Source organism: Triturus cristatus, chromosome 3_1 (assembly GCF_964204655.1).
Source record: "Triturus cristatus chromosome 3_1, aTriCri1.1, whole genome shotgun sequence".
Lineage (NCBI taxonomy): Eukaryota > Metazoa > Chordata > Amphibia > Caudata > Salamandridae > Triturus > Triturus cristatus.
In genome coordinates this window covers 1,103,205,626-1,103,277,714 of record NC_140583.1, presented here as the reverse complement: position 1 = coordinate 1,103,277,714, position 72,089 = coordinate 1,103,205,626, and positions in this window count along the sequence as shown.

Sequence of the window (72,089 nt, the reverse complement as noted above, 5' to 3'; positions counted from 1 at the left end):
GGATGCAGAAAAACATACTGACTTGCTTCAAGACACCCAGTCCCCGTCTTGTAAGCCAGCCCTCCACAAAGTGCTCCAAAGCAGCAGAAATCCTGGCACAGCGCTTTTTAAATTCGATTAATGACATTCAGTTGGTGGGGAATTGCAGATAATGTTCAGTTTTCACTGGTGCCAGGTAAATAATCATTATTATTAAGCTATGAAATTACACGGATTGCAAACTACAAAAACGGAGTCTGAAAAATAAGGCTGTCTCCGGTGTCACCTGCTTACTTTAAATTCTAAGCATATTTCTTCTGTAAATGCCTAACTTGAAAGGAAACAGATGTTGTCAGTCGTTTCTAGGCCTTGCAACCGGTTACTGTAATCGCGGCCCCAGACTGACCCTCCTTCAGCAATGATCTGAAAACTCAGATTATAAAGGCATCTCCTGCCATTTCCCAGTTCTAAAAAGATCTCCATCCAAATACCCAATTCTTTGACTTGAATCGCTTCACAAAGAGAGTCTTTAAAGGCAGTTGGGCTTTTTTTTTATTGCAGCTCTCGTTCCGGACGTGCTTTTAACCGGTGCCCAGTGGATGTCGGAGGTGGGTAGGGATGCTAAAGGATTGTGCTAAGAAAGCACTTTCAATACTTTTCACAGGTTTCTGCAGACATTTTAGAAATCTGATTTGCTTAAAAAATACGCAACACAGTGTGGCAGTAATGCAATCATGTAATTGTGAATATAGGCAGCGAGCTGAGGCCTGTATGGGGCTTGGAGGAGAATGGGGCTTCAATATGGGGCGTAATTATTGGGGTTCTGGTTGGCCATGAAGAGAAGCAGTGGACGAGTCTTGGGTGGGACTGGATGAGACTCGGGGGCTGGGGGCGGTTGAGTGGAAATTGCAAGAATAGTATTTCAGAACTGAGAGTGAATTAAAAACTTCTAAACCATCATGAGGGTGATAACTAGCTGGTGCTGTGAGCTCTCTGCTCATGGAGGCTCAAGGAGCTGGGACTATGACTGTAAGAAATGGCGCTTTTGCAAAGTCATTAGGACCTGCCACAAAGTACATGGCTCAAAGACCACTTTACATGGAAACTTACTATAACTTTGTGTGAAAATGTTGTTTCATAACCGATAAGGCTTAAAGACTACTCTACAGGAGTCGGAAATGAATACATTTCATGCTCAAATTAGTTTTTATTGTTGCACAAGCAGATAAAAAAGCGAAGACATTCAATAGAGCTGAGACATCTCAAAGATTAAACTTGACTTTGACATTTAGCAACATTTTAAATAAACTCCCCTCGAAGCCCCCCCCACACACACACACACCTCCCACCCTCACTCCGGGTGCCCATCCAACCGCCATTATTACATTTTAAAGACAACTTAAGCTGCAATGCAAACATTTTATGAAATTCATATATTTGGTCGGTAAAAATGTTGTGATAGGGAATGTGATTTGAAAGCTTTACATGTGGGGTGGGAATTGGGGGTTTCTTTTATAAAGGGATTTTTGGGTAATTACACAACAAATGGTGTTTTTAAAGCACATTGGGCTACTAGGTGTAATTCCTATTTTATTTCTTCCCTTGTATACCTTCACTGTATAGTAACATGACAGAGATTTTTCTTGCACACTGACTTTGTGTTTAGAACAGGGAGAACTCTTAGAAGTGTGTTTGAAGGGTTTTACATTTGGTCTTGGGAAGAAATTGAGAATTTAAAGATATGCTACACAAATTACAAATTGGGGGCATTTGGGAATACCGGGCGCAGCCTCCTACTCACCCAACCCCACCCCATGTTTGAGGTATGCCCAGTCCTGATTAGTGTCGAGACAAGTGTCTAGTCAGACCCATAGTCTACTCGCTGTTAAACTCTATATCGAGCATAGTCGATAGAGGGCATGAGGTCAAGTGTTGCGACTCAGCTCCCCTATTCCAATTCGCCCCAGCACCCCTCTCTTCCTTCACCTCTGCATATTCTTTTCCTCTGCCTGATGTAACTCAGCAAACACTACACTCGCCCTTCTTTTCACTAGTTTTCCTCTCTATTCTCCACCTCCACCCTTCTTTCCTCCTCTCGACTCTGCTGCTCCTTAGATGTGGCTTGCTTTTTAACTACCCAAATATTGACTTTGCCGTTAATGTTCCATACTTTCATTAGGGTTTACGGCTACATCCATGTGCCACTGTCAGCTCCTGTCTCCCTACTTTATTCCAGTTCTTTCTCATGACTTTTCATGTCCTGAAGCCCATATAAGCCCATATATGTTTTCCCTTTATTCCAGCTCCCTTAATCCGCCCCAGCTGCTCTTGCCATCTTTCTTCGTTATCTCTCTTCTTCATGTAGACACACCTCCTCCTCTTTCATATGGTCTCTTGCTTCTTCGCCCAGTTCAGCCGCGGCCCATGCAAGTAAGAGCGGTGGGGCAGTAGGACCGGGTGTGGGGGATTTCGGCAGACGATGATGAGGGAAAATTAATGATATATTTAATTTCCTCTCGTGGACATCTATCCAATTCTGCCCCCCCAACCAAGCCACACCGTCCCACTGCTCTTCCCTGCACATGCCGCAGCTGGCCCAGTTATTCTTTCCTTACTGAGAGCAGTCTAACCACACCTTTCTTCCACTTTTTGCTTTTTATTGCATCTCTTCTTCCACTACTATAGCTCCTCATGCCCTGTCTCATTCAAACCTCTCCCTCCTTGAGGTTAGCCTTCCGTGTTCTGTTCTTTACTGCTTATGTAGTGTACCAGGATCCTCCAACGAACCGATATTATGCAGGCAAACTGTGAACCTTTGTCCCAGGCAGATTAGGCAGGAGCAATCTACTGAGATTCCAGCATAACTGATCGTGAAAAGATCAATTTCCAAATGTGTGGGAGTTAACCTTCAAATGAAGGTGGCACCTGCAATTTGCAGGTAAATTGAGAGCTCTATAAAAGTGCAGGTATGCGCAATCCCAAAGTAACTTTTCACTACTCTCAAGTGCTGGTACTCTTCTGTTAACAGTATTGAACCTCTGATGGGAGGTGCTGGTACACACCCTTTCAATATAAATAAATCCAGTAGTTATTGCTTTCAGTGGAATTCCCAATGTGCCGAGAATTTAGTAAGCCTCCCAGTGCTTAATTTGAGCTGGTGGTTTCGGGTGCCCAGCACCAGCACTTTATTCTCAATACTGGCTCTAATGACAGTCGAATAGATGGTGGTGCAGTCTTTAAAATTCTGAGGTGAGCAGACCAACAGTGTTTAATAATTCAATATACATAAAAAATGAATAATATTTGCCACCAATGCCATTCTTATAGCTTTGGGTGGCCTGGAGTAGTCATAATTGTCACACTTGTAGGAGTGTGATGGTTAGTGGTTGTTTTGGTATTGACATTGGCAGCGCTGGCGGGGACAATGGATCCTGCAAGTTGCGGAGGGCTCCTGACAAGGGCCCTGCCACTTATATTTTTACAAATCAAGTACTGAAGTCTCCTTACCTGTGACACCATCTGCCACCTTCGGTATTTTGAGGGATCATGGCTCCAAAGTATTGTGCTGGGGGCTGGGGGCATTTGAAGACCTCTGCTTTAGGATAAAGTTTCTATATACGAATCAAAAAGACATGTTTCTAGATGGTACCTTCGTCTCACAGCTCAATTCTAAATGTATCTGTCAGGTGGCCATTTATAAACTGGCAGATGGGGAACTCTAAAGAACCTGCGCTGCTTTTATTATTTAATCTTCAAAGCAAAAACATTTTTGTAGGGATCCCCCAAAGTAGTTCCCAGTTAACTCGATGGAGTGCTTTAGCAGCATCCAAAGTGTATACTGGCAATAGCTTCAAATTTACTGTTGCCTAATCAGTTGTTCATATTAATACATGCCAAGTCACTTAGTTGTCTAGCTAGTATGAAGACGTTTTGATCTTCATATAGCAGGGAATGTAAAATCCTTTTTTTTTATCACAAAGACTCCACTGCAGCATGTATAGATCTCATTTGAAAAAGATATTTGCATATACCTCTATCAATTTAAAGGGTCCTTCCCAGGTTTAGTATTCGAGTTATGATTGGTTGAGACCATGATTTCGCCCCACCCTTAATCATGTAGTTGAAGAGTTCAGTCAAGGTTTGGACAATAAAATCAAACACAAGAGAGGTTCTTAATACCTATTCTTCTTTCCTCCTTATTAACTGCTAAATATACAGGAAAGAGAAATAGGGCTTTGTATATCTGTCTATTCAAATTTGGGACAGATATTTGTCCCATGTGGTTTTGGCAGATATGCAAAGTCCCTTTAGAGGCAATGAAATCTACAACTGCTTTTATCAGTTCCAAGGGTACCTCCGTTCCAGTAACCTTACCGTTTTTTCTGTTTTTTAAAAAATATTGAAAGTAACTTCCTCTTTCAAAATGGGTGACTCTTGATGCTCTCATTGTTCTCTACTTAGCTTTGGCAGAATTAGGCTGGTAAATAAATTAGCAATTTAGATTTTATCTTGGCATATGTTTTCTTTGCACATCTCCTTAAATGGTTTAGGAAAATAACTTCTGTCTGCTTAAAATCTTCTAGTAATTTGTTGTTCGTATGATTGAAAATTGTTTCATTAAATTCCTTATTGCTTCTGCTTTCCACGTGCCATAGAGGGCTGCAAGCCTCTCCATATTGAAAGTGTTGTAGCATGCTTACTTCCCACTTCTTTCAGTTTATTTAATAAATCTTGCAGCTTAAGTCTGTCTATACATGTTTGTGCATCTCTTGGATATATTGATTAGACCCTAGAGCCAGTGGCTAATTGCAGTTCTGCTTTAAGGAATTGGTTTTTTATGCCCTTTTTGTATGTTCCTAATCTTGCTACCAGTCCAGATTGATCATTATCCCCAATAAAGGCTTTGAAGACTTCCCAAATATTACCTAACAAAGCTGACTTTTCATTTTGAAAAATATCTTCTACCATGCTCTTAACATAGTTCATTAACTTTCAGCTAGTAGAAGCTTCCTATCTCTGCAAATTTGAGATGGATATGGCTTGGCATTAAAGAGAATCACAAATGATCTGACAGATGTCCAGGAAAATTATTTATCTTCTTCACTCCATGCACCAATGTGTCCAGAATTAGAAAGTAGTCTAGGTTCGAGAAGTATCCATGTTTTTTATAGTGAAGTGTATATTCCTGCTACTTGTGGTTCTTTACCCTTCAAATAGCTACTGGATTGATTTCATTACTTCTATTGTGCAGAAGGGTTAATATAAGAAGATAAGGAAGATTGATCTTATTGCTCGTTTTATAATGCATTAAAGTCACCAGAAAAGTTTCATGGCCTGGAAACTCCAGTATGTTTACCAACTGCTTCTGAAATGTCTCTGAAACATCTATATTTAGGCCATAAATAAGCAACAGTAAGCTTGAATATCTATTATAATTATGGCTAGCAGACATCTGGCTATGTTTTCAGCCTCAGCACAAGTTACCTCAGTGCTTGAATGGGCTGAAATCAAGACTGCGACTCCCTTCGTATTGCATTTGGGCAGATACCACTCTTAAGCCATCTCCCAACCACAAATCTTTTCATAATTTTTTTGCCAAGAAGGTCTATTTCATGTATTATCAATATGTTAAATGTGTGTGTCTTAAAATATTCCAGCATCCTACATCTCCAACGAAGTACTCTTAATCAATAATTCATGGAAGAATCTTGATTCTCTCTTTATTTTATTTTTTTAATGTATTTTTCCTGTTTTGGAACTTACAATTTTAAACACAGATGATCTGATCCAGTTAAGGTTACTTGAGGTATTTTAAAAATGAGTTTTCCCCATTGCTCCCACACACTGGGCATACACTTATCCCAACTTCCTTACCCAGAAATAATCCCTTCTAATTGCATCTGACACAGCTACATGCTGTTATGAACCCAATTTTAGCCCTCCCTCCCTTAAGCTCATTAGTTAATTTAGCTTCATATACTACTGCCTACCTCTGACTGATTAAAAAAAATGTCATCCACCGTTTTGCATCTTAATTCTGCACATTATTTTTAACATCCCAGGAACTAAGTTTGAAGAGTAGTGCAAGGGTGTTTTAGAACTTGTATCTTTTTTTCTAGCTCCCACTGTCTGTCTTCAAATATTCTACTTGTATTATAAAGAATAATACATGCTGATTCTGTAGTGTTTTAGATTTGGAACAGAAATGAGGATTTTTTCTTTACAATTGTATGTTAAGAAATTTGCTTGAATTTTCATTGTTTTTTTGCGAGTTTAGTTTAGTGTGGTCCCTATTAACTCTTTGAATTTTGTGCCCTAGATATATTCCTAGGCTATCTTTAAAGAGTCTTTCACGTATTAACTGTATGAATCAATTATTTTTATTAAGTTTTACACAAGTAGGACAAATACCTGCCTACAACCAATAGGCTGCAGGGAAACAATTGGAAAGAGTAAAAAAGATACAAAGCATCACCCATCTATTAATCTCCCCTCTTCCTCCACACGTCCAGACCAGATCCTGTTCAGCGGTGCAGGAAAACTAGTGTTCATTTGCATCATATTCCCTATCCATTATAAACCTTCCTTGGCCACCACTTGTCTCCCACATATATAATGGTTTCTCACATAGTGCCCGTCAACTGCAGCACCCTAAGGTACCTGGGACATGCAAGTTCTTTGAACTCCTGAGCCAGGAAGGGAAGTAAAGACTAGGGGTGGGCGGAATTTGCGTAATCGCGTTACGCAAATCTCCGCGAAACGGTAAAAAATCTCCGCGAACACGCAGAAATTACGCGAACACGCGGAATTGCTTGTTCGCGATACTTTTTTCCTGTTCGCGATCGCTGTTTGCGTGCTCGGGGTGAAATATCTCGCGAACACGCATATTGAGAACGCGAACAAGCAAAAAATTTCGCGAAGTCGCGGAACGCAGATTTTTGGGCAATTTCGCGTTCTCCGCGGAACGCGAAATTACCCAAATTCCGCAAATTCCGCGAACGGAACGGAATTTACCGCCCAGGCCTAGTAAAGACCTGGGCCCAACATTTTTCAAAGTGCTTCCCTTTGTGTTCAAGTATCATGGAGATCTTTTCCATGCCCATAATCTCCCAGATCCTATACTGCAATGAATATTTTCCAAGACTTTACTCGTTCCTCAAGCCCCCAGGATGACCTCTTTCGCCAAGCACAATAAGATTGTGATTACTACTCCCCTGGGGGATTTCAAAGGGCAAGTAATCCTGTTAACTACTCCTAGAATTATATATGCTCGGAATCAGAGAATCATACCAGTCAAACATCTAATCTATATCATTCAGTACCCTCTCCCAGTACCTGCTGAGCTGGGGCTATGCCCAAACGAGTGTAAGAGAGATCCCGTAGCACCACATCCACACCAGCATTCTTTGGATTTTGCGGTGGTCCAGGCGTGAACTGTTTCAGCGCTATAGTACTAGTAAGTAGAGAGGTTAGTTTGTGTTTCTTTTACTGCTGCGCTACATGTCATGACCCTTGCTCTTTGACAACCTCACACTAGGTGTCTAGGTTCCTGTTCGGCTCCTTCTCTCCTCCTTTCTGGCTCGCTCTTTTATCCAGTGCTCTCCATTGTGTAAGGAGCGTGTAGATCTCTGCTAGGGTGTCTAGTCCTCTGTCTTAGTAATAAGCTATTTCTCAAAATGCAATGATGGTCTTCGACCTGCTTGTCTTATTGTAGGTTCCCTTACCTGACTATACCTCAACTTTTTCCCCTATTGCAACCCATGATCTTTTTTAATTTGCTCAAATAATTTAAGGCCCTGCGGGTCGGACAGGTCTCCTGTTTGCTTACAGTCTGCTTTCTGCCATACACCAAAGATATATGATTTTAGGGCTGGGTAAAATCAGGATTTTCAATTGTTGGGATCATGAGTGAAGGGACAATGCCAGCCTCACTGACCACCATTGTCACTTTTGTGATGTAAGAGGACTCAAATCCCAGGCTCTGTGTGTGGTAGGGTACAAAACTGCCTTCCCTTTCTGAGCTCACTTGACCGACTAGTCTACGAAGCACCAGTATATTTGCTCTCTTCATGGTGCCACTCATGCAGTAACATTCTTATGAATATCTTTATATCACCACCTTCCACAGTTTCCAGAATAACTTGAATTCTAATATTATTATGCCTGGATTGGTTTTCCAATATATCTAAATGGTATTGTCGATAGTTGTTAAATTAACAGGACTTTCTTTTTTATCTTTTGCTGAGACACCTTTGTAAAATTCTTTTAACTTTTTGGTTCTCTGCACTAGGTCATCAGATTTTTTTCTCAACATTTGTACATGTTGTCTGTGTCTCTTTCTGTAGATTTTTTAAAGAACTCCTTGACAGAGCATCATTGATGTGTACATAGATCATTAATTGCCTTTGTCTTCAGAATTTTTAGACTGTACACATATTAAGTTGTCCTTTTGTTGAGCTTTCAGATTGTTAAAAATCTATTTTTTTCCGCTAATTCATAACCTGCTTGGTCATGACTGGTAAAACAGAAATTTGCCTCCTCCAAAAACTTCAGAACTATTTACAGAAGGGTCCTCAGGCACAACAGCAATGTTTGGTGTACTAAGCATTGTTTTGGGTCTAGCTCCTGCATAAGGGAGGAGGCTGTGTCATCTAACAAAAAAAGGTGGCAGGATTAGGAGAGTCCATGTAAGAAGCAGATTTAGGCTAATTGAATTGAAAAAGTTGGTTCATGAGGCATAATAGGGAAAGTTGCAACAGTGGCAATGGGGTCAATAGTACATATTCTGCCCTATGTTGCTATGTTCACCATCTACATATTTCCCTACTTAAGTAGCCTTAAGAAGGAACGAACTGAAGGTGAATGTTTTCCAAAATCAGCTCCATTTGTGTTATTTAGGTCATGCTTGCTAGATGGTCTGTTTGATAGATAAAATATAGTGGTACTTCTTCTATATTCTATCTCTGCCAGTGGCACCTTTAGTTTGTGATTTTTTTCTCCTCCTCATCTTTCCATGATTTCCCAGGCTTAATTCTTTGTTGAGGAGCTTTAATTAAATTTTCCTATCATGTCCCCGAAAGTATCTCCCAAACCCTAGCTGTATCTTGGTACTATCAGTTGTATTTAGTTAGTAATGTAAAAATTATTGATTCACATATCTTTGTATTCTTGTGTGTGTTTTAGGCCTGGGCGGAGTTCCGCTACGTGAAACTCGACACAGCGGCACAGTGCATTACGTCACGCCGTTCATGCTGATTTTTAGTGCTGGGTGTTTGTCCCACAGTTACTCATATAATATATGATAGAAGTAGTGACACTGAGTAGTAGTGCACCTAGTATACAAATTAAATTTTCGTAGTAGGTTAGTATATATGCTTAACACTCAAACACTTAAAAACACTTATACTTACTTGATGATGTCACTCACCATGTCATGAGTGATGTAATATGTGAGATCAAAAGATGTGCTTTGCGGGGCCGTGAGTTATAGTTAGCTCAGGTAACTATAACTGCTAAATTTCACTGGTTTTGTTTGAGTGAAATTTGAGCCTAACTATAATGTTCCTATAACCTTTGTTTTTTTAAGTGAATTTCTAAGAGTTTTCAAATTCTATTTCCTAACTTTAATGTCTCTGTAACCTTTGGTTTGTTAAGTGAATTTCTATGTTTTTTTTTAACTAACAGTCACATTTGCAGAGTGGTGGAGAAAGGGGCAGGGCCTCCGATCAGCTCTTAGGTATCCTGTTGTGTCTGACTTACTGCAGGTAACAGGAGGGCTTCTGGCCCACCAATAACACTTAGCATCCTAAAGGACTTCATCCCTCAACCAGCAGAGGGCCAGTAGGCACATTTGCAGAGTGGTGGAAAAAGGGGGCATGGCCTATAAACACATCTCAGCACTTCCACTATGTGGGAGTTACTGCAGGTAGTAAGAGGGCTTGTTGGCCCCCAAGGACACTCCAGCCTGACCACCTATGCTGATGACACCCAGATTGTGGTGGCAGCTTCTAAATCCCAACAATCTCCAGCCTCGCAGTTCAGAAGTTGCATGAGTGCAATAAATCAATGGATGACAGCACATTGCCTGAGGCTTAACTCCAGCAAAACGGAAGTCCTGATCTTCGGCAGTGTGCAGCCTCCTTGGAATGATCTGTGGTGGCCTGTTGAGTTGGGCTCCCCGCCCAATCCGGTGGTTAAGGCAAAGAACTTGGGTGTGTTTATGGATGACAAACTTACTTTCCATCACCACACAAATGCGGTAGTGTCGGCATCGCATTTCCTCATTAAAAAAATCAGGAAAATTTTTCCCTACATCCCTGATCACACCAAGAGAACGGTAGTCTCTTGCCTTATTTCATCTAGGCTGGACTACTGCAATGGTTTATTCCTTAACGCCCAGAAACAGCACCTGCGTAAACTCCAGATGATTCAGAACTCAGCAGCTCGTCTCATACTGGACATCCCTAAACACCACTCAGTCTCCAACGAAATCCGCAATCTTCACTGGCTACCCGTATCCCAGCGTATTGATTTTAAAGCCTTGTGCATTGTTTTTAAAGCCTTGCATGGCATTGGTCCTTCGTTTCTGCAGGATCATTTTTCTTGGTATTGTCCCACCAGACAGTTGCGGTCCACGGGAGCATGATTACTTGCTGTTCCAAGAATATTTAAAGCCCACTGGGGTGGACGCAGTTTTTATTACGGAGCATCTAAACTGTGGAATTCCCTTCCCTTTTTTCTCAGGAATGCCAGCTCCTTGACTATTTTTAGGAAACAACTAAAGACTTGGCTCTTTCAGCATTAGGGGCAAGGTTGTAGCGGGTCACTGTTGGGTCTAGCGCGAAGACACCTCCGGGTATTCGTGCGCTTTATACATTTTTGTAACATAACATAACATAACAGAGCCAAGGAGACTTCACCCTCCACCAATACACCAGGAGATACATTTGCACAGTGGTGGTGAAAGGGGGCATGGCCTCCAATGTCCTCTGAGCAATCGTGCTCTGTGGGACTTACTAGAGATAACAGGAGGACTTGTTGACACCCAAGGATCCTCTGGAGCCAAGAGGACTTCACCCCCAACCTCAAGTGTGCTAGAAGGAGCATTTGCAGAGTGGTGGAGAAAGGGGGGCCTCTGGCGACTTGCTGTGTTTTTTAAATTATTTTTTTATTTTGTATTTATTCGGGGAGATGGGCCTGTGTGCCCCCCCTTCCCTGGGCCAGTTGTGAGCCAGTGGACCCCATGCCACAGGGCCTGGGCTTTTTAATTATTATTTTTTTAAGTAAAAAGGAGGGGGGTCGAGCGCCCCTCCTCTCGGGCTGATTTCGGACCCAAGGACTCCATCCTCGGGCCCAGTCTTTTTTTTTTTTTTTTAAATAATGGGAAGGGGGCCGTGTTCCCCCTCCCGATGGGGTGCCTGGCCGATTTTGGACATGCAGCTCCCTCTGTCCAAAAACAATTCTGCTCTGCTTTCAGAAAGCAAGAGCAGTTTTAATGCTGAAAGCGGAGAAACATTTTCTCTGGCTTGGCGGAAGCGGTAATACTCCTGCCAAGCCATAGCAAACTACAAAGTCTCGTTGGTGGGCACCCTGGGACACTGCAGGAGCCGGCCCTGGTGATTGCTGTCTTCAGGGCCATCTATGGCAGTCACCCTCCCCTCTTCATTATGCCCCAGGGAGGTGGCAGCCCCCGGAGCTGGGGGGTGTCCATGAAGCCTCCCCGCATTGATTAAGTAGAAAGAACCAGGGAGGTGGCAGCCCCACTTAAAAAGAAATAAGCCCTGAGGAGTTGATGGTCCCCAGGGCAGCGGGGGAGGCCATGCAGGCCTTCCTCGCATTAATGTTTAAAGACGCCCCGAGGAGGTGTTGGTCCCTGGGACATAACAAGCCCTAGGTGGGGGGCTGTTTGCTCCCTCCTTTTTTGCATAATGCCCCCGAGACCTGGCCCACCCGGGGTCTGATTATTAACTAAGCGTGGGAGCCAGTGCTAGGTTTTAAAAAAAAATTCAGCTGGATTTGCGGATCCAGCGTGACTCCAGCTGTAATATGTTTAGAAAATAAATGTTTTCTTGGCCCTGTGGGGTCCCAACCAGAGGTCTAGGGGGCCAGGGCATTTCTAACCTGCTCCATTTTCTTTTTTCTTTTAATGTTTTTCTATGACTCGGTCGAGTCACAAGATGGCTGGCAACACTTCCTGGTTTGAAGTCTTGGCAGCAAATCCGATTTCAGCACGGGAACAGAAGGAGTCGCGGACCCTCCGTCTCCTTAGATATACAACTGGAAATTTCTTCGCAACTACTAACTGGATTTTACACTAGTTTAAAAAAAAGGAGCTTTCTGGACCAACAGCTACCTTTCTGCCAAAATTGGTGTAATTCCGTTCAGCCTGTTTTGGCTGTAGCTGTGTCTAAAGTTTCCTATAGAAATTAACATGGAGAAAAAAGTATTTTGGCACCCCCCCACCTTTTTATGGCCCTCTCTTGATGGATCAGCCCAAACTTTTAAAAGACAGCAGCTGAGGTGAGTGGCAAACTAGTTTTGAAAATTTCATAAGGATTTGCCAAACAGCGTCCAAAGTTTTTGGCAAAACAAAAAACATTCTTCCTATGGAAACTAGGTCATAACTATAACTACTACAACTACCTACTGGCAATTGCCAGTAGGATGTCTATCTATCTATCTATCTATCTATCTATCTATCTATCTATCTATCTATCTATCTATCTATCTATCTATCTATCTATCTATCTATCTATCTATCTATCTATCTATCTATCTATCTATCTATCTATCTATCTAGCAATAAAGAGATTGATATAATCTTATAATTTAGTAATTTATTGGACTACAACACAATCTTATTTTAAGTGTGTGACTTTTTGGTGAATAAGTCATTTATTCACCAAAAAGTTGCGCACTTGTCTTTTCAATGATGAACATATTTATGTAACAGCCTTTCATATACAAAAAAGATAAAAAGAATAATATACTAATCGTGAAAATCAGATAATAATTCTTTCATTGTGTTTCTTATTACATATTTGTTATGGATCGTTAAGAAATTGTTAACCCGACAGAACCATGTGTAGTTCATTTTGCTCTTGAGGGGCATCAAATATAATTTCTCAGTTTTTTTTTTTTTTACATTTCCTCAATGTATATTGGGCCTGGTGTGCAATGCTTATATATTTTTTCAAACTAATTCAAACAATTTTGTCTTATTACCTCCCCCAGGCTCCCAAAGGATTCCCATGGGCCCGGAGGGACACCACACATTTACGTCTTTTGCTCTTTAACATAGGCCTCTCAGGATATTGTAATGCTGTTATATCTATCTGATTGACTCAACCGTCACTATCGAGGTTTGGTTTAAAAAAAAAATACAGTTTTTTCTATTTCTGTAGATTTTGTTGATTTTTGTCTTACAAGTGCTCAGTCTAAAATTTAGATGAAGCCTTGGTATATTATTGTTACATGTTATAATGACATGTTGCATTCATTACAATGGCTGTCTTCCTTATTATTTTTTATTGATTGCAGCTGGACAAGACTGAAGAACCAACAAGAAGTGAAGAAGATTGCATCTAAGAAACAAGCTTCTGCCTAGAAAGCAGTCATTGAGAAGAAAGAGTCTTTCACCCTCACTGCAAAGAGCACTGGCATCAACCCCTCTTCCTTTTTCTGCCTGTGTGCACAGCACAATGCACCTGCTGCATGCTTTTCTGGGCAGGAAGACATTGGAAATGATCCTGCGTCAATAATGCATTAGCACCACCAAAACCAAAGCAGGTGCCTCTCAGTGCTACAGTGACTGTAGTCATAGCTGAGACAAAGGAGTCTGGAATAGAATTGTCCCAGTAGACCTGATCTCCTCATCAAACTCAACCAGAACAAAAGTCTGCTGCACTTCATCTTCTTGTGGTAGGAACAGAGCAGGAGATTGAGCTTTTTGTGCAGCAGGATGATATCCCTGCTCTTACATTGGATAAATCGTCTTCACCATCTCCTCTGAGGAAAAGAAAAAAACATTCCCCACCTCTCCCCCCCATCTTCCCCAGGTCCCCTTCAGATGATGGTGACATAGTGGCCCACAAGTTCTACCCCAGGAGGAAAAAAGTAAAAGGATGGTTCCAGGAAGCCTATTGGCAGAGAGGGAGATAACCCATTATTCCTTCATGTTGAGAGTGGCACTAAAGTGTACAAATCACCTCTATTCAGCCTGCAACTGCTTACATCTTCACAAAATCACAAAAAGTAGGAACGGTAACCCCACCACAGTCCTGATGTGCAGTAAGCAAATGCTAACGTTGCCTCTCTCAGTATTTTGTTATTCTGGCTTGTCTCTAAAAGGATGTCCTCCCTCCCAGTTTGAGATCTTTTTACAATTAGGCCATATGAGGACTACATTGTGGATTGCACAGTTTGCCACAACGTATTGCACTGAGGGAAGGCTCCTTGGTTCTGGGGATCAATTTGCTCAAAACAGACCTACAATTCTATGGATAGAACACCTAGAAAAGATTGGTGTCCCAAAGACCATGGAATCAAAACTGATAGAAGCAGGTGATGATTTTGAAGATGATGTTGGCAGTAAAAAACTGTCTGGCCACTCACAGTGTACATTTATCAGAAGCAACAACGTTGCTTGGCACAATTAAGTAGGACGTATTATAGTCACCCCAAAGGGTGAAAGCAGCCTACCTCCATGGAAGTCACTTGGAGCTCTGTTGTTTAAAAATTAACTATGTGTCCAACTGAAAAGTTCATATATTGTTGTACCACAGCTCCATGTGAAGTGCTGTTGCAAAGGAGGGTCTGAGCAGTTAATCTATTACATTACAGACCGGTGGACCAGTTTTCAAGCTACAGATTTAATGTGCATCACTTGGTCTACATTAAGGGAAGCCTATCATTTGCTTTTAAAGCCATTCATTAGCATTCAACATATGCAACCTTCTTCATGGAGAAACAACACACAGCTGCTTACATCCTGGAAGAATTCAATACCAAAGGCTATGAGTGGATTCAATCCAGGGGTCTCAGGATTTGATTTGTTGCCACTGACAATGGCAGTGACATATTCAAAGACGAGGTGGATATTTGAGGGTGCTCCGTTCAGCCCATTGCATCAACCTGATTGTGCAGGACTTCCTCAAGAAGGTAGAAGTAGTCAACAACATGCTAGTTTCCAGTCAAAGGATTTGACACATTTCATATATTCTTTTACATTCTGGATCCTTCCATGTACTAATAAGGTCCTTGTAAAAGCACTAATACAGGAGGTTCTGACCAGTTGGAACGTAACCTTATACATGCTGCAAATTTATTCATGATGTTGTGTTACAAAGGGAAGGAGATACTACTGCTAAAGCAATGTCAATTGATGCTGATAAATGCTGGCCAACCGAGTTCTTTAATAAGATAACCACACCATTTAAGATTTTAACGTGTGCAGAAAAGAAGATTGTACCATGCGCTAAGACATCTCATTATTCTGCTTGCAGCAGTCCATTTGTATAAGGCTAAAGAAATATTTAACAATATTAGTGATGAAACAGATGTTTGGCCAACAGCCTACTCCACCTGGATACAAATACATGACTGCAGAGACTGTGGCCTCCAAAAATTCAACTTCATATTCAGGGACTTTCTCAGGAGGACGATCACTTGGCACATTTGTGCTGCTGGTGTTGGTTTTGTAGCAAGAGGTGAAACTTGTAATAGAGATTGTTTTGCCAGTGATATGAGCTGCAGTTGGGACATGCTGATAGTCACCAGCTTGCTCTCCAGCTGCATTCCCTTTTCTGCACTGAATGTCATTTATTCCTTTTTCTGCATTGAATGTCTCCATTTTAAAGGTTTAGATCATCAAGCAAATGACTGAACTGGATGATAATAGGTGCAACTTTGAAGGCAAAGATAAAATGTAGTATTGACTTAATCAACCTGTGGAGAGCAAGCTGGTTGCTATTGTAGCCTGTCCCAACTGCAGCTCATACCACTGCCAACACAATCTATTTTACAAATGTCACCTTTTGCTACAAAACCAATCAAATAAATAATACAATCTGGTGGTGGAACACACTTGACTTTATGATTCATTTCCACCCAAGGCTGTCTTTCCCTGTTTTCCACTCATCCTGAGGAAGACCCGTGGTGATGCTTACCCAGTTGCGCACAATATAGGGTTGAAACGACGACGTTCATTACAATTTATATCCACCAGGTCTCCTGCCCCCAAAAATTCACACTAGGGTTGCTAGAAGCCATGTGTTAAAAATTTAAAAGGACAAACATCTTTTTAGTTGTTTCTCTATACTGTGTATATAATTGTATGTCTCTTTCCACAATTGTGCAAACTTCAAAGAGCCACTTTCATCACCTTGTTGCACTTTATTCAACTTGTTTACATGTTATTGATGTCATTTGATGATTATTTGAAATTTGACAGCCTTACATGATTTAGAGTAAATAACTACTTTATAAAAACTATTTCCTTTTGTGTGTTCCATCCTGTAGTCGACAAAGAAATATGTCAGACTTATTTGCCCAAGACTAATACTGCAAAGATGGAAAACCTTTTTACCCGACAAAACCAGTTGTAGCTTATCTTATGCATGCCCAGGTTCTGAGGGACACAGGGTTACCCCATTGACTTCATTACACACAACCTACACCAGCATCATCACTATAAACATCCTTTATGCCTATTTAATTTTTGTCAATTTCAGGATTTACATCAGTTGTGCTGATGAAGGAAACTCAAAAGCAGCTATTACAAGAGAGACAATGTTACTGAAGTGTGGGCTGGCACTGAACTATTTAGCCTGTCCGCCAGCTGCTGTCCACTCTTACTAGGTTTTCAGAGCAGCTGGGAAAGTGTCACGATTGAGATAGTCAGAAGGTCCAGACCATCTTCTCAAAACGTTGAGAGTCTGAGATTATTACATTTAAAAAACATATAGTTGGAAATGATGAGGACATACAGTGAATTTGAGTGATTACTCACATCTCAAGTGTGGCAAGTAATCGTCCTCCTGATAAAGTCCCTGCATATGAAGATGAATTCTACTTACTGGACTTTAAAAAAAACCTACTAAATATTCTCAGGCACTGGTAATTATTTCTGGCCACATCCCAGTTCATTTTTTGGGCACCGTGCCACCTCAAGTAAGACCAATCTGAAAATCACCCTTGGTCCTGCTCCACTAGGAACAGTCTAGCCAAAACGGCTAATTAACTAATGAATACCAAATGATTAATGTTCTAGATGGGAGTGACATAACTAAACTTAGTATTTTTGAACTTTGGGTGATTATTCTTTGTGTTCGCCTCCACTGGAGTTTTATTTGATTGGCCTTTAGTTAGCTACATGCCAACATCTCTTGGCTATTCTGACATATCTCAGTTTCTCTTGCTTCTAAGTCTTAATGTGTTCTTTTTCTTGTTCAACAGATCTATCTCTTATTGGGGGCCATTAAAAGCTGCACATTCCATTACCAGCATCAAGGAGAAGTGGCACTTTCTGGCTGAGTACATCCTTGGGAAAAGATTTACAGAGGAGCACCTCTACAGCTAGGAAATGTGTGATTATTTGAAATAATCTGACTTGCACCTGGGCTGGCAAATGCAAACCATGATGAGAATAGCTAAACTTGCTTTTTTAATGTTTGGATGATAAATCATTTACAGGAAATGCAGATGGCTCTCAGTTAATAATACTTATGCCATGTTATGTTTCCTACTTTGATCCAGTGTTCGCCACATTTACCTAAAATATTGTCCTTTTCTGAATCCAATCAATCAATCAATCAATCAATCAATCAATCACGGCATTTCTAAAGCGCGCTACTCACCCGTGCGGGTCTCAAGGCGCTGGGGGGGGAGTGTTACTGCTCGAACAACCAGGTCTTGAGCTGTTTCCTGAAGGAGAGGTGGTCTTGGGTTCGCCGAAGGTGGGTGGGGAGGGAGTTCCAGGTCTTGGCTGCCAGGTAGGAGAACGAACTTCCTCCGGCTGTTGCTCTGCAGATGCGTGGTACGGTGGCGAGGGCGTGGCTGGTAGATCGTAGCTGGCGGGTGGGCGTGTAGAAGGTCAATCGGTCATTGAGGTACTTGGGGCCCAGGTTGCGGAGAGCCTTGTGTGCGTGGGTCAGGAGTCTGAACGTGATTCTCTTGCTGACGGGGAGCCAGTGCAGGTCTCTCAGGTGTCTGGTGATGGGGCTGTGTCGGGGGATGTCCAGGATGAGACGTGCGGAGGCGTTCTGGATTCGCTGGAGTCTTTTTTGAAGTTTGGCTGTGGTTCCGGCGTAGAGGGTGTTCCCGTAGTCCAGTCGGCTGGTGACGAGTGCCTGGGTGACGGTCTTCCTGGTTTCGGTGGGGATCCATCTGAAGGTCTTGCGGAGCATGCGCAGGGTGTGGAAGCACGAAGACGAGATGGCGTTGACTTGTCTGGTCATCGACAGGGAGGAGTCCAGGATGAAGCCCAGGTTGCGTGCGTGGTCTGTTGGCTTGGGAGCGGTGCCCAGGGCCGGGGGCCACCAGGAGTCGTCCCAGGCGGAGGGTGATGATCCCAGGATGAGGACTTCTGTCTTGTCTGAGTTCAATTTAAGGCGGCTGCTCCTCATCCAGTCGGCGACGTCTTTCATCCCTTCGTGTAGGTTGGCTCTGGCGGTGGTGGGGTCGTTGGAGAGGGAGAGGATCAGCTGGGTGTCGTCAGCGTAGGAGATGATGTTGAGGTTGTGTTGGCGTGCGATGGCTGCGAGGGGGCTCATGTAGACGTTGAAGAGGGTTGGACTGAGTGAGGATCCTTGTGGTACGCCGCAGATGACTTTGGTGGCCTCGGATCTGAACGGGGGGAGGTGGACTCTCTGGGTTCTTCCGGCGAGGAACAAGATGATCCACTCCAGTGCTTTCTCTCGGATTCCGATGTTGCTGAGGCGCTTCACTAGGGTGCGGTGGCAGACTGTGTCGAATGCCGCGGAGAGGTCCAAAAGGATGAGGGCCGCTGTTTCCCCGTTGTCGATCAGGGTTCTGATGTCATCGGTGGCGGCGATGAGGGCGGTCTCGGTGCTGTGGTTGGCCCGAAACCCAGACTGCGAGGGGTCGAGGGATCCATTCGTCTCGAGGAAGGTGGCCAGTTGTCTGTTGATGGTCTTCTCGATGACTTTGGCCGGAAAGGGGAGGAGCGAGATGGGACGGTAGTTCTTGAGGTCGGTGGGGTCCGCCGTTGGTTTCTTCAGGAGGGCGGTGAGCTCGGCGTGCTTCCAGCTCTCCGGGAAGGTGGTGGTGTGGAAGGATGAGTTGATGATGTCCCGGAGATGGGGTGCGATGATGGCGTCGGCTTTGTTGAAGACGTGGTGTGGGCAGGGGTCGGTTGGTGATCCGGAGTGGATGGAGTTCATCGTGCGGGTGGTGTCTTCGGTGGTGACCGGGGTCCAGTTGCAGAGGGTGGTGGTGGCGGGCGTTGGTTCGGCGGTGGGGTGCGTGGTCTGTGCGTCGAAGCTGTTGTGTATGTCCGTGATCTTGCTGTGGAAGAACGAGACGAGTGAGTCGCAGAGGACTTGCGAGGGAGTGATGTCGTTGTTTCCGGCGCTGGGGTTGGAGAACGCTTTGACGATGCTGAAGAGTTCCTTGCTGTCGTGGGCGTTGTTGTCCAGTCGTTCTTTGAGTGCTGACTTCTTGGTGGCGCGGATCAGTTGGTGGTGTTTGCGTGTGGCGTGCTTGAGGGCGGTCCTGTTGTCTGTGGTCTGGACGAGCTGCCAGGCTTTCTCGAGGGTGCGGCAGTTCTTCTTGGATTCCTTGAGTTCGTTGGTGAACCAGGGGGTCTTCTTGCTGCCGGTTCTGCTGGGAGGGTTCTTTAGTGGTGCGAGGTCGTCGGCGCAGGCGGTCAACCACTTGGCGAGGTTGCTGGCTGCTTCGTTTGGGTCTGCTGTGTTGGTGGGTGTGTTCTGGCTGAGGGAGGCGGTGAGTTGCTCGGCGGTGATATTGCTCCAGCTCTGGGGGGGAACCTGTTGTGGGTGGTGGTGGGTCGTGGTTCTTCTGAAGCTGAAATGGACGCAGCTGTGGTCGGTCCAGTGGAGTCCGGTGGCGTGGCTGAAGGAGATGTGCTTGCTGGATGAGAAGACGGGGTCAAGCGTGTGGCCGGTGTAGTGGGTGGGAGTGTTCACCAGTTGCTTGAGTCTGAGGTTGGCGAGGTTGTCCAGCAGGGCGGTGGTGTTTCTGTCGTTGTTGTTTTCTAGGTGGAAGTTGAGGTCTCCTAGGAGGATGTAGTCGGCGGAGGGGAGGGCGTGCGGGCTGATGAAGTCTGCAATGTCTTCGCTGAATTGTGTGCATGGTCCCGGTGGTCTGTAGATGAGGGTGCCTCGGAGGGTGGTCTTGGGGTCAGTGTGTATCTGGAAGTGTAGGTGTTCGGCGGCGGTGAAGGTTTCGTCGGCGTTAGTCGAGATGCGTATGGTGTTCTTGTGTATGATGGCTATGCCTCCTCCCGTCTGGTTGGCGCGGTCCTTCCGGGTGATCTTGTATCCGTCCAGGATGGCTATGGCGATGTCGGGCGCTGAGGAGGCGTTCATCCAGGTTTCGGTGAGGAAGGCGACGTCCGGCGCTGTCGTGTCGAGCAGGTCCCAGAGTTCCATGGCGTGCCTGTGGACGGAACGGGTGTTCAGCAGGATGCACTCGAGGTGGTTGCTGCTGGTGCTCGGCTTGGCTGGGGTGGTGCCGGTCCGGTGGCAGGTGAAGCGGCAGGCTTGGCAGGCGAAGGGGCCGTGGGTGCGTCTCGGGGTGGCTCGGTGGCAGGCAGGGTTCCGGCCGACGTTGAGTGCGTTGAGGGTGGCGGCGTCGTAGGTCCGTCGGGTGGGCTTGCATTGGCGGGGACCAGGGGTCCTGGCACTGGGCGCGGGCCAGGCACGGACGGGCGCAGACGGGCTTGCCTTTGGTGCGCCTTTGGCACACAATCAGCGCGTCGGCTGCGCGTGACCGCTGCGCGTCCGCGCGGTCGCCATTTAAGGCTAAGTGGGAGGGAGGAGCAGCTGGGAGGCGGGAGCGGGGAGGTCACAGAACGAAAAGGGGGCATGGCCGCGTGGACAGCGGCGGGAAGCGGGGAACGGGGCGGGCAAAGCACAGGGGGAAAAACAACAGGGTTAATGCAGGAGGCTAACAAAAACGACAATAACAGTGAAAAAACGGCACAGCGGGAAAAAACAACAAGGTTAATGCAAAGAGGCTAACAAAAACGACAATAACAGTGAAAAAACGGCGGAACTGCTGGGGCAAGTGGCAGTGAGGCAGGCAGCTAGGGCAGGCAGACAGCGAGGCTGTGAGCAGCAGCGAGGGGTGCACACACACAGCTGGTGGCCGTGCAGCGCGGGGGTGTCCTGGGAGCAGGTCACACTCACCTGCGCCGCACGGTCGCCATTTAAGGACAAGTGGGAGGGAGGAGCAGCTGGGAGGCGGGAGCGGGGAGGTCACAGAACGAAAAGGGGGCGTGGTCGCGTGGACGGCGGCGGGAAGCGGGGAACGGGGCGGGCAAAGCACAGGGGGAAAAACAACAGGGTTAATGCAGGAGGCTAACAAAAACGACAATAACAGTGAAAAAACGGCACAGGGGGGAAAAACAAGGTTAATGCAAAGAGGCTAACAAAAACGACAATAACAGTGAAAAAACGGCGGAATCCAACAGGTCTTCTCTTCTGCAAGGAAACACAATTACATGCCTTTTCTGCTGATCAGCCCTGTTCCCAAGAATGACAATGACAGATTGCAGCTGCACCCTATTTCAGCAGCAGCATTTGTAATTACTATAAATATTTTTGAGCTGTCGTCCCTCTTTTGCATTGCAGGATAGGTAAATTATATGAGAGTCAGTGGATTTATAAGTACTGTTTGAATTGTTTTAACTGTCACCTTCCTTCTATGACAAACAGTGTCTGAATGTCATGCATTACTGTCTTTCAACTTTTCTCTAATTCCCCCTACTGATATGCTGACTGCTAACATAACCCTCTTCCCCCCAGAAGTGAGTTCTCTAATATAGTAATCTATTTCCAATATCTGAAGGTCTCTCACTTTACGAGGAAAATGTTTGGTGCAAGCAACTATTAACCATTATAGGAGTAGGGTAAAGAAAATTGCAAAGTCAACCACATCATCACCCTTACCCTGCACATAAGACAACCTTATGCTGAAATTAATACTCAATAGTCAGCTAAGACTAGGTAGTGTATACTTTTTTGATACTCTGCACCACAAAGGATCTACTTGACAAATATACATCTTCCTAACTTGTATGTGGGTTTATAATTGCATAATATAATAACCCATACCTGCCTATAACATGTATAGCATTTGGACTACTTTAGGATGCTTGACTTAGCAAATGACTCAGTGTACTGTGTTTACTCTTTCTGACATCTGTTTAAAATTTGCTACAGATTCTCTTTTTTCATGTTGTATAATCCATTTTTCAGGTTAACCTGTTCCACTCGAAATAAGAAGCCTAGGGGCATAATTACAAGCCCCTAACACCACCAGGGCGTCACTTTTTCTGATGCTCTGGTGGCATTACTCTCAACACCATATTTACAAGGTGCTGTTAAGCCACTTATCGTTGCTTAACGCCACCTTTTAAATATGCTCCTTACCGCAGCAGTCCGCTATGGCAAAGGGGCAAGCAATGGGTGTGGCAGTGGGCGTTCCGCTGCAAGACCGATTGTGTTTTTTGCACTGCCCCATATTTACAAGGATGGGGCAGCGCCAAAAAGTAAGTTCTAGTCTTAGAAAACATTAATTTCTCCTCTTATTTTGCTCTTTCTGTGCAGGAAGGTATCACTTCCTGCACATAAACAATCATCCCTGCAACACAGGCACACTTGCAACATGGTGCAATGGTGCCGGTGCTGGCGCTAGGCAGCTTTTTTAGCACCAGTGCAAGGGGAAACATAGGGATTCGCCATATTTTTGTAAATACAGTGCATCCCTATGTTTAAAAAATGTTGGGGCGTGCCATTAACAATTTTGGAGCAACACCGCACTCTGACATTTTATTGTAAATATCCCCCCCAATTTCTTATGCATCTTCATTGTTTGAGTGTGTTAGGACTGCTAGCATCACATAAAGAAAATACCATCCATCAGTGGCTAGTCACAAGTACTGGGAAGTTGCTTTGACCTTCATTCATCTATGTTGAGGAGGGAAGTGGCATCTAGTATACTGCTACTTAGTGGTGACAGGGCATGCCGGTACACAGCAGCTTGCAATCAAAAAGGGGGAATGGGAAATGATAGATTTCACACACTGATTCCCTGAGGACAGATGCCCGCATTTGGGGTGGCTTGGCAAAAGAGATCTTGTAGAGTGAGTTAGAGAGAAAAACAGAACTTCATGGTTTTTTAGGTCTCGCCTGCGTTGCAGCGCATGCGCTGCTTCGCCTTGGCGAGTTCTCTTGTCATTGGTTTTGTGTCCGGCTTCTCTGGAAGTGGGGTTGGTGTCCGCCCTGTCTCCCCTAGGCCCCACCCACTCCCTAGCGTTGCAGCTTGTGCGCGCTGCGTCTCTTCATGTTGTTTACTTTTAGGCAGTGTATGTTCTTCTGCTATCTGGTTCTCTCTGTTGTGGCGGTTCGCTGTTAGCAGCACGTTTTCCACAGGCATCACTCAAGTAACGTGCCGCACGCCACCAAAGTCTCTGGAAAGTAATAGACATCTCTTCTCTGTTTGCCTTCTGTATTTTCTGTTTTACGTTTTCGAACATTCGGCACCGTGGCACCAGCACAGCACTCCTGTTTCTGCTTGCAAGCATACATTGTGCTGCAAGGTAAAAGCCATCGAAATAATGAGGCCCCATAAATTGGTCTGGCGCATAAAAGCCAAGCTCATTTTTTTTTCATATTTGAAATGTGTACCTAGAGATTGACGACAGGCTGCGTGTGAGTGATAAAACCCGAGGCGGGGAGGAGCAGGATCTGTTGGTTCATAATAAAGACGTACTGTTGGAGCGAGCTACCCGAGCTCATTCTGGGTATTTGGCAAACCAAGGGGCAAGCCAGATGCTTTAGCAGTCTGCCTCTTTCTATCAGCCAAGCTTTATTTGGATCAGATGTTTTGTGTTTAGAAAACAAACAGTATCTTCACAGTACAGTTGCTGACTGCAGAGTCGATGGCAGGGGAGAAGCGCGGAAGGGTTTCACATGCATGCTCCTGCTCTCGTGTCCCTTCTTGGTTTGAGACGGCTTCCCTTCCTAAAATATAATGTAATGGCAATTTGTATAGCGCACTGTTACCAAAAATGGCGCCATGGCGCTAACTGTAATAACATCCAATTGAATGTGTCTGTCTTGACATCCTGATTCCCTATTGTCTGCATGTCTTTCCTAAAGACCAATAATTATGGAGCACTTGTAACACATCTCAGGTCTTCGCCCAGTGGTTAATTTGTAACAAAATAAGTGCTGGGGCTCTCGTCAGGGGGTACCTTGCACCAGCCCATTACTCCTGCTAGCGCTGCCTAAAATGGAACCAGGGCACAATTCCTAACAAGCTTGGCATCGCCAATAGGTTTCGCCTTTGGGACCTTGTAAGTACAAAATAAAATTGGCTGTTTGGTGTGCCTTTCCGCCTCCTATGAATTCTTGACTTGTAATGAGTAAGAACCAAACACAAGAATAGTGAAAAGGTATGACTTTAACAAGGCAACTCAGGCATGCACAAATGCTGTCTGCTTATTTTTGCATGTGAGAAGCCAGATCTATATGTTTGTTCGCTCCACTGTGCCTGTTTACTTTTCCACCAATGATTTCTGACAATACAACCAAGGCTACAAGAAGACTAATCAACCCTGCTGCAAGTTAAATATTTCAACATGAAAGCGGAGGGACACCCCACCCTCTTCCGTTGTTTGTAAAAAATTAAATCCTCCCTCCAAGAGGCACAAGAATCACATTCTAAGCACAGTCGTCTCTCTCCGCGGGGAGGAGGGAGTGATGCAAAATGGCACTTTGGAACTTCCAGTGTTATTGAAAATCCGCTCATCATGGGTGTTAATGCTTCGCATTGCATTATCGGTAAAGCCAAGTAACGTGATGCAAATATGTTGATGGCCCACGCTGGAATAAATCGAAATGTTTATTCAGCCTTAGAAAACCGTCCATGCAACAGCGTCCACTGTCTGATCTCTGTGTCTCACACCCTCCCACGGACAACATTTTCAACTCAAGGTGGTATAACAATATGAATTAAAGGTGGTATAACAATATGAATTAATTTAATTTATTGCTTTCTCTGGTGCCCTGCCCCAGAATTAAATTCGAGAAGTAAGATTTGAGGGTGGTGGGGGGGGGGAGTGAATGCCAAAGTGCCCCTTAGTTTTGGGAAACCGCTGAGCCTTACCATATGGGATGCTACATTGCTTTATGGCCCCCGCTTGAAAGTTTACAAGCAATCTTCTTGAAGTTTTAATGGTTGCTTTGGTTATTAATCCTGTCACCGAGAGCCATTGCTGGCGGAGGCACCGAGTTCGCGACCTTTTCCTTTCTTTTATTGCCCCGGGCTTTAATCTTTCCTGCAATGCGGCCCCCACCTCCCATCTATGACCTCATTGTGACCAACACAAAGAATATATAGCCGTTCTCTTGTCTTTACTATAACAACGTAAACAATGTGTCAAACTTTACATCTAGACAATAAGACGAGTTTGGAAAGGTCACCAGAAAATCAGAACCTATGCTTTCTTTGTGCCCCATTAACTATATGTGAGAAAAGTAGTTGCAATTTACCATGCACACGGTATAATCACACAAGCGTGTTACATTTGGGTATGTTTGTTTATTCCCTACTTTTGCGAGCTAGTACGCTGCTGTGCCTCTTTGTGAGCGGACGTGCCACATTTGGCAGGGAGAAAGGCCGTTGTCCAGAAAGCACGCTTTTGTTTAAATGGGGTAAATCTGTTCAGTAGTTTTTGAGAAATATCATATTGTACAGATATCGATATTTAAGAATTCTGATTGGTTGAGGTGTTACGAGCACGAGCTTGCGGCTCATTGGCTGCAAACTGTTGAGACTAGGAAGTGTTGGCAGCCATTTTGTGATTCAGCCCGTCAGCTCCTATCTCTCCGTAGTTCTACCTCTGCGAGGCAATATCAAAAATATACCGGACCTCTGTCTTTGCGAGATTCCCGTCACCACTTTCCCCATCACCACTTCGCAGCTATGCCTTTAGAAGCCAGTTGGTCGGCTCGCAGCTCTCTACCTTTGCGAGCTAGAACGCTGCGGTGCCTCTACCTCTGCGAGCTAGTATGCTGCTGTTCCTTTGGGAGCAGACGTTCCGTAGTTCTCCCTCTGCGAGACAAGCCCACGGGCCGCAGCTGTCCCTCTGCGAGCCTGGGTGCGAACTGTTGATAAGTCACACTATATGAGCATTGAAAAGCCATTTTGTGATTCAGTCCGTCAGCTTGCATCTGTCTGTGGAAACTGAAAACATACCGGAGCTTTGTCTGAGCGAGATACCCTTTTCACGCTGCCTCTTCCCACATCAGCAGGTAACGCACCCTCTTCCCACATCACCAACATACCCCCAACAACCTTCTTGGGCCCGCAAGTCTCCCTCTGCGAACCACTGGTCGGCTCGCAGCACTTGCGGGTGCGACTTCTCGGGACGCAGTTTTATCTGTGAAGCCAAGACTGGAAATATACTGCAGGTCTCTCTCTGCGAGATACCCCCTTCACACTCCCTCTCCCAACATCACTGTTCCTCAGCAATCCCTTTGGAAGCCGATGGCCTGCACCTTTGCCTATACCTGTCGGCCCGGAGCTGTTCCTCTACAAGCTGGCCCGCAGCTCTCCCTCCACAAATTGACGGACCACGGCTCTCCCTCTACGAGCCAGCCAGTCGGCTCACAGCTCTTCATCTAAGATCCAGCCCACCGGCTCACAAGTCTCTGAGAACAGATGCAATGGAGCCAACGATCATGGAGGTCCCACACCCAACACTGCTCTGACACCCCCAAGCAGCAGCTCCTTGTCTGCCATCCCCCTCACCCCCACCCCTTCAAACAAATGTGACAGTCACATTAGGGAATCAGGAACGTACAAAATTGGCTAATGTGGTACAAATATTAATAAGAAGAGGCTTGTGAGGTTGGATAAATGTGAATCTTAGTCATGTATGGATTTACATATAAAACATTTTATTAAAATAAAAGAACAAAATAAAAGTAGGTAAAGGTATGACGTGTCACCCCTCGACAATTTGTGAATCACAGCCTGCAAGACAAAAAGAAAGATAAGATGGTGCGTCATGAATCCAGCAAAGGAGAGAGAGAGAGAGAAAGAGGAAGAGAGAGAGAGAAAGAAAGAAAGAGTGAGAGAGAGAGGAAGACAGAGAAGGAGTGAGAGAGAGAGAAAGAGAGAAAGAGTGAGATACAAGGAAGAGAGAAAGAGAAAAACAGTGTGAGAGAGAGGAAGAGAGAGAGATAAAGAATGAGAGAGAGAGGAAGAGACAGAGAAAGAGAGAAAGTGTGAGAGAGAGAAAGGAAGAGGTAGAGAATAAGAGAGAGAAAGAGTGTGAGTGACAGACAGGAAGAGATGGAGAGGGAGAGTGAGTGTTGACACTGTGGAGAATATCTTCACAGCTCACCACTCTGCCACCGGTGTGTCTCCAACCACGTGCCAGGATATAATGCAGACCTCAAGTTTAGTCATCTGAAACATAGTATAGAAATAGTAATGGCAGAGTACAGACAACTGCACATGCGTAATTCTCTGTTTCGCCCTTGCGCACTCAGGCTGCTGCACCCCATCGACTCCCGTCGCCCAGAGGTGTCTGTCTGGCCTGCACACTCAGGCTGTTGCACACCATTGACTCCTGCTGCCCAGAGGTGTCTGCCCACGTCTGCGCACCCAGGCTGATGTACCCCATCCACTCCCACTGCCCAGAGGTGTCTGCCTGCCGCTGTACACCCAGGCTGCTGCACCCCATCCACTTTCAGTGCCCGGAGGTGTCTGTCTGCTCTTGTGCACCCAGGAAGCTGCACACTATCCACTCCCACCACCCAGAGGTGACTGCCCGCTGCTGCAGAAACAAGCCTCTCTGCTCACCTTCCACTACTGGTGTGTGTGTAAGAGGGTGCACCACATGCTGAAGCAACCTTCTCTGGCGTTGCGTACATGTGGTAAACAGATCTCACAATTCAGAATGTGTGTTGATTGTCAGGATCGCCACGCATCATCGCAGGCTGCACACATGCTCATCTCTGGTGGCACTGAGTGGGGGGAGTTCCGTGTTGGGGGAGTCAATCTGTGAATCACAGCCTGGTAGACAAAAAGCAAGATAAGATTGTGCGGCATGCGTCCATCAAAGGAGAGAGAGAGACACACAGAAAGAGTGTGGGAGAGGAAGAGAGAGAGAGAAAGAAAGAGTGAGAGGAAGAGAGAGGGAAAAAGAAAGAAAGAGTGAGAGGAAGACAGAGAAAGAGAGAAACAGTGAAAGTGAGAGGAAGAGAGAGAGAAAAAGAAAGAAAGAGTGAAAGGAAGACAGAGAAAAAGAGACAAAGAGTGAGAGAGACAAAGAGAGAGAGAATCACTGAGAGAGAGGAAGAGAGAAAGAGAGAACGAGTGTGAGCAAGAGGAAGAGAGAAACAGAAGAAGAGTGAGAGAGAGAGAAAGAGAGAGAGAAAGAGTGAGAGAGAGAGGAAGAGAGAGAGAAAGAGAGAAACAGTGTGAGAGAGAGGAAGAGAGAGAGAAAGAGTGTGAGGAAGAAAAAGGAAGAGATTAGGAGGGACAGTGAGTGCCCACACTGTGGACAAAACCCTCACATTTCACCTTTACGCCACCGCTGTCTCCAACCATGTGCCGGGACCTAGTGGACCCCTCAAGCTCCCACATCTGAAACATAGTACAGAATCAGGAATTGCAGAGTATATACGAATGTGCACACCTAAATCGGTGTCCTGCCTTTGTGCATCCAGGCTGCTGCACATCATCCACTTCCACTGCCCAGAGGTGTCTGCCCGCCCCTGCACACCCAGGCCTCATTTTTTCACGGACAGGGCACCCTCCACATCATGCTGCCCCGCTCCGCAGGCCAACTGGTCTCACATTTGGTGCTGCGTCTTGATTTTGCCATGGCAGAGGACATACCAGTGAACCCATCATCATCGCAGGTTGCACACCCGCTCAGCCCTTGCGGTGCCACTAACTCAGTGACCAGTGAGGCCATGCACGTGGAGGTAGGCCTCCGCTGTTCGATGGCTCAGGTCTACACTGCGGTCCAGCAGGGCACACAAAGCATTAGCTGTCCAGACCACATGGACAGGGCATCATCGCAGGCTGCACACCTGCTCAGCACTTACAATGCCCCTACCTCAGTGGACCGAAATTCCCATGGTGGTGTGCCTGTGCCGGCCGCAGTGCATTCAGTGCACCAAGTCTAAAATGAAATGGCATGGAGCACGTGCGTCCGGTCGATTTTTTGGGCAGGGTCATGTGTCCTATGACACCTGTGATTGATGGGTGTGGTGTGGGTGTAAACCAGCCATCAGGGAGTGGCTGTGGCGTACTGACAACTAAACCTGTAAGCAGCAGATCACTACAATGAAAAGCTAGGCCATGTAGCGTTGTTGTCCCTCCCTGTATGTGTAAACGGATTGGGCTGGCCTGGCGTATGCCAGTCCTGCATGAGGCTGTGAACAATGACTCTGGAGCTCTGGGCGTGGTTCCGTCCTTGGCTCTATGAGGAATCAATTGATGCGGGTGTCCCTGTTGTAGGGCTGCCGCCACCCGGGCCTCAAGCGCCAATGTGTCACCCTGTACTCTTGGTATTGTGTGCATTATTATTGGTGGGTGACTTGCGTTCTTCACACATGTTTGGTTGCCACATCTTGCTACATTCAGCTATTGTGTGGCTGAGGGGCCATGCCGTTTTTGGAAGGTCTGCTGTCCTGTTATGCGCTGCCTCGGTGGTAGTGGGGGGTGGTCCGGGGGGAGGTCCTGAGGGTGGTGGCAGTGGGTTTTGGGGCCTTCTTGGGTGTCGGAGGTGCATGAACAGTAGCTCTATAACATGTTTTGGTCTTCAGATGTGATTCTGGGCTGGGCTCCCTTTCACATTGTAGGCAGTTGTCCTACTTTACAAAAGTAAAAGGCAGATGTTACATTCCTACTGCTAACGCAACTTATCGCCTGTTTTTAGAACGCACAGCATGGCTGCTCATTGAAAGTATCGGGAAGTGGTGTTTTCATGTTATTTTTGTACAGGAACACCTACTCTGCATATTATTTGCGTTAGTTGTTGCTCTCATTTGTGGCAATTTTTTGGGACGGGAGCTATTGCTGGAAAACTGGCGATATTGGCTGTTTTAACCAGGTTGAGAATGGAATGATAATTTAAATTCACTGAAAAAACTATATGTTTAATGAACATTATAATTAGACATTAACATTTAAAAAACCTTTGAAATTCGCTGAAAAAACCATAGGTTTTACAGGCGTTATAGTTAGAAATTAGCATTTACAAAACCTTTGAAATTCAGTGAAAATACCATAGGTTTCAGGGACGTTATAGTTAGAAATTAGCATTTAAAAAACCTTAAAAATTCACTGAAAAAAACATAGGCTTCCAGGACGTTATAGTTAGTTGGTCATTTCACTTGAACAAAAACAGAGAAATTTGAATGTTATTGTTAGTAGGGCTAACTATGACTTGCGCCGCCGCAGTGCACTGCTGATGACGTCACATATTACATCACTCATGACATGGTCAGTGACATCACTGATGACATCACTGATGACATCTCAAATGACATCACTGATTACATCATCCAAGTGATAATCTGATGCACCTCTTCACACCCTAATATAACCTTTGATACACCCACTCTAAAATACTGACTACCATTTTCGAAACCATAGACAAATCAATAGCAGTTACTATATAGCCACTGACTACTTCCTAGTTATACACACACATTCATTCATTAACCCATACAGTTACTCATACATGCAGTCACTCATCAATACAGCACTATTATATGTGCTCATACACTTATACAAACACTCATACACCGTCACTCATCCATAGAGTTTTTGACACACCTAGCTAGTCATGTAAAGAATCTATAACACTGCCGTTTACTCACTCTATAGTTATACATTCACTTTCTAACCTATTCATACAGATACTAATATATACTTACTCTCTTATACAATCACTGACACAAGCACACACTCATTTATACAGCCACTCTCACAATTACTCACTATCACGTATAGTCATTTATATACTCCAACACTCACATATACTGCCTTTCACATATGTAGTTACTCACACATATACCTTCACTCACCAACACACTGATACACACACTCACTCCCCTAAATAGCTATTTCCACATGCACTATTGAACCCATCCACCAAGTAAATTAGCCACTCACACATGTTGGCAGAAAGTCACATACCACCCACCCACCTACACACACAAACACTGAGCCACCCATACAAATACTAATGCTACCAATGAGTAGCCCATATAGACAGTCATGTACCTAATCATCAACCCATGCAGCAGCGTATACAACAACTGAGAGACTGATACAGACATTCACACAGTTTAGTCACTAACCATGAATTTAGTAAGTGACATTTAATCACTAACTTATACAGTCAGTCACACACCTATTAAATCCTCCACCCAGACACTTATACACCAATTTATTCTTTAATACACTTTGGCATGAACATATATAAAATATATTTAAACTTTACAAAACACACATTCACTGGATGATGTCATCAGTGATATCATCAGTGATGTCATTTGAGATGTCATCAGTGAGTCATGAGTGATGTCACTGACCATGTCATGAGTGATGTAATATGTGACGTCATCAGCAGTGCATTGCAGGGGCGCGAGTTATAGTTAGCTCTACTAACTATAACATTCGAATTTCCCTGTTTTTGTACAAGTGAAATGACCAACTAACTATAACGTCCCTAAAACCTATGTTTTTTTTCAGTGAATTTCTAAGGATTTTTAAATGCTAATTTCAAACTATAATGTCCCTGAAACCTATGTTTTTTCAGTGAATATATATATATATATACTCACTAAAAAAACAAAGGTTACAGGTACGTTATAGTTAGGCTGACATTTCACTTGTACAAAAACCAGAGAAAGTAAGCAGTTATACTGAGCTGAGCTAACTATAACTCACGTCCCTGCAATGCACTGCTTATGACCTCACATATTACATCACTGATGACATGGTCAGTGAAATGACTGATGATATCATCTGGTGACTGTGAGTGTTTCTAAAAAGTTTATGAGTGTTTAATATATATACACCAAGGTGTATTGATAAATCAGTGGGTGTATGAATGCCTGTATGGATGATATAGTGGGTCTGTGACTGACTGTATAAGTGAATGAATATATGTGTCTCAGTGAGTGTATGGGTGGGTGACCAGGTTGTGTGAATGTCTGTATCAGTCAGTCAGTTGGTGTGTAAGTGACTGTTTGGGTTGGTGGGCAGGTACCTGAGTGGCTGTATGGGTTATTGATTGGTTGTCTGAGTATCTACATGGGTGTATGAGTATCTGTGTGGGTGGGTGAGGGTGTGTGTGACTGCCTACATGGATGAGTGAGTCAGTGGCTGCATGGGTTCATGAGTGTGTCTGTGGGGGGGGTGTAGTGTGACTGAGTGTGTATATTGCTGTGTCGGTGAGTGAATGGATGTGTCAGTTGTATATGGGTGAGTGACTACATATGTGAAAGGTAGTATAGGTGAGCATTGGAGTATAAAAATGACTGTGTGTGTGAGTGTTTGTGAGAGTGACTGTAAGGGTGAGCGTGTGCTTGTATCAGTGACTGTATGTGACTGATTATGTGTTAGTATCTGTATGAATAAGTGAGTTGGTGTGTGTATACCTGCATAGGTGAGTAGGTGGCTGTGTGATTGACTCTATGGGTGAGTGAGTAGCTCTGTGGGTGACTGGTAGTGAGTGGTGGTATGGGTGTATTAGGGATTTATCAGGGGCTATATTAGTGAGTGGGTTGGTGGATGAATGGCTGTATGGGTGACTGAGTGGATGTATGTGTGTGTAGATCCATGAATCAGTGAGTGTGTGTGTATGTACTGGTATGGTTGTGTCAATGGTTTTGAGAATGTTAGTGTGAAAGTTGGAGTGGCTGAATGAAAGGTTATATTGAGGTGTGTGTGGGTGGGTGAGTGATTCTGTGGATGATGTCATCAGTGATATTATTTGAGATGTCATCAGTTATGTCATCAGTGATGTCACTGACCATTTTATGAGTGATGTAATAGGTGAGGTAATTAGAAGTGCATTGCGGGGTTGCAAGTTAGAGTTAGCTCAGCTAACTAGAATGTTGAATTTCTCTGTTTTGAATGAGTGAAATGTCAGCCTAACTATAACATCCCTGTAACCTTTGTTTTTTTCAGTGAATTTCTCAGGTTTTTGAAAAGCTAAATCCTAACTATAGCGTCCCTGTATCCTTTGGATTTTGGTAGGGCTGGATGAAAGAAACCTTTGCAGAACTAATGTCGCTTTTCCCTCACACTGTCTTGGTGTACTCTAATATATGCCAAAGACAGAAATGAAAGTCGTCAAATCAATTCTGTCCAATGAGTGACAAAGCCAGGAAGCATGTTAATAAAACTGTTTCTGCCTTCCTCAGAGACCATCACATGGGCTGTATCTATAACAGCAATCTGCGTTTTCACATGCATGGAATTTATAGAAATGATTAAGGGTGGGCGTAGTTCGCGAAGTAGCACTTCGCGAAGCTACGCAAAGTGAAGTTCGCACTACGCGAGCTACGCGTAGCACTTCGCAAACTGCGTAGTAACATGTTCGCACTGTGCAAGATGTTGTTTTCAATGATTGCACAGTGCGGACAAGCAACCGGCACTGTGCAATCATTGAAAATGGCATCTTGCACAGTGCGAGCTGTAGTTTTCTGCTGCTCGAGTAGATTTTTACTCGAGCGGCAGCTTTCTCAACGCGAACTGGTAGTTTCTCATCGCGAGCGGTCGCGCGCATATGCGACCCCTCGCAATGAGAAACCTGACCTCCTCACGTTGGGAATCTCGCCCGGAGGTTTATTTTCCATGCTCGCGATCGCCAACTTGATGTTGCTGATCGCGAACAAGGAAAAAGTCTCGCCGGGATGTCATTTTGCTTGCTCACGGTCGCCAACTTGACGTTGAGGACCGCGAGCAATCAAAAAATGACCGCAGCACTACGCAACACTACGCTACGCGTGTTCGCACTGTACTACGTGCAGTTCGCGTAGTGCGAAGTAGCGCGAACTTCGCAAACTACGCGAGCGTAGCGTAGTGCTTCGCCCAGGCTTAGAAATGATGGGTGCACTTTACAGATGAAGGCAACAGGGTGTTTCTAAGTAACCTGAAACTCTGCATCTGATCCTATATACGTTAGCCATTTACACACAACCAACACAACGGCTCTTGTCAGAGCCACCCTAGTACCAGAAATATTGTGAAGTTTTTTTCAAAAGGGTTTTTCTTTCTTTATTTTTTGACAATCTTAGCGATGATGTCACGATCCCCATGGACAAGTCGCGAAAACAGAAAACAAAAGCAGACATTCAATGACCACCAACACATCCAAAAATGTCATGTAAATAAATCCATTCTGAATGTAATACTATATACATGCTTCTTTCAAAGTATGTTTAAACTCATATTTTTCTACTAAGTTTCTTTTAAAACTATTTTTCATACCGATTTTCCGTTTTCATGGTTATTCAGGACATCTTGATGACGTCATAAACGCGACAATCACACCTTTTTTATAACGTGAAAACCCATAATTGCAAGAGTGGAAGGGTCAGGGCTAAATGCAGGGAGTAGGCATATAATTTCAGGGGTACTTGTTCTGTAGCTCACAATCCACAGTAAATTGAAGACTTAGAAAAGAGTAAATATATCAAGCAAAAACACTACTACCTAGAATTTTGGTGTTGTGAGCCCCTCACACCCATGGGACCCCATGCAACTGCACCTGTTACACTAATGAAAGCCGCAGTCCTAAGAAGCAGATGGTGTCATCTGCCTCTTTTACCCCTTCTCACCATGCCTGACCATCACTCCAATCTTGAAACAGATTCTCTGTCTCTGTCAGAATGAAATGGTCTTCCACATGTTGCCCACCACTTTGTAGCAAGGGTGCCCTCAGCCCTAATGCTAACAAGGAAAATCAGCCTTCAATCCTCTTTTTATAAATGAAGGCAGTCATAATTGTGGGCCTCACAAGCTCTTGGCCCTGGTGCCACTGCACCTGCTTCGGTAATGAGAACAACTGCTGATGAAAAGGGCAGTCTCCTCTGCACCTTGCTGAATACATTGTGCTCCATCTTGCCCCATTCTCTACTCTGCCATCTCTCTCAGGCCTAAGCTCAGATGTCTCCCTAGCTTCAATTTTCCCCTCTCTTGGGATGTTGGTCCAAGGCCCAAAGCAACACTTGCACAGCAATGGTGCACTGGGTCCTAACGTAAGCAAGGAAGGATATTAAAACCATCCAAATTGGGCTTTTGAAGACACCTCACCCCCCTGGGCCCCTGTGACACTGCATCTGCTGCACAAATTAAACTTACTTCTCTACCCATTCCACTGGCCATCACTCCTAGGCATGAGTCCCAAAGCCAGGCAGTTTGCCTCCTCGTGTACAAAAATGGTGTGTGGGGGGCACATCTCACCCGCTGTTGCTTTGGACCTCTTCCCTGTATAGCAAAGGTCACTTGGGCCATAATGCTTACAGCGAAATAGGGTTCCCACCCATCTTTTTGCTAGTATCACAGACATATTTTAAGTGCAATGGTCTCTCATAGCATTGCCCCAGTGTCACTGCACCTGCTGCACTGATGCCAGTGATGGCCATTTGAAAGAAAATGTCTCCACCGTCCTCAGTGGATCTCCCTGAGGAAGCTAAGTCTGTCCATTTTTAAATGAAAAAATCCCTCTCCCCTTATTGCACCCTCTCCTCTGGGACATCTCTATTATACCATCCACGGACAGAGAACTTAAGAAGAATCAGGCTTTCTCCACAGGGTACTTTTTATCTGAAAGAAGGGTAAATGTGTTCAATTGGTTAATCACCAAATGTAAAGGCTTCTTGGAACCGAGTAAGGGCTTTCATTTATGGATTCACTAGACGCTTCATGGTGACAAAGATGCATTATTTGTTAGAGGTGATCTAAGGATGTTAAGTTTTGGAAAGCATCCTTTTAATGTTCTAATAAAAATGTTTGCACTAGGTACAGTGTATTACCTATTACCTAAAGATATTCTTTGAAAGCACTTGTTTTATCTTAAAAATTAAATCCTTTTGAGCAGCCTGCCTTATACTCAGTACCACTGGAAATAAGCGATTCTGCGGCTGGAGATTTTTCCACATAACTATGGATTTGCCGCATAATCCACCATCTGCTGTATATTCTGCAGATTTTAATAAAAAAATGTGTTTGTAGCTCAAATGGATAAAAAGTTACTGAAAAACAAAACTATACATGTTGCTGCGCAGTGCTAAGTGCAAAGTTTGACTGGTCACCTTTCAGTTGATTATTGTTGTATTTGAGTGCTAAACTGGTACTAATGAGGAACAACCTTTGCCCAGACAGTGTTAACATGTGTAAAACTGACAAAATAATGAAGTAATACCATTTCAAAAAGAGCCACATTAAGCCCCATGTTTTGCCTTTTTTTGATCAATAATGTATTCAGACATGCCGTATAATTAAGTCCTACCATGCCGCATAATTACAGTGGCCATGCTAATACTGTATGTAGTACAATTTTTAAATAATGACTTGCATATTCACAGTGCTTTGTGTGACAAGCTAGGGCTTCATAGCATTATAAACATACAAGTCATTATTACGCACTCCTCCAACCAGGATTCAATTGTGAAACTCTCTGGTCATAGAATTTAGGCATCTGCAATTATCACATTAACCAACTGAGGTTTCACAACGTGTAAGAAAGTGTTCCCAATGATTAGTTCAATTTGCATTTATTTTTAATTTACTGTATGTGCATTATTTTATATGCAGATGGCTAAAGGTTAATACAAATATTTACACTTTATTATTTTTAGCCACTTAGCCATGTCTTTGACCTTGAAACCAAGTCTCCAAGAATCACAGTTGCCGTATATTTTTATGTACTTCAACTGCTTGATTTCGATGAATACAGAATACAGTGCTTCCATGCCATCTTCATTTACAAATAGTTACAAAGATTTTTGCGCCCCCCTGGAAACACAGCCACGGACCCCCAGGGGGGCGCGCCCCATAGTTTCAAGACATCTGCACTAGGGGTTTATTACGGTACACTTCAAACTCATGTTTTTCTAGTGTATTTCCTGAACAATCATCTCTAAAACATATTTTCCATTTTCGCGGTTAGGCCGGAGTTCACGAGTACGTTGGTCTTTGTGATCCCCGTGGTTACGTTGCGAAGGCAAAAAGCAAAAACAGGAATTCAATAGCCACCACCACATAAAAAAATAACGGTATAAAACATTTATCAAAATCTCAATATCACTATAACAATGCATATAAAGGATTCACAGTTTTTCCCCAAAAATATTCCCACCAATATTTGCAACGTGGTCGATAGTTGCAACGTCCCTGCGACAGTACACAGGGGGCACGCTGTTAGTAATGGCGTCGTTGCGAATACTATGCACAATTAAAAAAGTCATTTTTGGACTTGTGTCACTAACACCCCCATTTCTCAAACAAGAGTAGAGGTACTCTGACCCCTTATGTGGACTTTCACACAAAATTTCAGCCCCGGGAACCGTTCCCGATAGATAAAATTTACTGTTCAGGTTGGAGCCAGCCAATCAGAGCATTTAAGTTGACGGCCGCATTTGCAATTAAACGCAAAACTGTTGCAAAATATATGCAGCCAGAGATATCACTAAATGTTTCGGCTTGCTTTTTGCTAAAAATACTGAACAGAATTACACCAAATAGGCAAAAGGCCCTTCCTTGAACCAACATCTATCTCCCGGCCAAATTTGGTGTAAGTCCGTTCAGTGATTCAGGCTGTAGGTGTGGCTAAAGATTCCTAAGGAAACTAACATTACAAATGCACCCTTGTTTTGTGCAACAAATTCTCAGTCACCACTGCACGGATAACCCACAAACGTTCCGTGACAACCAGAAGCTACCTTGACACTTTTTGGGGAAAATTTCATGAAGATGGGTCAAACGACGCCAAAGTTACATTTTACAGCTCGGCATAGATAGCACTGTCCTAATCATATGCTTAGAGACTTTGCTGTAGAAATGACAAAAGACTTTGTCCCTTTCTATCTCAGTGTGGATGGCACTGCGCTAATCCTGCGCCTAAAGACCTTGATATAAAAGCTTCTTTTTTTGCATAATTTATGCATCTTTCTATGCCTGAAAGGGTTTTGTTTTGACTTATACTGGGTGCTCCCTTGTGTTTGGACAAAGCTATACCTCTCTGGAAGCTCTAATGAGAGTAAAACACGTGTCAGGGGTTGCTTTTATTCATTTCAGGTTGGCTTGAATGATATTTTACCAATCCAAAGCTGTAATACTGTCCCTGGAGTGGTAAAAGGCTTTGGCCATTTTACAGCTTGGCATGGATCTGCTAATCCTATGCTTAAAGACTCGGCTGTAGAAATGGCAAAATACTTTTTTCCTTTCTATCTCGGCATGGATGGCACTTTGCTAATCCCACCCTTAAAGACCTTGATAGAAAAGCAGACATTTGAGGTGAGCAAGTGTCAGGGTCATGAGAGTGCTCTATACTGGAGCTTCTTTCCACTTAAACTTGAGAACTCCGCAGAGTTCTCTGCTTCTTTTCTTGCACACACACATATATATATATGTATATATATAACCTTCTCACCTCCACAGAGTGCCGGGACACAGAAAGCGGCGGTGCCCTACAGGATCCGAGGTCACCCTGTCATCAATAAAGTTTTACCATGCAAAAAATGCATGCGTGCACTCCTTCCAAAATAAACAGCGATTTCAAAATTGATCGATTTAAATTTATTAAAGGTGCATTAAAGCCAAGAAAAAGCACACCCTACGCGTTTCGGCGAAAACTGCCTTGCTCGCGTGTGTCCCTAGATTTATTAAATGCCGTGTTTTAGCAACCAAGTCTTTAATTATAAGAACTTGAAGTGTCATATAAAGACAGAAACATTTCAGTAATGAGAGCCTAAAGATGATTGATACATTAGATACTAGCGATACTAGCGTTAGTGTATGTATATATATATATATATATATATATATATATATTACCTACTGGCGGTCGCCAGTAGGTAGTTATAGTTAGGACCCTGTTTCCATAGGAAATCCGCAACATTCTATTTGGAATAACTTTGGCGCCGGTCGACGAATCCTCGCGAAATTTTCAAAATAGGTGGGGCGCTACGCTCCGCTCCTACCCTGAAAGTCTCGGGGGGATTCGTCAAGCAGGGGCCGAGAAAAAAGGGGGGTCCCAAAACGCGTTTTCCCCATGCATTTTTCCATAGGACCTTTAGACACAGCTACAGCCCGAACGGCTGAACAGAATTACTTGAAATTTGGCAGAGAGGTAGCCATAAGGTCAAGGAAGTGCCTTTTGCAGGTCTGGTGTAAATCTGTTCAGTATTTCCTGAGAAAATAGCATTTAAAAGCATATATATATGTGGGCGGAGCCTAACCACACATCTCATCCTGAGATCTGATTGGCTGTCAGCACTTCATCCAAGAAGTGTTGGCAGCCATCTTGGGACCAATATACATGATAGCACCTCATTAAAAAGCATTGCAGTTAATAGAAGGTTTTAAGACTTTAGTTACATTATAAATCATTTGTTGATGGTACCATACTCATTTTAGGAATTGTGGTATGTTCTAAGGTGATTTCAGCATGTGAAAAAGCCTTCTGCTGGGATATCATGATTGAGAGAAAAATATTTTCTCATGCTTTTACCACAGAGGTTTGGAAGGTGATCTATAGGCTAAACTGAGAGCTTATTTTCTGTAAATTCACATTATCTTTCTCAGTCATGTAAGAATGAAGTCTGACATTCTCAGTAAAACATGTACATCCAACAAGGGCAGAGACTGTCAGTTGATTCCTTTGTGTTCTACTGCAGCTTCCCAGAGTGTTCCAAAGAACTACTAGAGCGCTAACAGTCCTACTTATGATAAACGTATGGCACACCTGAAGCCATCTTGCTTGGATTAAAGTGGTAACTCTTAAAACATTTAATTTAAAAAGGAACAAAATGAGGGGGTTCATTTTTCCATAAAAAGTATGATTAGTGCTGCAGAAAGAAAAATTAGGGCACATTTTGAGTGACTTCTCAAATCCTCTTCTATTTCATTAAAAAATTCTGACATGCAGACTGAAACATGCACTTTCAATACCAGCAGCAGTTTTCCCTGGTGAGCAGTAGCTTTACTACAGTGATCTAATGAGCAAAAAGAGTGCTAACATTCTGAATTTATGGCAAATGTGTGACACATGTGAATGCCTTCTTGATGGAATCAAAGTAAAAAACTGAAAGTATTTCCTACTGAGGAGACTGCAGTAAATGAGGAAATTAGGAAACTTCATAACAAATAAGTCTCTCAAGATGGCCACCAGAGACAAAAGAGCCCAAATGTAGCCCAAATATCACCCAGATGTAGCCCAAGTATAGCCCAATGACAGAATGTCCCAGAATGTTCTTAAAAACAACTAGAGCGCTTACTGTCTTCATTATTACAAAAGTATGGCACACCTGAAGCCATCTTGATTGGAATAAACTGGTAACACTTAAAACATTTAATTTAAAAAGGAACACAATGAGGAGGTTCATTTTGCTATAGAAATTATGATTAATGCTGAAGAAAGAAAATGAGGGCACATTTTGAGTGACTTCTCAAATCCTCTTCTATTTCATTAAAAAATTCTGACATGCAGACTGAAACATGCACTTTTAATACCAGGAGCAGACTTCCATGGTGCAGTAGTTTTACTACAGTGATCTAATGAGCAACTAGAGTGCTAACATTCAGAATTTATGGCAAATGTGTGACATATCTGAATACCTTCATGATGGAATCAAAGTAAAAAACTGAAAGCATTTCCTACTGAGGAGACTGCAGTACATGAGGAAATTAGGAAACTTCATAACAAATAAATCTCCCAAGATGGCCACCGGAGACAAAAGAGCCCAAATGTAGCCCAAAATCACCCAGATGTAGCCCAAATATAGCCCAATGACAGAAGTGTGCAAAACACTTATTATTTTGTGTTTTTGCAGTGTTATATAGTGCAGACTTGTCAGGTATTGGAGTGCTTTACATGAGCATTGGTTACATCACACAAGAACAAATTCATTTTGGTTGTAGACATGGGGAGACTAAGTGATTTGACCAGAATCACAGAATGTCGAGCTGAAGCAGAAACTGCAACCTGGTTCCCCAGTTGCAAAGTCTGCAGTTCTGGAAGTAACACCACATCCTCTCCCCTAAGTGCAACATTTAATCAAGTGGTCAACTGGATAAAAAAACATAAAGATAACAAATAATTTAAAAGTGCTTTGTCGCTATTTGAAAACTCAGAAAATATGTCCTTATTTTAGTCTTTTAGAGCACTAACCATAATTTTGATGCCAATAAGACCCTCTCATATATGTAATTTCTAAAGGAAATGCTCTAGGTATTACAGTTTTGATTACATCAAGATGATGTCAGGCGTTCCACACTTTTGTAATAAATATAGAATGTTAGCAATCTAGTTGTTCATTAGGATACTGTTGAGAGGCAGAGGCCAGGGGCACGGACTCTGAAAATTGAAGGCAGGTAGGAGGGTGCAAAGGCAACAATTTAACCACACTGAGCAGGCAGGAAGGGCCGTGGAAGCACAACAGACTATGGAGGGCAGTGGAAAGGGGGGCAGGGGCAACAAACCAACAATACAGGACTTGCAAGAGAGGCTGTTGGAGGGAAGATCTATTACGGGTCAAGGAAGCTAGGGGCGGTCCCCAGATCCCCGGGAGCCACCACAGAACTGAGCAGGAGAGTGAGTCAGGGACAAAAGGGGCACCTTAATTTGAGCCGGGGTGCCTAGGAACGCTTGCTCCAAAAATGAAGAAAACAGACATATGAGACATGGAATTGGAGGCAGAATACAATGGCAGTTTAATGAGAAGATGCAACTTCAAAGAAACCGCAGAATAGAGACATAAAGTACAAAATACAGAATCCAGATAATCATACAGCTGTCATAATATTCTCTGTATCTCAATTAATGTACTGACAGAGAGAGAGAGAAAACACATCTATAAATGCATCATGAGAAACAAGTTACACCAAGGAAAATGTTACCTAGGAACACTCACGTTTACCCTTAGAGCAAGCATTCCTGCAATTACAATACAAAATCTTTTAAATGCAAAAGTAAAGAGAACAATGGTTAAACATAACATGACATTTCATATAGGTAAAATAGAATAAGATACTTCAAGCAAAGCAGAGCAAGACATTTTAAGCAAAGGAAGACAAGAGCTCCCAGCTCTTGGGGAAAACCTGCACTGCCTGTTAACCTACATACAGACGGCGAGGTAGTCCGTCAATATCTGTGGGTGCTCCCTTTTTATATCATTTTGTGGGCTCCTTTGCACGCTACATCTACCTACGTATGCTACCCAAAAGCTTTGTCTGCAGATTTTACCAGACATTTCGTCATTTACCCACTTAATGCTGACAATGGACTGGGTGAAAAGGTCAGTCTCTCAGGCCAATCGCTTATCGTAAGTTCCATAGAGCAAGCAGAAAATAATGGGTATTGTACAGGAATTCAATATATTCATGTATAAAATCTCCTCAGTTCTCCTAACTTAACGCTCTGCGGTTGCCACTTCCTTAAAAGCGGGAAACCTGCCCAGGAAGCAAGTACCAGTCCAGGATGCAGCCTACTGTATGTCGACAGCTTCAGGGGGATGTTAAACTTTGATACCGAGCACGGAGCACTCGGGTAGGGTGGGGGCTACTAGTTTGGATCAGAAGGCCTCGCAGACCTGCCTTCAGACTGCTATACACTAAAATTGCAGAGCTATGGTCAATTTAACAAAGAGGCCTACATATTGAACAGAAGGGCCTACACAGGGGTTTTATGCTGGCTGAGTGGTAAGGATGTCTCAGGATAATTATATAGCAACACAGGACCCGCTGGTCAATTTAATACGGCCTACAAATGCAGCTGGCAGGGCAAGGACAAGGGTCTCATACTTCAGGTGTGGACAGAACGGGCCAGGGGCCCCCTGTGATACAAAATCTACCCTCCTTCAAGGCTGTGGCAATGTAATAGACCATTGTGGGCAGAAGGAAGAGGCAATGGTAGTACAACCATACATGCCAACAGACCCGATTCAGCCAGGAAACGTCCAATGTTTTTAAGCTCAAATGGGCTTTATTTGATCTGTCTCCTGTCTACAATATCCTCTTTTTCAATGTAACTCAAAGGAGAAAATCAATACCCCAGTTTTTTTTCAAAATCTCCCTCTTACCAAGTTCAAAATGTTCGCAAGTATGGTACATTGGATCATGGAAGGAAATGGGATAGGGACATGGACTTGGATAACAGAGGACAGGAGGGACATGGAGAGGTGCACCAAACTGACCCTGCAGGGCAGGCATCAGGGTTTGCAGCAGCACAATACACCACACAGGGCATGCAGGACGGGAGTGCAGCACAACAATCCATAGAAAGCAAGAGGGAGGGGACAGGTCCATGCACATGGACAACAGAGAACAGAGGGGCAAGAGGCAATGGTAGCTAGCTGACCATAATGGACAGACAGGAGAGAAAGCTGCAGCATAACAGACCATAAAGGGCAGGAGGGATGGATCAGGGGCATTACAATGGAACAGACAAGCCAGGAGGGAGGGAGTAGGGCTGGGGGCAAGGGGGCAGGGCAGGAGCAGCAAGATAGCCATGGAGGTCAGGCAGGATGGGCACTAGAAGCAAGACACACCATGAATAGCAACAGTGAGACTGTGATGGCATACACACAGACCATGGAGGGAAGGTGGGAGGGGGTCAGGGGCAGCTAACTGACCACACAGGGAAGGTGGGAGGGGCCATGGCAGCACAGAAGACCATGCATGGCAAGTGGGAGGGTTAGTGGCAGCACAATGGCTATGATGGGCAAGAAGGAGGGTGGAGGGGCATGCACAAAGGACGATGGAGGATAGAAGGGAGGGTCAGGACCTGTGCACAGACAAGAAAGTTCAGGGGAAGGGACCTCACAACAGACCACACGGGGCAGGCAGGAGGAGCAGTTGCAGCACAACAGACCAGGGAGGGCAGAAGGGTGTGGCAGTACAATGGACCATGTAGGACAGGAGGAAGAGGATAGGGGCATGGCATGTGGACAGGCAGGGTGGAGGTGGCAGGGACAGGTTACAGTCATCTGACAATGCTAGGCAGGTGGGAGGGGAGTGGCAGCTCAACAGAACACTCAGAGTAGATAGGAGTGGCAGGTCCATGGGACATGGTGGGCAAAAAGGATGGAGCAGGGGCATGCACAAAGACATCGGAGGGCAGGGGGAAGGAGAATAGGGGCAGCAAGCTAAGCACAGAGTTTAAGCAGGAGGTCAATGATGGGGCATAGAATTGGGCAATGGAGGGCAGGAGGAGTGGACTGGTACATCATACTAAATTGAGGGCAGTGGCAGCACATCAGACCATGTATGGCAGGAGGGAGGAGGCTAGTCCATGGATTCACACAACAGAGGATAGGGAGGAAGGGGATGGGGCAGCAAGCTAACTGTTCAGAGAAGGCGGGTATTAGGAACTTTATTGTTTTTAAAACATTGTGTCTGTGCGAACTACTTAAAATATGAACAAGTATGCAGCATAATCTCACTTTTATTCAGGAAGAAGAGGACGTTTGTGACTGTGACTCCGGGCTCACTTGGCAGAAACACCCCCTGACCCTCCACCCCCTATCGCAAAATGTAATGCCCGTGAAAAGGGTAGGTGAACACGGTGTTATATAGAACATAGTCCTGAGAGCACGATTGAAAATGAAAACTAGATATAGTGTATGGTATAAACTATGCACCAAAAAGTGTGATATAAGATGAACCGGGCGTGAAATATAATATGCAATACATTGTGCGCAATGACAGATTCATTGGAGAGCGCGAGATAGCACAGGCACTAGCGCGTGCTATGCGATATGCGCCTTGGAGTGTAATATGCACAGGGCAGTGTTGTGTAACCTAACTAGTCTCTAAAGTTGTAATATAAAATATGTGCTGGGGAGTGTAACGTTGCATATGCACTGTGACAAAGATATGGATCCCAGATTGTAATATGTATGGCATAGCACTGTGCGTTATAACATAGGCATCGAGAAAGGCACGTTAGATGGGGCAATATAACCCGTGCGAAGACAAGTGTGGCATGACATATTCACGGGGTGGTGTTACAGTGCACATGGGCTAGAGAGTGTCATAGCATATGCACTAGCTAGTGGAATACAACACAGAGGTGTGTGGCACTCGGCAGGCAATGGTGGGTGTAACACAGCATTGGGCTCTGTCAGGAGCACGCTGTGACTCTCAAGTGATGTTCGTCCCCTTTCCAGAGAGTAAAATAAAAAGTATTACACATCCGGCAGTGGATGTGTGTTTTATTAACCGTGAGGGGGGTTTCTTGCATAGTTTTGGTCGAATTTTTGTCGAATCCCCTTTGAATGGCTTGGTGTGCATGTGTATTAAATGTGCCCGTCAATAGCTACCCATGTTTGTATAAATAAACGACAAGGGTGTCTACCAGGATTAGGCACGGTAGGGCATCAGACATGTCAGAGCTTCACTAGTGGTGTAAATACATTCCACGTGGATTCATTGCATGCATAGTCGCCTTTTAATGAATATCACGCAAATCGTCATGGTGATAGGTACGTACGGTTTGTCCAGCATGTCCTAGGTGTGTCTATGAATATATATTTTTTTAAAAAATTAAAAAACAGTGGCCGGCCCTGGGGATTGGGGTCAAAAAACATATAATTAGGAGACTGGCCCTGGGGGATGGGGTCATCAGGGCCAATAAATTAGAATAAGAAGGGGAACCAAACAGCCCCCCTTCTTAAAAAACTAAAATAAATAAAAGACTGGCATCGTGCCGGAGGCCATGCCCCCTCCGTGCAGCACTCTGCAAACGCGCCCCCAACAGGCATCTCCAGTATGCGCCAGGGAGCTGCGCTGCAGCCAGGTGTTCTGAGGCCAAGCCCCTTTTTACACCTCTCTGCAACGCAGCTCTGTGGCGCTTACTGGAGGTACCTAGTGGTCTAGTTTGACCCTAGGGACCCTTAGGATTCAAGGGGACTTAATCTCTCAACTTAGAACAGCCACAGGGCGCGTTTACACAGTGGTGAAGGGAGGGGACGGGGCCTGAGGTGACGTGTGCAAACACGCACTATGGCACGTTTTAAATTGGGGATATAATTTCCCTTCAATACTGAGGGCCCCTGGGGGCTAACTAGCCCACCAAGTGCTTCCAGTAAGCGCCACTGAGCTGAATTGCAGAGAGGTGGTCCAGGCCGTGCCACTTTTTACACCTCTCTGCAACGCAGCTCTGTGGCACTTACTGGAGGTACCTAGTGGGCTAGTTGGACCCTAGGGACCCTCAGGATTCAAATGAACTTAATCTCCCAACTAAAAATGGACACAGGGCGTGTTTACACAGTGGTGAATGGAGGGGACGGGTCCTGAGTTAACGTGTGCAAAAACGCCCTCTGGCCTGTTTTAAGAGGTAGTTTTAATCCCCATGCCCTATTATATACTAGGGGCTTACAGAGGAGGTCATGCTAATCACAGGGGGACCCCAACGCATAATGTTCCCTAGTGTATGTAGGTGTTTTCACTGTATTCTAAGTGTCTTTTAACATAGCACTGGCTCTAGGACTGGTTAGTCAGACTCAGTTACCACCAGTATCCGTCTGAAAAAGTTGAGGGTACAGGATGATTTTGCAACAAGGCTTCTTTCTGCTCTTCTTTTTGTTCTTTCTGCACGTTATCCTTCTTCCTGCACTTATCTTCGTATTTGAGGACTTCTGTTGCTTCTTTCTGCACTTCTTTTGTTTCTTTCTGTGCATTTTTTCTTCTTTCTTCACATGTCCTATCTCTGTAGGCATAGTTAAAAATTAGCATTTAAAAAACCTTTGAAATTCACAGAAAAAACCATAGGTTTCAGGCACGTTATAGTTAGGAATTAGCATTTAAAAAACCTCAGAAATTCACTGAAAAAACCATAGGTTTCAGGGGTGTTATAGTTAGCTGGACTTTTCACTTGTACAAAACCATTGAAATTCCCCCGTTATAGTTAGTTCAGCTAACTATAACTCGCGCGCCCGCAATGCACTGCTGATGACGTCACATATTACATCACTCATGACATGGTCAGTGACATCACTCATGACATCACTGATGACATCTCAAATGACATCACTGATGACATCACTGATTACATCATCCTTGTGATAGAGTGGCAGACCTCCTCTCACCCTAATATAACCTTTGATACACACATTCAAAAATAGAGACTAAAATTTTCAAAACAATGGACATACCAATACTAGTTACAACAACCTCTTCAGTAATTCTAAGATCCACATACACATCCACTCATTCACCAACAGTCCTATACAGTCACTCATACATGTACTCACTCATCATATGTACTCATACACCTATACATCCTGTTACACAATGCCACTCATCCATAGAGTTACTCACATACATAGTCACTCATGCTAATAAAGAATCAAACATACATTTACTTGCATATACAGTTATACACACACCACCATACTTACTTCTACGGAAACTTACACATACTTAGTCTTTTAAACAATCACTTATAGAAACACATACTTATTCATACAGGAACTCTTTCAATCTCTCACTCTCACATATACTCACATATATACACCAATAGTCACATATACTAGTTTAAAACATATGTAGTTACTCATAAAGACACTATTGAGACAGTCATTCACTCACTAACACACCCATACACACACTCATCCACCCATACAGTCCTGCACACATGCTGTGTTCAACCCATACAAACAGTGAGTCACTCATTCATGCACCTATGCACTACGTAATACCCCCCACCGAACCATGCAGACACTCAGACTGATACTCAAAAAAACCAACTAATAACCTACATAGACACCCATGTAGCTACTCACCAACCCATGCAGCCACTTATACACAAAGTGAGAGACTGATACAGATATTTACATATTTAAACATTACTCACTAAGCCATGTTTTCACTATGATACACTTAATCAGTCAGTTACACAATCAATTTTTCAAAAACAAATCATCCATTTAGACACTTATATACCCATTTATTCTTCCATCGACCTTGAGATATACATATATAAAACATATTTAATTTTCAGAAAAACACACATTCACTGGATGATGTCATCAGTGATGTCATCAGTGATGTCATTTGAGATGTCATCAGTGATGTCATGAGTGATGTCACTGACCATGTCATGAGTGATGTAATATGTGACGTCATCAGCAGTGCATTGCGGGCGCGCGAGTTATAGTTAGCTGAACTAACTATAACGGGGGAATTTCAATGGTTTTGTACAAGTGAAAAGTCCAGCTAACTATAACACCCCTGAAACCTATGGTTTTTTCAGTGAATATATATATATATATATCACAATGTATAAATGTCTTGTAGGGTACACAGTACAAGTCAGGTTTCTTAACTGATTTTTTTATGTTTAGATTCTATGAAAATTCTCTGTCCTGAAGAAGGTGAAAAAACCGAACTAAACACCGAAACGCTGCGTCGACTGTTTTTTATCGTTCTTAACACTTTTTATGATTAGATTGTAACCTATAGTGGGAGGAAGGCCATATATGATATTTGACTGAATATGTAATATGATATTTTGCTTTTTGTAATAAACTGTCTTTTTTATAATTGTGATTGAATTGAATAGTATGTTTTTGAAACCATATGCTGTACTGTGTTACTGTAAACAATAGTTAGTGAAAGGACTTTTTTAGACAGTGGCTCTTACTGGGAGAAGAGATTATCCTCAGAATTACTTACCATTTGTAGAAATCATTTGGCCCAGTGAGAGGTATCTTTCTACTCATATGTTATGACTTAGGGACTCTTGTCTTTTAGTTCAGAAAACTACATGTGCACATGCTCCTGAGGAAGGAGTTGATAGTGATCAAAATGCATCGAGTTAGAATTGTTTTTGAATGTGTGGATTTACTTCCTTATAAATAAATGAAACGTTTTGCAGCATATGTGTTGCAATATAATTTAAGTTCACTTGATTTGTGAAAGAAACCATGAAGCATTTTTTAAACTACCCTACATTTCTTATATACTTTACCTAATGTACGGGCAATTCAACAGGTCTCTTTATGGGGCTCATCATAAGTGCTGTGCGCCAGAGAACTGTACTGCTACACCCACACAGGCACCATTAATAATTGCTATGAAACATCCAAGCTTGAAAGGGAAAAATATCAGTATTAGTTCCAATTGATAAAATAGTTTAAGTTCTCCTTTTTTTCCGGAAACAAACAAAATCACTATACAAGAATTCTAAAATGGCCCGTCATCCCACAGAGCAGATGATCTGTTAGTGGCTAAATGGACATTTAAGTGAAGTTATACCCTATATCCTGGCTAATACAATTTTGATACCTGCCAGGCTTAAACAGCAGCACTTCAAAACTGTGTGCTTGCTCTTCAATACTCCAGATAAAATATCTAAATGGAATGCTGAAGGGCAAGTGTCAAGGACAAGAAGAAGCTTTCTATAATTTGTTTATCCAATGTACAGCCTTTTTTTTAAAAAAATTCTATAACTTTGAATAGTAAGATTGGGTTTTGCTTTCATAAGGTGTGTATATATTTGTATTAGAAAATGTTTGTTGCAAAAGTTTATTTGAGCTAACAAATGAAAAGTTGATTACTATTGGTCAACCCCTCCTTTGGATGACCTAGAGAGATTTACGATTCACCCGCATGCTTCTAATATCTCACTTTGATCCCAAGTGCCCTTATGTGTGAGGCTCTGTTGAGCTATTTGGTGGGAATTAACCCAGGGTGGCACCTAAAGGGCTTTGTGATGTTCATATCATTAAATATCGAAAAATCTCAGTGTTCATTTGTGATCTGAAAATGACCAACTGTATGTCTCAGTAGAGCAGGCAATCCAATCCTGAGTTTGTCTTGAAGCATATCTCTTTGCTTTTGATTGATCACACACAACAAACATGCTCATTCCCTTAGGGCCTTCTGTGAAATGGGTTGTTTAGGGTCCTCCCCAGCCTGGGTATCCGCCTACGTCACACCTGGAGCTTAATATTACATGTCTTTATTCATCTGCGTGTAACTGCCAACTTAACATTCTAAAACAAGCTTTCATTGCATGTTGCTCGGACACCTAGGTCAAAGCGCTACCGAGTCCGTTAGGAGCCAAAAGGGTTCCGTCATAAAAATCGCAAGACACTACAGGTCAAACAAGACCCCATGATTTGGGAGTGCCCACCAAGTGAACATCTGGATTTCTCTCGCCAAGAGCTGATGGTGGCAGCAAAAAATATTTCAGAATGAGCAGGACTTTTTATCTATCTTCTTCAGTGGAAGAGTTGTCTGACAGCTTCTTTAGTTTAAAAATGTCTGTCTGTTTTTTCATCTCATTCTGGCTCTTTGCTTAATCCATGTGAGACATGGATAGAATAGGCATATTGGGATGCATGTATTAGACAGAGTGTTTGTTGGTGAAGTGGGGTTGCCAGTCAGACAGGGGTCACATTTTCTGGAAAGGCATGGGACATTTCTATCCTTTTTAAACTGAGCCAAGCTCTGGTGAATGGAAGCTGGGGGATACAAGCTCCCTCTGAAGTGTGAGGACAGCCTGCACATTTTCCTGCTTCATTCTTCCCCTAAGGCATGCTCCTGACAGTTGTGTGTAGTAAACATGTAGGAAAGACCCCTCTGGTTCTGTGCCATAGTTTCACGTCCCCTGACAGGGAACACTTAACTCCCCCCAGCTTCCTTCCGAATCTATAACTCTAAATAAAAGTGATAAAGTAGTCTGTGTTAAAGATGTACACTCTCCTGAAACAAAGCTTTCTGCAAAACAGGGAGAGGCTTTGGAGTTCACGTCTGTCTGTGCCAGCCAATAATAAGTTCCAGTGCTGGTGTCCTTGGCGGCCAACTCTTCTTTCCGGTTGAGAACTGAAACTGAAGGCATTAATCCTTCAAGAAGTGCAGCTTGGAAGTTCTTGAAGAAATTAGTCTGCTTGTTAATCAGAAAAAAGTGGGACCGAAGTTATCCCTGAATAAAAGTCCCACCAAAAAAAGGAATACTCAGCCCAATGACCTAATGGTGAAGAGCTTTTCACAAGGAAGTAGAAATCAATAACATCCAGCATTATGTTTGCGCTTAGATTGATGAGCCTGCTTAAATTTGTGGTATGCTCCAGTGTATCCCTGACTTCCCAATGTGCCACATGAACATTCCCATCTGGACCTCCGAGTCTTGCTTGCTCCGCCCTTCTGGCCTGAATGTGTATGGGTGCAGAAGACTGGTATGGAAGGCCTCTGATCCTGCTAATTGTTTTTCTATTACCACATGGTTTATGGAGAACTCACCGACTGAATTCTTTCTGTAAGTACCCCACTCTCCAGCTGTGGTATATAACCTTGGGGTGGGGTGGTTACACTTTCAACTGTAACATCAAACACCAACCCCCTAGAAGGTATCTGTTGGTGTGTTTTTTGGCGGCACCTTGGGTGCTGCGTTTCATGAGACTTCTGTTGAGGTCTCATTAGTGTCACTGAGACCCCATCATCTGCCACAGCCAGAACAGCATTGTTTCACACAATTTGTGGCAGCTCTTGACCATGCACTTGCACTGAACATATATATGGAAAGAGTGGACGGGGCTTCTAAAATCACCTATAGCTGCACGTGGTGGCCAAAGCCCTGCAGAAGCACCACAACAACGACTACTTTTGGAAGGCAAGATTTGTGTCCAGAACCACACAAAGCCCCTCAAAAGATGGACTACATGTACTATAATGCACTTGGGCATTTGTTAGTATGGGCACAAAAGGAACCATGTACAGAAATACCACTCAGAGTCTGGCTGACTTTGAGGAAGTGGGTCATCACTTTAATGAACAATAGCTATGGTATTTTTTGAAGGGAACAGCTGGCTGATTGGTTACAATGACTTCAATTGGTTAATGTTATTATGATTTGTAGAGCACATGGCTCCCCCAGCAACGGGGCTTTGCGGCGCTGGACCCAGTAATCGGTAAAAAGCAAGAAGGTCAAAAATGCTAACAAAAGGCCTGGGTAGCAAACAGCCATGTTTTATGGGTTTTTTTTAAAGCAAAGATGACTCAGGGTAATCCTTAAATAATGTGGCATGCTGTTCCAAAGGACAGGTGCCCACACCCACAAGGAGTGATCACCCAATTTCTTTCTTTTGAATTAAGGGACCACTGCCAGAATAAGTTCTGCAGAGCGAAGAGCTCTGGTAGGGAGATAGGGCAGCATAAGATCTGAGAGATAGGGACTCCTGATAAGTGCATAATCTTATGGGAGGTACTGAGAACTTTAAACTGGATGCACTTCTCAAGAGGCAAACAATGAAGCTTTAGAAGGAGTCCTTATGAGGAACAGAACCTAGGAAGGCCAAACAGTAGTTGGGCCACAGCATTCTGGATTGATTGCAGGCTTCTGAGAGGCATCAGCAGTGAAAGAGTCAAAAAGCTGTGTATCATCTACATATGATACTAAAGAAATCCCATAAGCTTTCATGATCCCCACCAAAGGGCTGATGCAAATGTTGCAAAGGGTAGGGCTGAAAGAGGAGCCCTGTGGGACCCCGTGTTTCAATGGACTCTACAAGGAAGAGAAAGGAGGTGAAATAACCTGAAAAGAGTGGATACTCAGAAAAGAGACAAACCAGGATAGAGCTTTGCCACTGACACCTATAGCACGGGCCTTACGGCACATGGTGTAGAAAGCGGCACTCGGATCCAAAAGAATGAGGGTTGCAGAACCACCCTTATCAGCTGCTCTTCAAAGGGATTCTGTAACTGTCAGCATGGCTGATTCAGAACTGTGAATTGACCTTAAACCATTTTCGGACGTATCCAAAATGAGATTACTTTCTAGGAACTTCATTAGTATTTGATCGACATGTTTTTCTACAACTTGACCTAGGTAAGGAAGCAAGGATATAGGGTGATCATGTTTGGGTTTGAGAGGGTCAAGAGCTGCTTTCTTCACCTTTGTCTGCTTCTATGCATGTGGATCAGTAGCCTTAGACAGAAAAGATAGGCCACCTCAAGAAATGAGGGAAAGATGCCTTGCCAAATTTAAGGACAATGTCTAGTTTAAGGGGTTATTCTGGAGAGCCCGGTTTCACTGTGAAGCACAGAGTGGAAAAAGTTGAAAAAGAGGACAGATCAAGGGGGGTTAATTCAATAAGTTCTAGCCCAGGCTGTGATTCGGGTAAATGGACAGGACAGGACTCAATGTCAGTAGGGACCGTGGGTGAAAAATGGGAGGAAATACTATTGATCTTTTCTATGCAGAAGTTGGCTATATTATTGCAGTGTTCAGTGGAGGCCTCAACTGGCCCTGTCGTGACAGGTTTCGTAAAGCTATTCACAATGGAAAAGATTTATTTTGAGGGTTGTTTGCTGTTTAAGATCTTATTGGAGAAGAATTCTGCCTGCGCTTTCCTTATTGATTTGTAGTAAACTTTGATTGCACTCTTATACGTTATTTTGGCCACTGCATCATAGGAGTTTCTCCAGGCTTACTCAAGCACTTTGCAGAGTTTTCTCTTCGCCACCAACTCCTCATTAAACCAGCGGGCAAAGGGCTTGCTTCTGGCCTGAACTTGACAGGGAGGTATAAACTTCAAGGGCTGAGGTGAGCCAAGACTTTACCTTGGAATTAGCGTGATCAACACTGATGTTTAATTCAGGGGTGGTCGCAGATCTACAGCTGCTAAATACTGCCAGTATATATGATAGTATTGCCTATTAGGAAAAGGCCCTGGCACAAATTTAATCTAGCAGAATTTAGCAGTATGGTGGAATAACTCACTCACTGCTTTGTGCCCTCAGGTTTTCTCTATTTACATGGTCCTATATGTTTCACCCTCCTACATAGTTGTAGTACATAAGTCTCTGCTCTAGTCTTTGTAGAATCATATTACCACTTACAGAATGTTTTTACCCTTATGTTCTATGTTTGCCTGTGATCTTGGCTTCTGTTCCACGGCAGCTACTGGTTGCCCCCGTGGTGGAGAGTCCGCTCTTGTCTCCTTCTTTGATCTTGAATAAAGGACTTCTTACACACTTCATGGTTGCAGTACCTTCCATTTACAACAATAGTCTATGACATTTTCCTCATGGATCATCACAGCAGTTCATACTCTGCTGCAGACCTTACAGAAAAGTGACCTGAAAGGCTACAATTGCTCAGCTCATTATGGCCAAGGCAGATTATAAGAAGACCCTATAGGACTGCCTCATCCTCTACTTAAGGTCCATGACCCTGCAGGGCTGTCTCCTAAAAATCTTAATATTTTCTGCTTACTGTGGTATTCTTTGTATGTATGCAGGTTAGTGGCCGAGGTGGCTCGAAAATAGAATGTAGTGATGACATCTGGAAGGTTGGGATGGTGTGAGGTCAGATGAGGAACAAAGAGTGGTAGAGGCAGTTGGAGAGAGAGAGGGCGGGTGGGAATTGGACAGAGTGCAACCTCGTTTTTATGTTGCTGAACCTGTCTTATATTGAAATAGCTAATGTTTTACAAACCACATTGGGAGCTCACATCTTCTTTTCATGATTGGTGACAGGCAAAAGGACTTCATTATAGCAGCAACATCATTCCAGTTTATGTTCAGCAGTTTGGAGATCTACATCAATGGGAGCCTGGGATGAATCGTGAAATTGACATTTGTACATTGTTGGGCAAACACATAATTAGTTGCACCTCAGAGTTGATGATAAATAGGATGCACTAAATAGCATTTGCATTTCAGCATTGACAGCTTGTGTCCTTGCACTGAAATGCTCCTATATTCCACCATTAATAGTTCCAGCATGTGTGTGCACTAACAGGGGTAACTGCCTTCAGAAAATCGCCAAAGTGCTCACTCAAGCCAAAGCAAACACAGGCAAATGTTAGTAATCCACAGATATTAGCTTCATCACCTGTAAAGACTGTACACTATACTTCGAAGCCATTTTACAGTGCTGTGTTTTTGTACTGTACACAATGTAATCGCATTCATTATCAGCGTTCGTCATGTTTGCTGATACTGTACGCAGGGTTTCATAATTTCTGGCAACTATATTGGAATCAATATTTGCTTGAATAAGTAAGTGGAATATTTAAAGGAGAAATGCTGTCTATGTGCCATATAATCACCGCATAGTCAGTTTTTGAAATCATACTTTAAGTTGAATTGTGAGTGTTGCTGGCACATATGAATTATTCAGGTTTACCATAGATTTAGAAGAAATTGACCTGCACTGTACCACATATATTCGGTTACAACTGCATACAGTTTTAGATAAAATTAGTTATTCTGGACAACTAATCAGAAGTGAATGGATATCAGACAACGGTGGGCATTTATATTGTGTTAATTTGTTGTACTCTTTTCTACGCAATACAGAAGTAGCTATTTTTCTAATTTTGATTAGTTTTGTCCATGCACGTTTGACTAGTATTACTTTGTCTCCACCAAAGCTTCTGTTGTGCCACCCCATTTCTTGTGCAATGTCCTAGCAATTCTCCAATGTAATGGGGGGATTAGTATGATGCTTTCATTGCATATGTTGAGGTACTTGAAGGTAAAGACTGGTCAGTGACACATAAGCTAGCCTTATAAGACTTTACTTCGGTGGTGCAGTACTCAGAGTTTTAGAACCTATTTCCATTAGATTCAACAACATCTGAGGATTTAGATGTCTTTGAATATGCTAGTAAACAGTTAGAATTACATTATGGCAAAACTATAAATGTGATAATAAAATGAATTACACTTAACTCATGTGGCCAATTAAAAAATGAGTCTATCGACAAATATTTAGCTTTTTAAAGAGCTTTACCAGTTTGGTGCGAGTTAAGCAACATAAACTATGAACAAATTTTAAGAGATCAAATCCTTTATGAAATGCAAAAATAAAAAGGTGCAAGAAAGGTTATGGGTTTTGACCGACTGGCCCTAAGTGCTGCAATAAATATTGCTAAAGGCCTAGAAAATGCGGAGACGTTTGTGTAAGAAATAAGGACGAAGACCACACAAATTAATTTAGTAGGTAAGAAAATAGTAATCGAGACAGCGAAGAAGAAAGAGAAAGCTATGTCGAGTGAATAAGAGTAAATATGTTATGCTGTAGATGTGGCAATACCAACAATTTGGGAAATTATAAAGGATGTCCTGCAATTGAGAGGATTGTAGGCAACTGCAAAAAAGGACAGTTTGCAAGAGCTTTTAAAGCAAGAAGATTTTGTAAAATTAGTTTCATTTGTAAAGAAAATGATAATTCAAACCCACAACTAGTGTTGAAAAGCATTCATCTTAATTCATCAATGTGGACAGAATCTATGTGCATCTAATGGTAGACACTTGTGCCTGGTACTCCTTAATAAGTGAAGAGTTGGTAAGTTCTTTATGAGCAAAGCTTGGTATATGCAGAGGTATACCCGGGTAGGTACACTGGACACCATACTAAGATGTTGGGTTATTTCGAGGGTCTAATAAAGTTCCAAGAGAGGAGTTCAAAAGGAAAACTGTTTCTAGCAGACACAGGTAAATTGATTTTAGGCTGGCCACATCAGGAGGATTTAGGGATAACACTAAATCCTAAAGTCTTATTTCTTATATATTCTGTGTCAGATAAGGTGGACCACAAGAGTGAAGTGTGGCTAGAAATTGAATTTAAGGAAGAATTCTGAAAGGTTTTTGAACGTAAGCTGTGTGAGATTTACATATAAATCTATCCTCAAAACTGGGGTAATATTAGTGTGCCGCAAGGTCAGGTATGTGCTTATAAATTACAGAGAGAAAGTTAAAAGTGAGCCACAGGATCTAAGAAACAAGGAGATTGAGCCTGTGGCATTGTCACCATTGGTTTCTCCATGGGTCATTTTCTTGAAGCCATCAGGAGAACGATCCTTATTAATTGACCTAAGGTGTCACAATAAAGCTTTGTGGGTGGACCAACATCTCTTTCTGACATTTATGACCTGGTTAGCACACTTGCGGGAGTTTGTTTTTAACACCCTAAACCTAGCCAGTGCATACCACTTAAGTGGTAGTTCATGAATAAACTAGAAATCTGACTGCATTTATTACACCCAAAGGTCTGATGCCACACAAAAAAATGCCATTTGGTTTGGTGAGTGCTGTTCCGATTTTGCAAAGACTAATGAAAGAGTCTCTAAATGGTGTAACAGGTGCAATAGCATTTCAGGATGACATTTTAGGTTTCGATAAGAACCGATGGTAACATGAAAAGACTTTAATATAAGTTTTGAAAATACTTCAGATGAAAGGTTTGATACTGAGGGTCGATAGCTGTTATTTTGTATGCAACAGTATGGATTGTTTGGGGAATAGCATTTCAGTAGTAGGAATCAAACTTAAAGATACAGATGTCAAAAGTATTGCAGAGGCTTCGCTCCCAGGATCGAAAAAGCATCTGTCTTCCTTTATGGGGCTCACTGAATAGTATCCCAAATTTCTGGAAGACTATACGCCTAAGTTTGAACCATTATGATACTTGTTGAAAAGAAACACAATCATTTTATTGGAAAAATGAAAAAAATAAGGCACCTGGAAATTTGAAGGATAGTATAGTGAATGCACAATGTTTGAAACCCTATGTAAGTGGAAGAGTGCATTGTGTGGATGCCAGTAATGTGGGGTTAGTTGCAGTTTCAATTCAGAGAGAAGGCAATCAGGAATGGGTGGTTGCATACAGCGCTAGGACAGCTAATGAGGCAGAAAAAAACCATGCAGTGATCGAGAAGGAGATGTTAATGTGGACATGGGTATCCAACCATTATTGGATGTTTTATGCCTGCACAAAGTTCATTATCAGAAGTGATCATAAACCTATGGTTAATATTTTGTTACGAGGTGTGCTTAAATATCTAACAGCAAGGCTAATTAGACTGGCTGCCAAATTAGTGTTTCTGTATCATTTTTTAATATATACTCGGTACACAAAATGTACATGCCGATTTTATGTCATGGATGCCCATTGAATCCTTGGAAGATGTAAAATCAATTGAAGTGTGAGGTGGCATTCACAGTGGAAAATGTTAGAACGACAACTACTGCTATGTCCAGCATTCGCATTTCAGAGGATTTGTGTCTGAGAAGTCCAAAGATGATAAAGCTTTAGTGAATGTCAAAGTATATGAAAATTAAATGGCTGGGTGAATGCAAAATGAGAAGAGAAGTGTCTGTGCTCCTTTTACAAAGTGAAAGATGAGTTGATCTCAGGTAAAGGTGTGGTAACATTTGGTGGCAAAATTGTACCTCGCTTGGAGTTGATGAAATGAATTTTTCAACAGTCATGAGATTCATACATGCATGCCTGCAACAATAAGACATGCTAGAAAGTATTTTTGCTGGCCTGTAATGGATGGCATAATTGAATGCTGGGTGTATAATTGTGTTGTGTGCATGAATAGTGACAAATTATTAAAAACTTGCTGCGTGGAACACTAACCAGTTGATATGCAAGAAGGACAGTGAGGACAGGGATTGACATTATAGGACTGTTTGCTGTCATTCCACAGGAAGAGGCTTTCAGTATTGTTTAGATTGTCTTTTTAGGTCCCACCTATGCAGCACGCAAGTGCTGCATTGGAGTGACCTTTTGGAATCACTCCGTACTTTTTTGGATAACTCGTGCATGTACTGCACTGATTCCAATGAGTACTCGTGCGTGTATAGCGTTTACCTTGCGGGAGCAAGCAGCAGCGCCATCTGTTTGCAATTATCTCGCCCGCTGCTGCTAGCTCCCGTATGGTAAACGCTATAGATGGACTCTTAACTTTCGTGGCCGCGGGGCCACGCTTGTCTTTCAGCACTTGTCTCCATTGTAAAAGCATCACTCTGTCAGTCCATACACCCAAAAGCAGCTTTGAACAGTTCATGCTTGTCAGGGACGCTCTATGTCTATGCCAAGTGATGGCCCAAAAGTCTTCCCAAAACGTAGGAAATTTTAAATAACCAGAATTTCAAAGAGCCTGGTGGATTACGGAAGTGTCGGTTGCAATGCCTCACATATATCCAAGCACAATACCAAAAACAGGGTTTGGCTCAAATGCCAGAAGGCCAAGACTACTGTACTGAAATAACAAAAAGAAGTGCCAGTGCTGCAGCTACCTTTAGACACTATTTTCGGTGCATTGAACAAAACAAATGCCACCACAACCTCTTTTTCCGTTGGATTTAATCCACAATTTTTGAGAAAATCACATTGAATTCATAACAAAACCACAATTTATTGCCTATAAGTACAAAACTTTTGAATTTTCTTTAGCAAATAAAACAACCCTCCCTTTCCTCTTTACTCATTCTTACAAAACTTTACTATACTGACAGCTCTCATACTTTTGTGTGCACTCCCATCATAAACCTCTCACTCTGTCATATATCTGAACTTGCACAAAACATCACCTCAAAACAAACACACACCTTCACTGTCAATCATACTCCCGCCCAACGTGATCCAACAGATAATTTCTCTGAGGAGACACTTTGTACAACACCTGAGTCAATAAAGTTGAGTACAAAGAACCAGCAAAGGCTATCAAAAAACATATATAGCACTCGATTGCCAACATCCACAAATTTTAATTTGATTAGCCAAAAACGCCGTGGTCTACGCGTTTCGAATCCCGTCGAATAAGGGGATTCTCCTCAGGACCAAAATAGCTGTAAAACATGAAAAAAGAAAATGACCTTATCTTAATAGATGACCTCAAAAAAGTGTCCTCCCTTGTCTTACTTTCATGCACATAAGCTCTTACCTTCTATAGCATTCAAAAATCAATCGTTCTCTTTGTCAGTCCTACAAAAAGGATAAATGTAAATATCACTGTACTGTCTTTTTGCAGTCAAACGGGAGTGGAAGATGGTACATAGTATCAAAAAAGGGGGCTTTTTACTTGTGACTGCGCAGGAAGAGATATAGCGTCGGTGGGGAATCCAACCTTTCACTACATGAAAGAAAAATTTAAAAAATCCAAAGATAACTGGTTTTAAAAAACGAGGACTTAAGCCTTTCCTGATTATAACAATGTTTGATTTCGACCATACCTGATTGAATGTTTTTCTATTGCGGGGACGCCAACTGTGCGAGCACGCTTGACTGCCGTAGGCTGAAAGGAAAAGAATTGAAGTTGGAGTGTGGCGTTTTTTATTCATCAATGCGTTAAGTAAGGCGGTTACCATCCTCGCGTCATAGAGATGTTTTAATTTTTGTGAACCTCTAGCTGTGCAGGAATGCTTGTCTGTCATTCACTGAAAGGAAACCAATTGAGGTAGGAATGTGGCATTTTTTTGTGTGGCCATGGACGCGTTAATTTAAGCGGTTACGCACTCGCGTCATATAGATATTTTTGTGGAACACCAACTCTGTGGGCATACTTGGCTGCCATTGCGTGAATGAAACCCGATTGAAGTTGGAGTATGGTGTTTTGGCTATGATCGCATTAGTTTAAACGGTCGCGACATGTGGCACATAAAAGCCACCTGATGCGTAAAGCTGGTCATACGCTGTAAAACTCCTCTTACCTTTAAGTCATTAATTCGGTTTCTTCGCAGGAGAGAATTACTGTGTGTTGAATGTTCGAAAGGTTGTTTGACCGAGACGTGTACTCACTCATCATAAGAGTGCGTCGTGCGAGTGAAGTAATTACTCGTGGGACGCTGGGAGTTGTGGTTGTCAAATTTTCTATAAGCGGCCATTTGAGAGACCTATTATTCTATTTATTGCATCTCATATTTAAAAAAAAATTACTGACATAATGAATTATAATTGCGTCTCAATTAGACGAAGCAGAGTATAACTTCAAAACTCCATACTGAATCTTTCAGATGCTTAAGATCGTGCTATTTATATATTTCCATCAATCGAAATTAACCCAGTCGGTTAATCTATAAAAGTCCCCCGGCAAACATAACCAGTTTCTTCGTCTGTAGTACCTGCAGCAGTGAGACTATTAATTGAGTCACTCGAGATGACAATTTAAAAATCTCCGAAAGCTCATTAAGCCCATTGACCTTTGTCATAAATCGAATGATCAACATTGCCTCTCTTTTTGTTAGTTTGGCATCCAGGTCACCACCTCTATATTCTTGTTCAACTTTGGAGATCGCAGTCCATCTTAAATCTCTCTCAGTATGTATGTGTTCGTGCCAGTGATTTACTAGGGGTGCTGTTTGCACATTTTTCCTAATTCTGGATTTGTGTTGTGAGATCCTCGGACGTATTTCCTGGTTGGTTTTGCCTATATATAGCTTTTTACATGGGCACAAAATTCCATAAGCTACATATTTGGACTTGCAGTTGGTAAAAGCCTTGTGTTTCCAGTGGATATCATTGTATGTCAACAATTCTCCTTCTAATGTTGATTCACAGCAGATGCATGTCCCGCATTTATGATGTCCTCTTACTGGAGGAAGACCAACGTAATCACGCAAGATGGTTATTTTTGATTTTGGTGATGCCGCTCTCACAATCTGATTGGCGATGCTTCTGTCTTTCTTAAAAGCAAAGAGTGGAACTTCTGTTAGAGATTTGTCAAGATTTTTTACCAAATGCCAATTCTGAAATATGACTTTCTTTAACCAGTTTGACGTGGGACAATAGGTTGATACACACACTATTCTATCCATCTTAGATTTCTCATTTTTCTCCAGTAAGGTCTCACGGGGTGTCCACCACGCTCTCTTCATTGCTCTTTTGAGAAGTTTGTTAGGGTAGCCCCAATCTAACAATTTTTCTCTCAAGGCACTGGCATGGAATATATACTCATCTTTAAAGGAAGAATTCCTCCTTATTCTTAGAAATTGCCAAAATGGCAAATTTTCTTTCAGGTTCCGCGGGTGAAAAATGACATTTTGTGGTTTGAATAATTCATACAGAATTTAATGTCAACTGTTCTGTTATTGATCCAGTTGTGGAAGGAGTGTAGCTCTTTTTCTACTCCTGTCCATACCATAAAAATATCATCGATGTAGCGGACCCAGCTGCCAATCCATTGTATAAAAGGGTTGTTGTTATAGATGAATTTATCTTCATATTTGGACATAAAAAGAACAGCTAGCTCTGGGGCAAATGGACACCCCATGGCTACTCCTTTTATCTGGTAGGAAAAATCATCTTTAAAGTTAAAGTAGTTATTTTTTAGAGAAAACTTTGCCAGTTCCATAATGAAGTCTGTTGGAATTTTCACTGGTTGTGTTCTACTGTCTAAGAATGAGGCTAGTACTGCTAGTCCTTCGTCTTGTGGTATCTGGGTGTATAAAGATACTACATCCATACTTACTAGGAAGTTGTTTTTTTCATCAAAAGCCATTTGGGCCAATTTGTTAATGAAGTCGGTGGTGTCTTGCAAGAATGATTTCACCTCAGCCATAAAAGGTTTCAAAAAGTAATCCACGAATTTTGAATTAGGTTCCAGCAAGGATTCACATCCAGAGACTATTGGTCTCCCCGGTGGATGGTTTTCATCCTTATGTACTTTAGGAAGTACATCAAAAATTGGTATTCTTGGATGTTTATTTTGTAGATAGTCAAATTCCTTCTTCCCTAGGAAGCCTTGGTCGTATCCATTTTTTAGGATCTTGAAGTTGTCCTTGTAGTTCCCAAGTAGGATCTGCTGAAATGTTCTTGTAGCACTCGCTATCACTGAGTTGTCTGGTCACTTCTGCTGTGTACTGGGGAATACCCCACACGACAAATGCACCGCCTTTATTGTCCTGTTTTACCGTTATGGACACATCATTTTTTAAGTTTGAGAGTGCCTCTTTTTGTGCTTGTGTTATATTTTGTTTCATGAAACTTTTTTTATTTTTCGCAATCTCTGTAATAGCTGATAATACGGTTCTTTCGAACGTGATTACTTCCTTAGGAATTTTACTAGAAGGTGGGCAAAATGTGAATTTTCTCCACAGCCCTGTTGTTTCCAAGTTGTCTATTATGGGTTGCCCACTAAAGAAAGTTGTTAGACGAATTTTCCTACAGAATTCAATAAATTCTGTCTTCATTTGTACAAAATTAGTGTTTCTTGAAGGGACAAAAGTAAGACCCATCTCCAAAATACTTAGCTCTGCGTTAGTCAGGACTTTATTCGAAAGATTATAAATAGATGACTTTTTAATTTTTTTAAATTCTGTCTCCTTGTGGATATCTCCCATGGCTGGTCATTGTAACGGGTTTTCCTGCTTGTTTTCTGCTGGCCTCTTCCTAAAAAAGACGGCTGCTGTTGAGGTTGAAAATTCTGCTGAAAGTTTTGTTGAAAATTGCCCCCTCTATTGAAACTTGGACGGTTATTGCTATTCTCTGTTTCACTTCTGCTGGAGGAGGACGATGCTTCAGAAAAGGAGATAAAGTTGTTTTTAGATCGCCCCTGATATTCTGGGAGAAATCTTCGTGCGTCTACTCTCGAATAAAAGTCTGTTTCGAGATATGGATTAACTTTATCCAAAGAAAAATTCTTCTTATTCTTTTCAAATTTTTTACCTTTCTGATTAATTGTGTAATCCATTTCCTAATTGAACATCTAAGAGCAGGACCTATCCCTGGAGGACTGCAAATACGAAAAATACCAGTTATCTTCACAGAGGATTCTCTATATAAGAAAGGTTATGGTTTCATAGAAACAAAATATAGTAGGGACCTGATGGTCCTTACAGTGGAAACTTCACAAAGATTGTCAATACAGCAATTAGAAGAAATTGCAATTTTGGAATCAGAGATAAAAACAAATCAGCTGATTACCGATTCAAAAGCACTGCTAGAAAAAGTAGAAAAAGAAATTCTAGAATTTAAGGATTACACAATTAATCAGAAAGGTACAAAATTTGAAAAGGATAAGAAGAATTTTTCTTTGTACAAAGTTTATCCATATCTCCAAACAGACTTTTCTGAAACATCGTCCTATAAATAACACGGTCTTAAACATCTGGAAGATACAGTATGAAGTTTTGAAGTTATACTCTGCTTCGTCTAATTGTGACGCAATTATAATTCACCATGTCAGTAATTTTTTAAAAATATGAGATGCAATTAATAGAATAATAGGTCTCTCACATGGCCGCTTATAGAAAATTTGACAACCACAACTCCCAGCGGCCCACGAGTAATTACGTCACTCACGCAACGCACTCTAATGATGAGCAATTACGCATCTCGGTCAAACAACCTTTTGATCATTCAACACACAGGAATTCTCTCCTGCGAAGAAACCGAATTAATGACTTAAAGGTAAGAGGAGTTTTACAGCGTATGACCAGCTTTACGCATCAGGTGGCTTTTATGTGCCACATGTCGCGACCGTTTAAACTAACGCGCTCATAGCCAAAACACCATACTCCAACTTCAATCAGGTTTCATTCACGCAACGGCAGCCAAGTATGCCCACAGAGTTGGTGTTCCACAAAAATATCTATATGACGCAAGTGTGTAACCGCTTAAATTAACGTGTCCATGGCCACACAAATAAATGTCACATTCCTACCTCAATTGGTTTCCTTTCAGTGAATGACAGGCAAGCATTCCTGCATATCTAGAGTTTCACAAAAAGTAAAACATCTCTATGACGCGAGGATGGTAACCGCCTTACGTAACGCGTTGATGAATAAAAAACACCCCAACTTCAATTCTTTTCCTTTCAGCCTACGGCAGTCAAGCGTGCTCGCACGGTTGGCGTCCCCACAATAGAAAAACATTTAATCAGGTATGGTCGAAATCAAACATGGTTGATTGTTATAATCAGAAAGGCTTAAGTCCTCGTTTCTTTTGATTTTTTAAATTTTTTCAGTCATGTAGTAAAAGGTTGGATTCCCCACCGACGATATGTCTCTTCCTGCGCAGTCACAAGTAAAAAGCCCCCTTTTTTGATACTATGTACCATCTTCCACTCCCGTTTGACTGCAAAAAGACAGTACTGTGATATTTACATTTATCCTTTTTGTAGGACTGACAAAGAGAACGATTGATTTTTGAATGCTGTAGAAGGTAAGAGCTTATGTGCATGGGAGTAAGACAAGGGAGGACACTTTTTTGAGGTCATCTATTAAGATAAGGTCATTTTCTTTTTTCATGTTTTACAGCTATTTTGGTCCTGAGGAGAATCCCCTTATTCGACGGGATTCGAAATGCGTAGACCACGGCGTTTTTGGCTAATAAAAATAAAATTTGTGGATGTTGGCAATCGAATGCTATACATGTTTTTTGATAGCCTTTGCTGGTTCTTTGTAGTAAACTTTATTGACTCAGTTGTACAAACTGTCTCCTCAGAGAAATAATCATTTGGAGCAGGTTGGGAGGGAGTATGCTGGACAGAGAAGGTGTGTGTTTGTTTTGAGGTGATGTTTTGAGCAAGTTCGGATATATGACAGAGTGAGAGGTTTGTGACGTGAGTGCGCACAAACATATGAGAGTTGTCAGTATAGTAAAGTTTTGTAAGAATGAGTAAAGAGGAAGGGGTGGGTTGTTTTATTTGCTAAAGAAAATTCTAAAGTTTTGTACTTATAGGCAATAAATTGTGGTTTTGCTATGAATTCAATGTAATTTTCTCAAAAATTGTGGATTAAATCCAACGGAAAAAGTGGTTGTGGTGACGTTTGTTTTGTTCAATACACCGAAAATATTATTTGAAGGTAGCTGCTGCACTGGCGCTTCTTTTTGTTATTTCATTACATATATGAAAGGCAGCTCCCGTGCTATATGTCACACTTGCATATGAAGCTCAGGGCGGGTGTCCTGGATTTGCGGGTGGTCATGCGGGGTGAGGGTATCGGCTTACACTTCTACCTCTCTGCCGCATGTCCCGTCTCTCGTGTCTACGGCGGGGGCTCCACGGTCTGACGTCAGCCGTGCTCCCACCACCGCTCCTGAAAGTGGCGAACTCTGGAGGAACCGTGAAGCCTTCTCCGCAGTGCATGGAGTGTGGGTGCCTGCTTGCCAGCACCGGCAGCAATGCCTCCGTTGCCCGGGGAGGCAGATAACGCACAGGCCCGGCCGCTGTCATGGAATACGCCACCAAGCGGGATCGGTTTAGCGGACCGGGAGCGTTAGGGAAACATGGGGAAAGTTGCTGGCCGAGTCATGGACGCCCCAGATGGACTGTGGCTGCTGCTGGTCGCACTGCTTAGAGGGCCGCATGGGCACAGTCTCCCTCCGCCACAGGTAAGAGACCTGGCGCACCCAATACTATGCTGTCGGAGAGCCCCCAGCTAGCACTGGGAACTCCATGGAAGGGGGTGGGGGAGGTGGAGCAACACCAGAGCTCACCTAGAGCGCTGGCGGGCGGAGGACTTTCCGGTGATGCCCCAGGGAGTAGTTTGGGTGGGGGATGAGCACGGGTGTTTTCAGGTGTGTATCCAGTAAAGCCCATGGAGTGAGGCTGACCCGTCGGACTTCAGGTGTGCGTGGGTTCATGTTGATCGAAGTAGGCAGAGCCTGCAACTTCCGCCATGTTTTGTGCTTTTGTTTTGTAGAAAGTGCTCTTGGTCATCCTAGTAGGGATTTAATAGCTGTTGTGGAGAGGGAGCACCTTCCAGCTGAACTCCTACTGGGGGAGGGGTACGACTTGGAGCTTGCTTGTTACATTCCAAGTTGAACCCGGGGCTGTGCCTTTTATTGAAAACACACCACATGCTTGGGCTTAAATAGCAGCTCAGCTCCCAACTACCACTACAAAGGGACTTTATTCAGTGAAAAAGAAACAAATAAATAAAACGGGTTGCTTGATTTAGAGGAGTTGCAGCTCTCAGCGAAAGTTGTTCATGTTTGTATTGTAGCTAAATCCCCCTATGGAGATCCGTTTTAAAGGTCTCCAATTTACGATTCAATAATGATAGCAGGGAAAATGGTAAGTGTATGTCCATTACTAAGGTCCATTTTAAGGGCTTCTAGTTTACAGTTGGGCATCCAAAGTATGAGAAATTGTGCTTTGGCCAAGATCACTCAGTGTATCTGTCTAATAGGATAACATAACACAGACATGAGCGCTCGAGCTAAGGGTATTCTTTTATTTAACCACCCTTTTAAGGTACATTTTAAGTGCTTCCAATTTACAGTTAGCCAGCTGAAGCACGAGCAATTGTACTTTTACCAATATCTCACAATCTGTCTAGTGCATTACTTTTGATTTGATTGCTCCCACTTTGCACCCTCCGTTGTGTTGTTTTATGAATATTCTTAGTCCCTCCGGAAATTAAATTCTTCCTTGTACACGCGGGATTAAGTCACACAAGTGAATACCTTTGGTTGGGGGTGGTATTCATCCTTTAGGATCGGACTCCTTCCCAGGAGTCCTCTTAATGGAAACTGCTGTGTTTAGTAAGGGAACGTGGGCTATCGATCTCCTGCGCCGCCTGTCTTATATTGAGCAACCAGCCTTGGAAAACAAAATATGCGGCTCTAATTGAAAGTTTGAATTGGAGCAAGTGCCGTCCTTAAGCGCCACGTATTCACGAGCGTTCAGCTATTGCTGCCACAGTGGACGATAATGGAAGGCATGTAAATAGGGGGCGGGGGCAGGCTACCCAGCCTTTGTTCCTTTCAACATTTATTATTGGTGACTTTGCAATTAGTGAGGGGTATATATGTTTGGTCTGTGGGTGACGTTTATTCTTCTTTCAAGCTTTAAATACGTTTGCTGTCTTAGTGCAAGATGAGGTGACTGTAGCCAGACCTAATCATGAAATACCCTGCAATAGTCCAGGTCACCTTTAAAAAGAGTACATCTGGGATGGCATGCTTTCTTGGAATGGCAGACAGCATGGACAGTTCAGTTGCTTCGGCAAAGATCTGTATTTATCCAGCATATGACAAGTTCAAATCTAGGCAGGGTCAACCCGGCCTTTCATCTTTGTGACACCACTGAGTTTGGTTCTAAACATTCCTGTTATTTCAGGGGCAGAGAGACAGATCTGTCTCTGTAGTGTGCACTATACAAATTGTTCAATCTAATCACGTGGTGATGTGTAGATAAATCTAAATACAACAAGCATTGGCATAGCCAATAGGTCTAGCCTATGGGACCTTATAAGTGTTTAGTTATCCAGCACAATATCCTTGGTTCAACAACATCAACTGTTGCATGGCTAAACACTTATAAGGTCCCAAAGGCGAGACCCATTGGCTATGCCAATGCTTGTTTCTCAAGTGTCCCAAAGTCAGAATGCTGGATAGAGTGGATAAAGATTCTGTCATTGAATTTTCAGATGATGTATTCACTAGGGAAAGCTTGCCAGAAAGTATAGTCTCTAACAATGGTACCCAGTTTCAAAGCACCAGGGTGAGAGAATATTTCGAGCATTTAGGTACTGTGCATAAAAGGATTGAAGTTTTCCACCTTGAAGAAAACAGTCAGGTGGTGAGATTTAATAAAGTTGCTAAGGAACCATGGGGCATATTATCAAGCCAGGTGATAAAATTATCGCCGCTTTAGCGGCAGAAAACTGCCGCTAAAACGGCGATAATGGGCTTGATAATATGCTCTATGGAACTCCAATTGAAGCCCATGTTAGATGTGAAGGACATTTAACATGGGCTTCAATTGGAATTCCATAGAGCATATTATCAAGCCCATTATCGCTGTTTTAGCGGCAGTTTTCTGCCGCTAAATCGGTGATAATTTTATTGCCTGGCTTGATAATATGCCCCAATACAATTAATAAAAACAATGGCACAACGTGGTAGAAGTGCCTTCAAGCTATGTTGTCATCTGTCCTATTGCACAACAATACATCCAGTAATATGGTGCACAACTTTCCATCTACTTTGTTGTCACTGTTCATGTTCTAAGTTGTTTCCTAATCGAGTTAAGTAATGAATCAACAACAATTTTAATCTATTATAACTACTGCTGAAGCACTGAAACGTTCCCATGAAAGTAAGGAGAAAAGGAAGCAACAAAAACGCAGAAATGGGAGTGGTAATTAAAAGACAAATATTAATGTTGGACATTTGTTAAGGGTTAAGAAGCTGAAGACCAGTAGTAAAGGTAGTCCAATTTGGTTGTCTCCTCAAGAGGTGACTCAAGTGTTTAAGAGGGCTGTGAGAATCAAGGGAGGTACAGTTTGGAATATGGGAAGTGTGTCTATGAGGTGAGGAAATACTGAATTGCTTAGTAGAAGGGAGGTGAAAATGGCAAAGAAAAAGATTCATTGCTGGGATGATTTTACACATACAAGGGGGTCTAGTGGAGAGTTACCTTGTACCAGTTAAGGTCAGGTGGGTCCTAGGTTTGAGAATGTGGGAAACAAGCGTGGTGTCCACAGAAGCACATGTGTTAAATGTGTCCCAAAAAATGTAAGGATTTTGTTCTGTGGTCTAGTGTAAGTATAGAGGTATGACGGAATGTGTAGATTCGCAGGGCATTGTTAATAGTTGTTTTTTTTCACTCATTGGTTTTCTGTGTTTTTATAGGATATGAGATCCACTTTATTTTAGGTACTGAAAAGTTAATCATTTTAGACAATTGCTAAATTGTCATGTTTTGATAAAAAGGGAGATGTGTGGTATTCTATGAGTACTGAATTTAGTGACAGAGGTGGCTAGAATATAGAATGTCTGTAGGTAGTGTAGATATATGGAAGGTTTGAACGGTGTGAGGTCAGATGGGGAATGGAGAGTCTTAGAGGCTGTGGGAGAGAATGGGTGGATGAGGACCTGGAAGAGAGCGACAATGTTTTTGCAGTGCTGAACTTGTGTTTTGAAATGAATAATCTTTCACGAACCCCATTGGAAAGCTGCATCTTCTTTTCATCAGTTCAAACCCTAAGTTTGCACCCTGGCTTGTTAGGTCCTATGATAGGCTTAGCTTTGTGGATTCCTCAGTGGTGAAATAAGCATTCCCGGCCCATTGGTCTGTCCATTCTGTTGTACAACAGCCTGCCCTTTAATTGTGGTTTTCACGTCCACTGATCATGGTAAATAGGTCTCCAGACTTTGAATTTGAGGCAGAAATTAATTCTATATAATAAGAAGAGCTGTGACATTTCTGACTTCTATTGGGAACATCTGTCCTTCATTCACGTACCTCGACCGGTGTAATGCATTGTATGTTTCCCTTGAAATCTGGTCTTAGAGGCCTATGCTGTACCACTATACAGAAATACCCTAGACAAACTCACATACAGATGCAGCAAGAAACAGAAGCAAGTGCAAAGAACTGGTAGACAATCAGCACCTGGGCAAGCAGCATCCGTGGAGCTTCTCGAGCACAGGATTCTTGAAAATGTGGGCTGCATTATAGAGAGAAGGCACACACACTACAAGAAAATTCACTTACGCTACATCAACCTGAACGCTTCGAATATTTTATGTAGCATATACATACCTTCATGTTCTCAGGGATAGCTTTGTGATAAGCATCTGATGATATTTAAATTTCAGTTCAAACAGTGACTCAATTTTTCATTCAAACACTCATTTCTATGCCCTGTAATGTTCTTTCTAGACCAGACGGCAAAGTCATAATTGCAGAACATGAAGTGTATAGTGCACTGTATGATACATAAACAAATTCCTACGTCGTTGGTTTTTCGTATCAAACATTCAATTGTTTATTGAAAACTTTGAGACAATTCAAATAAGCAGGTCCAAAACTCTGCTTGAATTAGGTTTTACACAGCTGTCCATTAGTTTACTTACAGGTAACTCATTTGAGTGATATCTGCTAATCAATCATTATGTTTCTTAAGTGAATGAGAACACACATCCTCAGCCCTGCCTACTCACACAGTGCCACCGTGTGTTACACGATTTCGGCTCCCTTCATACGGTCACCCGGTGAGAAGCTGAAATCACACGGTGGTAGGAAAGACAGTTGGAAAGCAATACACATAGTGGCTTTTCAGCTCTTTTTTGGGGCTGTAAGCAGCCGATGCCCATTAAGGGGTGTGAAAGTACCCCAGGAACTCTGCAGCAGCCTCTTTGACAGTTTCTTTTTTTTTGGTGGGGAGGGGCCGAGGGGGGTATTTGTGGAGGGCACAGTGCTTCTCAGGTAGCTTTAGGCATAAGGCACTCCCCCTCCAAAGCCCTGCCCCTCCTCACACAGTAACAATTTTTTGTAGGTGGTTGGTGTGTATCCAGATGCCGTGTGATTTATCACTGAATTATAAATACACCATACTCTTATGACATAAATACAAGACATTAAATTAACTTTATCCTTGTGATTGTGGTGACTCCTCATGATGAATCTGTAAACAGCTTAACTCTGTTGTACCCGTACTACTGCGTCTTCCTATAAGGTTTTCCTATAAATAGACAGAATACTCCTAAATCCAGTTTCATACTCCTGAAACCTCCTCTGATACTCTCATGCAAATAAAGGACAACTTTGTTGCCTCAGTCTGGCCCTAGATTTGGAATTCTGGGCAAATGAAGTACTATTTACCTCAGAGCCCACCTTTGTTCCCTAAGTGGTTCGAGTGATTAAGAGAGGTTGGCTCATTGCATCCCATTTGTGGACTCTGAATCGGGAACCACTCTCAGAATAAACATGGGCGAGGTCCCTGTCAACTCTAACAATATGTCCCTCCCCCGGGGGCAACATGTACAGAGTCTCCTCTCAGAGTCACCTCCATCAGACTGTCGGTTCTGGCCTCCTACACTCTTTCTGTGGATAACTTCTGCCTCCAACTGACACTTTTCTCTCAGAACTAACTCCAACATTCTAATGATGGCATCACAAATACTTCAATTCTGGCTGGAGCCAGGACATTCCGCTCAA